Source organism: Uloborus diversus, chromosome 1 (genome assembly GCF_026930045.1).
Source record: "Uloborus diversus isolate 005 chromosome 1, Udiv.v.3.1, whole genome shotgun sequence".
Taxonomy (NCBI): domain Eukaryota; kingdom Metazoa; phylum Arthropoda; class Arachnida; order Araneae; family Uloboridae; genus Uloborus; species Uloborus diversus.
This window is the reverse complement of record NC_072731.1, coordinates 79,198,287-79,270,375: the sequence shown is the minus strand read 5'-3', so window position 1 is coordinate 79,270,375 and position 72,089 is coordinate 79,198,287. Positions and strand designations below refer to the sequence as shown.

The window sequence follows — 72,089 nt, the reverse complement described above, 5'->3', positions numbered from 1 at the left end:
CAACAAAAGAGCTCGCGCCGTATTCAAGCAATAAACTACTGCGAAAAAAATATACGTAAGATTATTTAATCCATGAACTGGTACAACAGTGTTTAGTCTGAGAATGTATAAAAAAATCTGAAGAGGTAAACTAAAAGTTGTGCAGAATTATAGCATTAAGAAATACAGAGCGTATCTGCAATTTTTGTCAGAAACAAATTCGAGTATTTATTTATTTTTTCCCATTTATTCGTCCTGTGGCCGGCCGGTAACGGCCGCGAATTTTGACCTTTAGCCGTAGTAGTAGAGAACACTTGAAACGAACGTTACTGAATTAATGTGGCCTTTAGTGGAATATATATATGTTTTTATTTTGGAGGGGGCCCATATAACCAAGATTAGCCTCCCCCCCCCGCCACTTTTTTTTGGGGGAGGGAGCAACAATGCCTTGACCCTTTCATTTTTTTTTTTTTTTTTTCGAGGTGGGGCAAGGACTTGATACTGTCACCCAGTGACCCAACCAAAAAATAGTTTTAGGAGGGCACTCCAAATGTTCTCACTTCTGGAGAGGGGGGGGGGGTTCTCTCCGGAAATGTTTTGGAATTGTAGGCCAACGAACGCAGTTTTAGGCGATCTCTGGTGATGCTACGGGGAAAAACTCGGAAAGCCTTCTGCGGAAATTTGTAGAAATTGAAATCTTAAAAACGCCATTATAAGCTATATTTGTTGACGTTAGTGTAATGAAAGGAACGAGCCTTTTTGAAGTTGCCCCTGATGGCTTTTTTCTTAAATAGAGCAAAATCCGCCACCTCTCCGCCCAATTTTCGAAATTGAAGTTCTAAAAACGCAGTTTCAGACTAACTTCGATGATGTTACGGGAAGGGAAGTTCTGGGACTCTCCCCAAAAACTATTTTGAAATTAAAGTCCTAAAAACCGCAGTTTTAAAGAGGTATTCAATATTAGGTGGAGAGCTCTCCACCTTGAAATTTTTTCGAAATTGTAGTTTTTCCTTTTTCGATTTCATACGGGAGCAGTCGAACCCTCATACAAAATTTTTTCGTAATTGAAATCTTAAAAGCGCGACTATGGACCATATTTGGTAACGTTAGGAGTTCAGCCGTTTTTCAAAATTGAAGCTCCATAAAAGCAATCTTAAACGATTTTCGATGCTTTCAGAAGGCAAGGCGTTAGATAATTGTCCGTTAGAAATTTTTCGACATTGAAGCCCTGAAAACGAGGTTTGAGAAGCTCTTTAATGGTTTTGGTGGTTGGATGGGGCTTGCGAAGTATAGCATTTTGAAGACTTTCTTATTTTTAGACCGATTGGGAAAAAGGAAAAAAAAAAAAAATATGGGGTAGAGATCGTTGAAAGAAATAGGGGTAGTTGGACGTAATTACCAGATCAATTGTCAGTACCTTTTGATTTTTTTTTTAATGTTATTTTAAAAATCTATTCAGATTTTTTTTCCCAACATCAGGCAATTTTCGGAAAGGAGGAGTTCGAGAATTTTCCCCTGAAAGGGAAAACGCAATTTCAGGTCATCTTTGGAGTCGTTTAAACGTAAGGAACGGTTTTAGGAATCTTCCTCCAAAACTTTTCAAAATTGAAATCTTAAAGGCACAATTTCAGACTATTTTTGGTAGTAACCTTAGGGTAAGGGTGTTGGTTCGGGGACCCTCTTTCAGAAATGTTTTGAAACTGATGTCCGAAAAAGGCCTGAATAAATGCGTTTTTAGGACATCAATTTCCACTGTCACTCAACCCAACTAAAACTTATTTTAAATTTCTTGCAGGGGACGAGAGTTAACGAGAGAAACATTTTGAAGACCCTTCTTTTCAAACTGACTTGTTGTTAAAATAACTTTGCTTCCCCGAAACATGTTCTTTTCGTGAGTAAGGGGTACGGGTTCCCTGACCCTTTCTGAACACCATTGCCTGGTGCCATCAAATGCAGGGTTCCCAAACTTTAACGATTCGCGGCACAATTTGTAGAAGTAAAATTTTCTCACGGCATCCTCGTCTAGTTTTATGTACATTGTTACCAAGGACACTTAGCGGCACCCCTCACCTCTTCCTGCGGCATTCAGTTCAGAAATCTCTGATCTAAAGTATTATAATTATTATTACCACTATCATAGTCATTTATTCTTTTTTTTTTTTTTTTGTAGCTAAAAGTTCAGAAATTATTCTGAACCAAACCAAAATTAACCAAAACCAAAATTAACTACCTTTATTTGGGCCGTGGTAGCCCGATCGGTAGAGTGTCGGATTCGGGGCCGGAGGGTCCTGAGTTCGAACCTCGATGGTAGAAGACCCACCGTCGTCATTAAAGGAGACTGGGCGACGTTAAATATGCTCGTGGTCTCAATGTCCTCCAACTGAAACGATACCTCTGGGGGGTGCTAGCACCAGGTAGCTATTAGCTCCTGGTCTAGTTCTAAATTCTCATTAACTGTTCGATCCGGTGATGGTGCTGCCATCTATTGGTATAAAAAATAATGGAGGCAAGGTACTTAGTATGCAGTCCTCGGCATAAATACAGTTGTAGTCAGTTGTGACTTGGAATCGGAAACTACCTTTATTTAATTTTTTCCCCAGATTTTGGAGGGGTCCCCTCAGCCCCTCCCTTATATACGCCCTTGATGACGTTGGCATAGATGGCTTTAGCATATTATGCGTTATGCCACGTAACCTTAGCATGCATAAGCACAGGCATGGCTGGTTGGATTTATTAGTTTTAATGGCGCAAGAGCCTTAATAGACTATAGTGTCCCAATTATAGGGTGGAGACGCACAGTTTATATAAATATGTTCTGAGAGGATCGCAAATGGTTTTCAAATTTTAAAAAGGTTCAGAACCTTTCTAAATTAAATGTCAAACTTATAAAATAGCTCTTTTCCCAGGGCATAAAACTGGTCAGTAAAATTCAGTATTTAAAAAATTATTTACAGAATATAGTCAGTTTTTTTTCCTGCAAATTTAATTTAAAAACCAGTTTTGCCAACTTGGTAGTTTTAGTTGAAAAAAAGTTTGCTATTTTATTGGATTGGGATGATATAGTTTTATGGCAAGCCTAGCTCCCCCCCCCCTTTGAAATTGTTTATATTCTTTGAAACATTTTCCTATTTTTGTCCAAAATATGAGGTAAGACGAAGATATTATAAGAGCAAAGGGCATACACACACATGACAGCTACATTTGTGTATAGTTTTAAGATACGTAAAAATTTGTTCTGTATAAATTGTTATCTTTATTTGGTGTTTTTTAACTTTCATCAGAAGTTTTTGCAGTATAAGTAAACTTATAGTTCAGTGGTTCCCAACCTGGGGACGAACGTCCCCAAAAGAGCGATTTGGCTATTCAAAGGGGCGATAAATTCTTGACGGGCGATGAGTATTTGAAAGGAATAAATAATAATAAGCACAGTTGATATCGAAGTTAAATATGTATACGAAACTGATTGTTCCAAGTTGAGACAAGGAATCCCCCCCCCCACAAGTTAAATAAAACACAAACTAAATTCATAAGCTTCCTCCTCAGACCTCGGTTGAATTATAAGGAAGTATTTCATAATTCATCGCCAAGTTTATAAATTTTAAACTTTGAATTTCTTTTTTAATTGTGTAAGTGTTTTTAATTCTCCCAGATTCCAATTCAAAAAAGAAAATGATTTCATAGAAAAAGAAATGAACCTCTGTTTTTTAAAAATTGGTACATCAATGATCGTAGTCAAGTATTTTCCTCTAAATACTTATCAGTTCGTTTTGTAAACGAAAGGTTAAAAAAAAAAAGTACTTCTGTGTATTTATTTTTATTTATTAGTTTTTGGATAAATTTGCTTTATGATATACATTTTACTTCAAATTAAAATAAGGCTTTTATATTTTTAATAATATTGCTGCCACTGAAGCCAAGTACTATTTTTTATGTATTTTTTTAAGGAAGAAAAGACGAGAGGGGGGGGGGGGCAGTCAACCTGTAGAGGAGGGCGATGAGCTCAAAAAGATTTCCAACCACTGGTGTAGTTTTTGTTCTTGCAAAAATATTTACTTATTAGTAATTAAAATAATCTTCTGAATGTGCTCTGTGTTTTATCAAGATATTTTTAACTAAAAATTAAGAGTTAAATGTACAATTTATACATTTTTTTTTTCACTCTTTTTTTTCGATTCTCGGGATTTTTCTCCGAGTCGTTTTCCAGAGAGTTTTCAAAGAAAAAAAATGAATGAAAAGCTGCCCTTAATCTCTTATTAATATTTTAAACAATTGCAAGATCTTTTAAATTATTTTCCCAGTTTCAGAAACGTTTTAATCATACAGAAAATATATGAATTAAACTCACAACTTTCAGTCAAACTTATGCCAAATTAGCTTTACATTATATTGCTGCACATTATAAGTAAAGCTAGCATGCATTTTTTTTACTAAGTATGATGCTTTTTTTTTTCTTTAGTATGCCAAAGTTCTTCAAATTTCAAAATTTTAGTTCTATTGGTTAACATGTATTTCATAAATTTTGATCAGTAAAGTCAATATTTTTGACTAGGGTTGCGGAGTCGGAAGGAAAATGGCCGAATCCGACTCCTGGGTTTTGAAACGCCCGACTCCGACTCCGTTTTTTTTTTTTTTTTTTTTTTTTTCTTTTTCTTTTTTCGTTTCCCCAGGGGAAAACCTCTAAATTCTAAACAGAGATTAAAGTAATTCCTTTTTATGAACATTTTGTATTTTATTGTAAACCCAAGACGCCATACAACGTTAGAAATTCAATTTAAAAATCAAATTTTCCAGTAATAACGAGTTTAAAAATGGAATGACTTAAAATTCTGAAAATTTTCCCGAATGTATTTTAAATTATATTTCATCAATAAAATTTCAACGAAAATAGGACACATATACGTAAAGAGCAAATTTTACACAAAATGCGGCGGTATACAAATTTGTACGCTTTTACTATACTTTTTTTCCTTCTTCGCTAAATTTTTAATTTAAATTGTAATGGCTGCTTTAGAATCAACCTTAATATGAAGATTTTAAGATTAACTGCAATTATTGAGTGTTGTAACCAAGAAATCATTTACATTTATTTTGTTACATACTTTTTAGTGAGAACCAAGTTTAGCTTATAGAAATAGTTTTAATAAAAAAAAAAAAAAAACATTAGATCATTTCATCGGATCTTTTAGATTCGTGCTTTCGCGCCAGAAGTTATTTGAATTTTCCGATCACTCTCAAAAGTTTGCACCTGAGCTACGGGCCTCGACTTACTAAATTGTTACATTCCTTTTACTATTTTATATATAACTGAGATCGAATAAAACACTATATTTCTATTTTTATTTGAAAGTTATTTCTTAAAGATGTTAGGCAACAACACCGTTTGCTGACAGTTGCTATTACTTAAGGCTCTTCTAAACCTCTCCGTAAAATCTGACACGGCAAAATCACGGAATCTGTGGCAACACAGAGGGTGTGTCTGGGAGGGTCTAACTCGTTTTTTTCTGCTCTGCTAATTGGTCAGATTTCATGATGGACAGCGTCAATCACTGAGTACGTGAATGGACAGCCATAAATCTAAGCTGTGCCCGTCGGTACTGTCTTTGCTATCGGACGAGGGCAGAGAGACTGCGATGGATTCGAAAAGGATCCTGTTCCAAAACATGTTTCCCACCCGACCTGTTTCCCCTCCGTAAGAACATGTGTTTTCGTTTCAAAGTGTTTCTAGAGCTGACTGCTTTGCTTACGATTTCCGAGAAATCCGTATTCAGCGAAAGGAATAGCAGGGAAAGTTGTCTGAGTTGTCCACTCAAGTTCTCCCGCCAAAAGAGGGACAGAAGAAAGAAGACCATGTGTCAGGAAATTAACTTATTCTGCACATTAGAAAATTTGCAGAATGCGTAGAAAATAGAATTGAGAAATGAAGGCAGAAAAAAAAAAGAGAGAAAAGAAAAGTTATAACATAAATTCAAGTGCTTTATTAATCATCTAAATTTCAATATTGAACATGGTGCGCACAAATGATGAACAAAATTTTTAAAAATCGAATTTTCGAAACTACTGCACATATCACAATAAGTGATACTTGAGAATAAATAGGAACATTCCAAGGTTTTTTTTTCCTTTTCAGTTACAAACAGTGGCGGAGGGCGGGAACAGAAATTAATGTTGCGAGGGGGGAGGGGGATGTATAATAGTCATTGAGATAAAAGACGCAATTTTAAGAACTATCACTAACAAAAAAAAACATTATTATTCCACTATAAATATGGATGTTATTCTCAGACATTAGTCATTCGCCCTGAATAAAATTTTATCAATCCCACAATGCTACAAGTTAGAAATAAATTCCCGTTCCTTGAATTTATTTTTCCATATCAACTGATGTATTTGACTGTACTCGGGTTTTCAACGCAACATTTCAATCCGAAGAAAAAGGAGCAAGTAATAAAAACTACCTAATAACATAACATAAAATCAAGTTACATGATATAAGGTATTTCTACTTCTTTCATTCGATTTAAAACTGCTCAGGGTTTGAATTTTTTAATGCAGTAATGAAAATAATCGAGATCAATATCATTAAGTACAATAATGACACCTTGAAAACAAAAATTAACATTACCAAAAACCGGTGAACTATGCACTAGAAAATTGTTAAAAGCCATTTTATAACTGCCGAGCACAGACCAGGCATTAAAAAAAAAAGGTTCAAAAGGTTTGCGTACATTCAAGGAGGATATAATAAAAACTCTAATTTTATCAACCCAGTATGTCGAAGGGAGAAACACGTTAGGAAATATTTTTTTAGTATTTCATTGAACAAAAGAACCTTTGAGTAATTCATGCATTAGAGACGTACCGAAAAGCACTTTGGTCGAGTATCGAGTTCGAAGTTCCAATTATGTTTTAAGAAGAACCACCGACACACACGTGACGAATTTTGAACTCAGTGGTCAGTGGAAGAGTAGTATAGACCTCCATGTCCACACACACACATACACAAATAATAGTTTTAAAAACAAAATTCCAGCAAAAATTTTATTGCGCATTATTGAAAATATTTGTTTCTGTCAGTAATTTGACAAATAAGTTATTTTTTAAATTAAAAATAAACAAATACATAAAAGGTAGGGTTAATCAAGTTGGAATTAAAACAAATTATATCAATCCATACTTCTAGTTCGCCAAACGTAAATAATTTTTAAAAGCAAATGGAACAACGTTAAAAGCACAAATGTGCAGGAGCACTGCAGACACGTGTTTCTGCATCATAAGGAACATCTTTTTCAGTGCATAAAATGTGAGCTAATGAATGTTTAAAAAATACGACTTTTGTCGGATGTCTACAAATCCATAAGCTCACGTTTTGTGCATTGAAAAATGCATTTCTTGTAATGCCGGAACACGTGTCTGCAGTGTTCCTGCACATTTGTGCTTTTAACGTTGTTTTATTTTTTAAGAAAAGGTATTTTTATGCTTCAAAAATCCATTTAATAACATAAAAATTTCATATTTTCTGTACTTACCTTTTTTGCTCCATTTTTAATAAATAAGTTCCATTAACTTTGGAGCATTAAAATATAAGATTTACTCCATTGAAGTATAAAAAAATTCGTTATTCTCAAAATTTGAATTTGACTTTTAAATTTGAATTGTAAATGATTGCAGTATATTATATGCTTGCACTTTTTACTTTCTTCTATATCTAATATATAGAAGAAAGTATTGGATTCGTGCAAATTTTCGAATTTCGAATTTTGACGGATTCGAACGTTTTGAGGTGTGCTGAGTCCATTTCGACCATTTTTGGAAAATGTCTGTCTGTCTGTGTGTGTGTATGTATGTATGTGTGTGTGTGTGTATGTATGTGTGTCACGTCTGTGTGTGACCAATTTTTTGTGGCCGCTCTACAACAAAAACTACCGCATGAAATCGAACGAAATTTAGTACACATATGTGCCCCTATGTGAACTTGTGCCCATTAGTTTTTGGCGCGAATTCCTCCAAGGGGGGTGGAGCAATGGGACGTTTTTCGAGTTACGCGTGCTTGCTATTCTTCAGGAAGTAACTGGCGGAATCAAACAAAATTTGGTCCATATGTTGCTATTAACAGGAACAGGTGCTGATTCAATTTTGGTGTCAATAACTCAAACGGGGGTTGAGCTATAGAACGTTTTTTGTCGTTAATTGTGACTGCTGTATCTCAAGAAATAATGAACGGAATGAAAGAAAAATTTATCGGCAAGTAGCCCTTAGTGGGTATAAGAACTGATTTTATTTTTGTGTCAACAGCTAAAAAGGGGGTAGCGCAACCACCCGTTCTTTTTTTCCATTGTGAGTGCCCTATCTCAAGAAGTAATGCTACGTTCTGGTTGAAATTTGGAATATATGTGAATCCATATGTAAACAGGCTTTGGTTCTATTTTGACGCCGATCGCTCCAAGAGGTGTTGATTTTTTTTTTTTTTTTTTTTTTTTTTTTTTTTTTTTTTTTTTTTTTGCGAATAAAAATATTTTTATCAATGCAACAATAAGAAAGATAAATCGTAATAGATTGTCGTCTGCGTATTTCTCGTGATTTTAATTGTATGGAAATGATCGGAAATATTATCTCAATGATTTAAAATTTTTAACTGTTGCCATCTTATGTTTGTTAACAAATAAAATATTTGTAATTCATTCAAGCAAGGCTTTTAAAATAACTTTCAATTTTCGCTCTTTGTTTTGTTTTTACAATAATTCAGACATTGCTGCTGCTTTGCCGAAGCAGCTTTGCTTCATTGCCGAATCAGCTTTTGTCGGATGTCTTTTCATCCATAAGCTCATTATTTTTTGCATTGAAAAAGGCGTTCCCTGTAACGCCGAAACACGTGTCTGCTGTAATTTACAAATTTGTGCTTCTACTTACGTTGTTTGGTCTGACTTTACTATTGGGATGGTCGTCAAGTTTTTGCATGTGTAATTTTGTTTTTGTTAGGAATATTGCTTCCTCGTCAAGCATGCACTGTAAAAAATCTCGGAAAACTCTCTGAATATACAAAAAAGTTTTCCGTAATACACAGATTCGTACGCCCTCCGCAGTTTTCTGCTATAATCAAAAACGTTTCCCGTTTAGCAAGAAAGTAAGAGTCGACGCATGCGCAGCTCTCACGGCAATTTTATAGTCCAGCAGCAAAACTAAACTGAAACTTTCGAAAGCACGCAATGAAAACAAGTGCTGACTCATGTATGCGAAGTAACACTCATCAAGGGGATTAGTAGAAGTTTTGTTCCTCGCATGAATTCACTGAAGATAATTTTAAAGTCTTATATTTTCTTGCATATGTATCGTCATGAGATTGAATTTGAAGCTATGTCACTTATTTTTAAGTACGAAGTGCAAATTCTCGACGCATGCTCGCGGAAGGAATACAAACTGAAATTAAAAACCAAATAACTGCCGAGAGGACGCCATCTAAATTCATTGCGTCGCATAACTTGTGTAGGTAATTCACTTTTTTCTTGGATACTTTTCTTCTTTCTATACCAAATGTGTAATTTTTGTTGGCAGAATTTTATTCTGTCATAAAAATCACCTTTTTGGTGACCAAAGCCTGCAAAAGACCACCACCGACGAATAGGTAAGTCGCTTTGCAACTCTATTACTTTAAAGAGATTTAGTTCATATAAATCTCGCTAAAAAAAACTATTTTCTTCAGTATCATTCTTTCGTTGTGAACTATTGCAATTTGAAAATATTTTACATTATATAGAACACATATTTAAAGTGCAAGTGTGTCTAGTTTTATTCTGTAAAATTTATGAATTGAAGATTATAAAAAATTTAAATAAGTGTTATTGTGTACTTTGTTTTTATGTGTCAATCTCAGTTAATATTTGGCTGAACATTTATGTATCAAGCATTATGAATTAAATGTTATAATATGCAAATTGTCAGGTTTGATAGTTCGTCTTTAAGGTTGCATGTTTTCATTCTCTTGTAAACAGTGTAGCTAGATTGTATGAGGGGCATTCCACGGTATTTTGGACATTATGTAGAGTCCGTAACGTGACCTTTTTTTGCCATAACTTTTTAATTTACCGTTAGATTTGCAAATTATTTTAATTTGAGCTGGTGTGTTGGTAGGAAAAGATCAAAATAAAATAATATGCTAATCAAACAGTAAATTAAAAAGTTATGGCAAAAAAGGTCACGTTACGGACTCTATATAAATGTCAAAAATACCTTGGAATGCCCCATGAAGTAAAAAAAAAACTATCTCTTGTAATTAGGAACATAGTGCTTCAGTATTATCTAAATGACGATATCTCTTTAAATATTTGCATTAGCGAAACGCTTTAAATTAGTTAAATGTGTATTAATTTATTTAACAAATAGATACATATATGTATTTAAAAGTGTCTTCATTTTTTTCGTTTTACGAGCCTCAATTTTACCAAAAGCAAAAAAAAAAAAAAAAGACTTAATAAAATAATTTTGTATTTTTACACCATATTAAAGTATTTGACTTATAATTTATATGATACTTTGATTTATAATGTATATGATGTTGCTTTTTCAAGGGGGGGGGGGGCGCTTCATAGCACTTTATGGGTGCACCATCACTCTTATGGTGGGGGGGGGGGTATTCTTGTATATATGAAATGGAATAATCATGTAATAGAGTTCAATGTTTTAATAAATAAAATATATAATGCATTTTGCGCACACTGTAAAAATAAAATCAGTAACCTATTTTGAATAAGTATTTATATTTGTGATGAGATGGAAAAGGGCAAGAACAGAAGAATCAACCCGAATGGTTCCAGCAGGGGGACTTGGTGTCATATTTAAATTCATCAATTTCTCTGTTGGTACTTTTCGGTACACTTTGTTCGTCAGAGAAATTGACTTGAGGTGAACGAATTTAGGAACGCGAAGGGTAGGTAAGTCCTGTCAAATTTTATCCGAAGATAAAAGCTATCAAGTTTGATACAAGATATGTTTTTAAGTTCTGCATTAAAAATACAATATGTTGATAGTTTTGTCTTGAAAATATTGAGAGAAAAACTGAAGTTTAAGATTGTTTAACAAACAATCCCCACTTTTCAGAAGGTACCCCCACTCCAATTCCCCGACGATTTTGTGATTAGGAATGAAACTACTAGATTATTTCATAATTTTTCAAAAATTTATAACTGTGCATATGTTATGCTGTTAACCATGCTATTTGTCATTAGAAATTCCAAAAAAAAAAAAAAAAAATCCACGAATGATTCTAAAATTGCTTGTATTATTGCTCTTAGATATGAAAGAATTGAAACTGATATGGTATGCAATACTATAATAAAGAATTATATTTTAGAAAAAATCACGGAAAAAGGATTCCGAAATTCTCGGAAACGTTTTTGAAAATTGTTTGGAGAATTCCGAAATACTCGGAAACGTTTTCGAAACTTTCATGAACCACAGCTGCACAGAATACTCAGAAACATTTCTGGAAATTACGGAAAGAGGATTCCGAAATACTCAGAAACGTTTCTGAAAATTACAGAAAGAGGATTCCGAAATACTCAGACACGTTCTGGACATTACAGAAAGAGGATTCCGAAATACTCAGAAACGTTTCTGAAAATTACAGAAAGAGGATTCCGAAATACTCAGACACGTTTCTGGACATTACAGAAAGAGGATTCCGAAATACTCAGAAACGTTTTTGAAACTTTCATGAACCACAGCTGCACGATATACTCAGAAACGTTTCCGGATTTTTTTTACAGTGCATATATATATATATATACACACACACACATATATTTGTTTTATTTATATACGAGCTGCGTTGCCCTACTTTGCACGGTCTACCTCGAAAATAAAAGTTGGGTCAAGTGACGCATGCTCAACAATCAAACTTCAATTACAGAAAAAAAATACTACAAAATTTCCCGTCAAAATAATCATTCTCAAAGAAAGAAAACGGCAAATCAAAAGTTCCCGAAAAAATTAAACGCAACCCTCCATAAATACAACTAAAATCCTGAAAAAAAAAGAAAGAAAAATCGCCAAATAATAAAAGAGGAAAATTTTACCTCAAAATGAAAACAAAATTTTATTTAGTCACAACCGAGAAAAAAAACTGGCAACCTTCTAAACGCTTTTTTAAAATGAGATCGCGTAAACGATAATTTTCTGATTTAAAATTTCTGTTCCATTAGGCTTAGCAGTGATTTTTAATTTTTTCCTGGTGATTTTAAAGCTTTTTTACTTACAAAAAAGGAAGTATTGTATTCACGAAAAAAAATTATCTCAAAATTCGGACTTAATTTCCTTTTTGCTCACCCACGAATGAATATTGAGTTTTTTTTTCCAACCCAACCACACGCGAATAAGTGCCTATAAACACCCGAAATATCCATTTTGACATTCCCCGAGTTAATTGCAACGACTTTTCTCGTGACGTCCGTATGTTCGTAAGTGTGTATGTATGTCACATAACTCAAGAACGGTATGTCCTAGAAAGTTGAAATTTGGAACGTAGACTCCTAGTGGGGTCTAGTTGTGCACCTCCCATTTTTGTTTCATTCGGATGTTCCAAAAGGGGTCTTTTACACCTTTTTTTGGGGGGGGGGGAGGGAGTCAATGTTAATTCAATGCAAACTCAAGTAGTAGTAGTAGTAAACTCAAGCTTTTGGTCGCCAACTTTGCGACAAATTTGGCGTTTTTTGAGCAATCACGATTGCTAATTGTTTTCATTTGACCGTCCTTGATGTCTGGTTCTTTTTTCAACCCCCTAAGTTCCTACTCGGGTGCCCAAGTACCTCCCGGCCAAATTTGGTCCAGATCCGACGAAAAGTGTGGATTTGTATAGGGAACATACATATACACACATATTCTTTATATATATATATATATATATATATATATATATATGTGTGTGTGTGTGTGTGTGTGTGTAACGGAAACAAACTGTTGATTATATATAATTAGCGACGATTATTCATAATTTTCAATAGACTTGGTAAATATGATTATCAAATTTACTAGTTTATTCACATAATTTCCTATTCTTCGTGGATATTGCAATACATTAGGATCATTTGTGGAGTAATGAGATCTTAATTACAAAAATTGAACATTTTCAAGCAACACAAGAAAACTCAATCGTCTAAAAAAAGAAAAATGTCTCGGTTGCAATTAAAATTTCTAATAATATTTCAATTAAAAAACTGAAATGTGCGTTTTTTCGTACATAACTTTCATTTCTTACCTTGGAAAATGTATCTATTAAAAAAAAAATTTATATTATTAACTATTTAATTTTTACCTAAACAAAACGGAACTTCAAATTTAATTACATATTTAGAATTCTAGATAATGTCAAAGTCTTGAAAATTAAAGATCTGAAAGTAAATGCACAACACACAAAGCCTCCATATCAAAAAGCAAACTAAGTCAATATTCTAAAGAAAAACATTTTCTTGTAGGATAACCTATTCGGACTCATTCTGCTATAACCTTCAGAGAATTATTACCAACTTTTTCACTAAACTTCATTTTCAAAGGCATCGTTGTGTGTGATATATCTGATCCTTCCAGAAAGATATGATTATTTTTAATTAATATTGCTAGTTCTGGAACATTGTCAAGCAAAATATTTGTTCTATACAAATTGAGCTGATTTTTAGTAAAGCTATGGACTTTTATTATATTCACCACTACTAGTCAAGGAATATAGTTGATAAATATTAAATACTAGTAGTATCCACACGGCTTTGCCCGTAGTAGAAAATTAAAAGGTCTTATGGTTCGCCTGTATAATTACAAAAAATGTATGGTGAATTTTTCACCAATTGGCTTACACCATGTTATGGTTCCACGTTATGATAACTTGGTAATTTACTCGTCCATCGTATGATAATTTTGCTCGTGAAAATGTTCTTAAAATTGGAATAGAAAAAGAACAAAATCGAATTTTCGAAAAATTGCTTCGAGGTGCACACCCCACGCTACAAACTAACTTTGTGCCAAATTTCCTGAAAATCGGCCGAACGGTCTAGGCGCTATGCACGTCACAGAGATCCAGACAACCAGACATCCTCCAGACATTCAGACAGACTTTCAGCTTTATTATTAGTAAAGACTATTTCCCCTGCTTTGACGCTTAGTGAATGACAGTAATTTTTGATCGTGTTTGTGGGAAGCTTTCTTTTCTATTCTTCTGAAATTACATTACACCACAAACTGTCTGAAGCCTGTAATTTACCCCAAAGAAAACACGTGAAATGGAATGTTTTACCTTTTTCTTTAGTATTGTTAATCACCGCAAGGTAGCGTATTCGAGCTCTGGAGTTGCGAATAGGATTTGACCGTTTTTTAAAGAATTTGACTAATTTTAATAATTTTAAAAATTTATTTTAATCGGTGCGCTTTTATTATTTACGGCTTCTGCCGATGATATCACAAATGATGAAATGCCATTCACTGTTGCCATTCGTAGAGCGTAATATTTAATTCGCATTTTTACTCAAGTGTAATGGCAACGATATGGTTGATAACAAGCGTAGAGTGCAATATTTAATTCGCTTCTTGATTACAATAACGTGAAAACGCAGTACACAGATGCGCTTACGTACATCATTTGTGACGTCATAAAGACTACGTCTTATTTTCAAAATCGGACATGTTAAAAAAATTTATTAAAAAAAAAAAAAATTATCGGGAAAATGAAAGTTTTTTCTCGCTTCATGTTATTATTATTATTATTTTTTTTTTTTTTTGCTTATTCAATCAATTTCAATGACTAAAAATAGTACTTTGACTGAAGGAAACAACCCCATTTTGAATAATCTCTGCGGAATATGTATAATCGCCAGATTAATCTCGTTCTACTGCACATACACTCAGGAGAGGGAAATTTCATGATTTACTCGCCACTTCCCCTAATGTGGCTAGTGTATTTTAAGTGAATTGGTTTATATTTTTGCAAATTTCACATCGAGATATAAATCGCAATCACTGTACTTGGCGGTATTTTTTTTTAATTAATAATTTAATAAAGAAATACATAAATAAAAATGGCATTTCGAATTTTTTTCCCATTATAAAATGCGGTAATTTTTACAAAATAACTTCCACATTTAAACGGGGGTACTTATATTAAAACAGCATTGAAAAATATATCACCTAAATAATTTCAAAAACTTATCGAATAGAACTCTAAAGAAGAAAAAAAATGTTCTTTTTAGAACGGATTTCGTCGATGTCACAGAGATACAAGACCAACACACAAAACGACAAAGAATATTAGGGGGGATTCAGTAATTTATTGCCTGTCATTGAGGCAGAGCGGAGGAACGGAGAAGCAGCAGACAAGACCCTGAAGACCCTGGGGGGAGAAGAGAAAGTGGTCCCTCGAAGTGGGAGGAAATGGGTGTGGTCTGGTGAAAGGCGTGTTTTTCGCAGTTTTTCACAATTTTTCGAAAACAAGACTTTACTACGTGGAGAATATCAATAGAACAAATTGTCGCAGAAATAAACTTAAAATATTTTTTTAAAGAGAAATGTTCAATCTCTTGCGCTCCTTTTTCAGTTTTTCCATATCATTTTTCAAACGTGTGAAAATAGTCGTTTAAAGTTTTAAAATGTTATTAAAAAAATTTCAAAATAACTACAGAAAAAATAAAAAAGAGCATATCTAGTTCTAAGTCATAGCCATCGTTTAAAACAAACCGCGTGAAAATATTCCAGTAATTTCTCGTGTTATGCTTTGCATAGGTAGCAGATTTTCCCGTAGAGAAAGCATTAGCGTCGAAAACCAAGATGGAGGGTATAGAAGAGCCTTAAGTTAAAAAGCAAGAAAACTAGGGGACGGCTACAGAAAGTTCGGTAAACACTCAAGTAGCTGATTGCCATAATAGCAGTTATTTTCTCATTAGTAGCTTTTTATACACGTAATCGAACCAACTGGTAGTCATTTTTTTAAAAATACAAAGAGAGTCAATGAAAATGAAAGAAAAAAAGAAGCTCAGAGTCGGCATGTTTTCTAATGACTCCGACTCCTTTACTCCAAAATCAATCCGACTCCGACTCCACAGCCCTGTTTTTGACTCTCCAAACAGTTTTACCTCCTGTTTTCCATACGAAAGAATTACCGTTTCACATGACACCACTGAAACGCCCTCCAAAAAAAAAAAAAAGCACCGCAATAGAAGTTTGCAATAAGTCTGTATCACACTTCTAGTAATTGTTTCTAACGAAATTTATTCGAAGACGGCCAATTTTTAATAAACGTGAAAAAGGGGGAAGCAAAAGTCTCAAATTTAAAAAGCAAGTTTTATCTATAATATTTTAGGAAACAGAAAAAGAGTGCGATGCATCTCCGACTAAGCAACATTACAAGGTGCGATATAACGAGGGGTTATTATTTAAAAAGTGAACACATTTCCTGCAGTACGGTAATTTTGAAGAAACGAATTCTGTAAAAGAGTTTTCACTGTCAGCGCAGTGTTAATGCAGAGAGAACAACTTGTGTTCGCTGCTTTCTGAGGTTGCACGTCTCGGATAGCCGCTGCTGCTAGTATTTCGTGGGGCGAATGAGGTTACTACAATTACAACTCAGGTGTTTTCACACTGCTTCGAGACGAACTCAACAGCTTAGTGCTTTTTTACAACTTTTAAGGAATGACCGAAAGACTTGGTATAAATGCGATTTAACTACTATTTCTAAATTGTACTTAACTGAAAGTACCTATTAATGTCTCCTTTGGAACATTTGTTTTCTTCAACAAAAGTGAAACATTCTATTTTGCTAAGTTTGTAGTTACATACAGTCAGACCACCGATTAGATGTAAAGGCAAACATCCGGTTTACAGGTGGAAATGGGCGCATCTATTAGTTTTCAGGGATGCCAGCTTTTGCAGATTATGTTATCCTCTAAATTAAGCAGAGTCACATTCAAACGAGTGGAACTCGCGCGCATCAAATTTTTACTTTCCCCCTCATTCAGATGGACTCGTCTTAAATTATGCCAATTCTATACAATCCGCGGGCAGACTGTAGTTGTAGTGTACCCAGCTTACGATTTATTTTTCATAAAAATGTTATTGATCTGCCGACAGGTGCAAGTTTTTAGTCACTAATTTAAAAGTAATTTTGCAACTTTTTTCTAGAAAATCCGGTGACCCCCGCCCCCACAAGGACGATCATCCCCTTAAGAAAGAGACCCGCCCCCCCCCCCAATGGTGGGCACTCCTGCCAAAAGAATTGCAAATGCATAAACTAATGGGTTTTAAAGAAAAATTCCGGAAAAGTCAATTCCCTTCTCCTTGAAATTTTTCTTTTATATCAAACTAGCTGTACCCGACGAGTGTTGCTACGCCAACAAAAAAATACATCATTATACTGATTTTCATGACAATCGGTTGAGCGGGGCAGGAGTTGCTACACTGCAGTGCCACCTGGTGGCGAGTGGCTTCAATGAGCATATTATGCACCTTCTCCGTGGAAAAATACATATATATAGCAATTTTCATAATAATCGGTCCAGGTATCAAGTGAAGCCGTGACTATACTCAAATTTTGTACTCCCGCAGTTTGCAAGATCAATCAATCGTTAAAAATATCAAATAGAAAAAGTTTTAAATCCCCCCGTTGCATGAAAAGCCATAAAACAATAAAGAAAGAATTTATTTGTTCAAACTCAAGAAAAATGGCAACAGCTAACTTCTTATCAATGAGATCTTTCACGCGAATTAATTTCTGCAGCCGATAATTTTATTCGTATTTATCCAATGGATTGTGACTTAAATTGGAATAAAAAAGGAACTATCGATCGGATTTTTTTCGAACTGGTCTAGAAACATTCCCAGTACCAAAAATAACAAACGGTGAAAGTTTCAGCCGAATCTGCCGGGTAGTTTTTGAGTTCATGGATGACATACAGACAAACATTCATTTTTATATATATAGATAACAGGATACCAATATCAGTGCTTCGTTTGAGACAGGATTATGAGGTACCAGATCTCAAACTGTATGCAAAACAAATCATATTTGTTAACGAATGAGTAAGTGTGAGAGAGCAGTGGTATTTCAAGTAAAAAACCCTCTATATTATTTTTATACCGGGTGCATTTAGGTAAGAGCCAGCGACATTTGGTTTTTCATAGTCATCGCGAGATTAACAGAAAAAGTTTCGCAGAATTCCTAGCAAGACCCTGAAAACTCAATTCAATGAAGTCTCTGGAAATGGATGGCTTTGCTAACACATTTAACATTTTTCCTTTGTCATCAGTGATAAGTGAATGTGCGAAATCCTTTTTTTTTTCCCCCCTCAGCAAAATCGGGGTATTTATCCTTTCTCGAGAAATCCCACCTTTCCGCAGAAATCCCCGGCGTGTAGTTCGGATGAAATGGAATCTAAGAGATTTTTCCCGGGAGTAGAGAAATTTCGGGAAAAGGGCCACTCCCATTCTCTCCGTCCTTCTTCGAAAAGCATTTCCCTCTTAAATCGAGGAAATGGGTTCTCAATTATCGCGGAAAAGGTATTCCCACGGAAATCGATGAGTGCTTGTCTTTTACTCCGGTAGGTAGCGCTCTGGTGTCGGCAGGAGAAAAGTTAAGAAGTAGCCGAATTAACTTCTTGTGTATTGTTCTCAGAGACCTGACTTTCATAAGCAAAATGGTCGCTTGTATACTCTATTATTATGAAGCATACTGTTATACGAAAGCTGTTTTTCTATGGAACAGCAGACTTCAATAAGCAACATATGATCCACACCAGGTCTTCAGGACAGTTTTACATGAGCACTAACCCCTTTTATTGAAATATTAAGTTTTCAATACCTTTAAATTACGAAACGCATCCATTAAAAAAATTTCTGAACTTGCTTTTATAATTCAAGCACAGTTTGAAGTTTTTTTTTTTTTTTGTTAGTATTCATGTTTGTTTCCACGTATATTACCTAAATATTTAAGCATCTAAATGAAATAAAGCAGAAAATTTTACAAAAAGAGTAGTTGAGGGAAAACGAAAAAATATTGTTGTATAGAAGAAAAAAAGTAGTTTAACACAAAGGAAAAAACATTGTACAAAACACAATCAATCATTATAATTTGACCTAGATTTGCTCGCTGTGCCCGCTGGACTACCGTCGGCGGTTGCTTGGCATTTGGTCTTGGATTTTAGGAAATCAAAATGTCAGGATACACTCCCAGCTCCCTGTCCCATATGCTCACACAGAGGTGCCCCGAATAAAAATTTTAGGGAGGGCAGAAATTCTTAATTTGCAGAATGGAACTCCAAATTTTGCCGAATGATAAACTACGAGTATGCACATATAAGTACATCTAATGAAAAGAGACATTCGGGAATTAAAAACCTGCATCATTGCAATAATGTCCTAAAGTTTGCTGAACGGTGAGATAAAATTTACCGAAGAGGGAAATTTTTAGGCGGTCACAGTGACCTCCCATCTCGGTGCTTCTGTGTTCATCAAGCGGGCTATGTCAGCTATTTGGCAGCTGTCTTCGGTGGCAAATTGATGCCAATGATTAGGTTGAATCTGTCCGATTAAGGGGAACATCTGAAACCTAAGGGAAATGAGTTGAATATTAAATTTGGGGGTAGTTCAGATCTAGGAGGTCGAAATGAATACCAATGCTATTCAACAACTATTTCTTTCACTGCAACGCAATAAATACTGTTTTTGGTTCGAATGCGTTTTTGAGTTCCAGAATATAGGATAATTTAATTTTTAATTATTTAACTAGGACTAAACTTCAGCCAAATCTAAATATTGCTCAAAAATATTGGTAAATGTGATACTTTTCTTTTGAATTGCATTTCCAAGCTCGTAAGTAGTTCAATCTTGCTGCAAAAGATATTAATTCCATTTTAACAAAATGAAGAAATACAGAGGGAGAGCTCTGCGGCGACATAAGATTAAAACCAATATCTAAAAAAAAAAAAAAAACATTGCTAATCTTGCAAACGTTAAAAAGCACCGAATTCTCAGTGATTTATGTAATTTTTTTTTTTTTTTTGCAAAATAAAACATATCACTTGCTAACACACAATGCTTTTTTTCTTTCTTTTTAATTTTATTTATATATTTATTTATTTTTTTATTATTATTTTACGTTTTAGAGGGTAGGGATCAATAAGAAAATTAGAACTTCTTTAGGGATCGATGACCAAAAAACTTGAGAGCCCCTGCCCTATAAGGACTGTAATTCTGTACTGTGTTGTGCAAAACTTATTTTCGATCAGATTGAAAATAAATGTCCATTCCCCCTTCTCCCTCAACTTTCTCTCTTCCTCATTTAATTTTCAAAAAAGTTTTTAATGCAATGCTCGGGGGAAAATGTGATCCTATTCGGCTGAATTAGTCGTTCAGCCTGCGACCGAGAGAAAAAAGAAGTCAAAGTGCGAGAAACAATTGATTTTTTCTTTTACAGAAGAAAGAAAAAAGAAATCGGATAATTAGTCTGATCAGAAGAACACGTGTAACATAATTCCCTTTTCTACTGGTGTATCAACTTAATTCTGGGAGTTAATTCCCAAGGAAAGGGGATGGAGACCTACGTTGACGCTTTAATCGGTGGATAAAACCACTTGATTCCAAAATAAAGCTTTTGCCTTAAGGTGACAAAACGATGCTGCAGACATCGATTTGCTCGAGGTTATTTGGCAGCGAAAATTATCGCCAAAGTTGGCGAGTTGATTCGGTCCTTTTTTGCCATGTTTAAAAACTTTTTGCTTTTGCTTCGAGTGTCGACGTTTCATAACCGTAGTGTATGAAGAAAAACGGGGTGCACACAGGGGCACCCCGATCCTCACAGGAAGTCACTGTGACCTCCCAAAAATTTCCTTATTCGGCAAATTTTGTCTGATGATGTCGATAAATACTGGAATTCTCAAAATGATCATCCTTCGGCGGAATTTGAAGTTCCATTCGGAAAAATTCGAAGTTCTATTCGGCAAAATTTGGAGTTCTGTTCAGAAAAATTATCATTATTCCTCGCAAATTTGGAGCTCTATTCTGCAGAATTATCATCATTCGGCAAAATTTGGAGTTCCATTCGACTAACTGAGAATTTTTTGCCCTGTGGGCTCGGTATCGGTCAGTTTCATTGACAGTCAGCAGTCGAAAAGAATCCAACGTTGTAAAGCATACGTGAACAAAGATGTGGTAAAAGTTTCAACTTGCGATTAAAACCCATAAAAAAACATGAAACTAGCATTTTACAAGGATGTTTCTTTATCGCGACAGAATTAAAAATAATTTTTTTCGGCCATCCAATTTTTACTCAGTCATTGACTTTACTTGTTACGATAAGTAATTAACTATAATTCGCCCAGTGGTCGAAATTCGATCATATTCATAAATGAATATTTGAGAAAACGTGCATGAATTTAACTATTTCCAACATTTTTTTTCTACTCTTATTCATATTTATTATATGTACACGTAATACCAAACAGTAATAATTTATTCCAGTTTTGCTTTTTGTCTGTTAATCTCAAAATAAATGGAAGAAAAGGGACTTTAGGTAATGGGGTCGTTTCCGAAGCTCAAGTGACGTCATAGTGGCCTGTGTGAGATTAAAAAGGCGTTTTCTTAAACTCCAAGCGTTTACGCAAAAAGATATGATAGATGTAAAAATAAACCTTATGCAATGCTTTGAAAATTAGCAAAAAAAAAAAAGGTAAAAACTATTTAACAAAAAATAAGCAAAAGATTAGCTAGAAATAATTTGTTGACAGTTAGCTTAAAATAAACTAATGATTAGCTTAAGAATAGCTAAACAAATTATAATTAATCAGCTTAAAATGAGCCAATAATTAGTTAATTATTAACTAAAAAGAATTTTTGTTAACAATTAGCTTAAAAAAAGCTAATTTGCTAAATATTGGCAAAAATAATTTTATAAATAAGTAACTTAAAAAAGCTAACAATTACATAATTATACACATATTAGCTAAAAGTCATTACATAAATAATTAGCTAAGTCGTAATAATTAGCTAAATAGTAAAAATAACTGCACAAAATAATTAACTTAAATAAGCTAACAGTTAGCTAAATACTAGCTGAAAGTAGCTATATAAAGTAGCAGCTAAGTAATAACTAGGAAACTTCATAATTAGTTTAAATACGCTAATAATTCATTAAACATTAGCTTGACAAAAAAGCGAAAACAAGCTGATTAACTATATATTAGCTAAAAGTAATTACATAAATAGTTAGTTTAGTCGAATAATTAGTTAAGTAGTAAAAGTAATTACACAAAATAATTAACCTAAAATAATCTAACAATTAGCTAAATACTAGCTGAAAATAGTTATATAAATAAAGTAGCTAAATCAAAGCTAAAAAATTACATAATTAGCTTAAATACGCTAATAATTAAATAAACATTAGCTAGACACTACAAATTCATTCATACATAAGGGCCCATATGTGTACCAAATTTTATTCGATTTCATGCAATAGTTTTTGCTCTAGAGCGGCATAAAACACACATACAAACACATACACACAAACAGACATTTTCCAAATATGGTCAAAATGGACTCGGCACGGCTCTAAACGTGCAAATTCCAGAATTTTCACGAATCCAATACACTCTTCTATATATTATCTATTGAAGAAAGTGAAAATGAAACACAATTTCAACTTTAATGGTGAAGCAAAATAAAAACTTTGGGTGTTAATGAATTTAAAAGGAAACCGAAGTACATCTCCTTAAAGTACGGGGTCCAGTTCCTATGCATTACTAAACCTCCGTAGAGTATTTCATCTCATTCCATTCACATTCTAGGCAGTCTCTTGATGACTTCGAAACCAAAATGTAATGCCCATAAGTAAGAAAGAAATGAAATAAGAAAAAATGTGCCCGAGATCGTAAAATGTTTTTCTTCAGAAGTCATCCAATTTTACGCGAGAAAACATTCTGCAAGAAGCCAAATATATCTGTATAAAATATTCCTGCTTCTTATAGAGAAAGGAAGAGACAATAAAGTTAAGAAAAGAAAAAAAAATGCTTAGGAATGTTTCCGAGTTTTTCTCAAGATTCAAGTGAGTTTCGTGAGTCCATCATGTCAGGATACGTAATGAAAACAAAAGAGTTTCATGCACTTATTTTCGAGCAGGGGTTGAAACAAAAGAGTTTATAACGTGGGTGTTTAAAAAGTATAAAAGATGTGCAGGGACGGGTAAAATTTTTTTTTTCTCTGGCGTTCCTTATTTGTTTATCAGATTTTGTTATTGAATCACGACCGTTTTCAGGGTACGGATTAAACAGCATTTTAATTTTTTTTTTTTTTTTTTTTTTTGCTTAGCATTGAGTATATTTTTTTTGGTAAAACAAAATAAAAATATATACATAAAAAAAAGAGGGAGCTTTAGCGGGGGAAAGAAATTGAAAAGAAACTGCAACTGTAACCAGAATTAACTGTAACCAAGCAATCTGCAATCCTCATATACACTCCTGTTTGTGAAAATTGCAATACCATGAAGGAAGCATCATAGTTGAATGAAATTTAATACACAGTCGAGTGGTAATGGTACAAATAAATGATTACATTTTCAAACCAAACAAACAATAAAAAGAGATAGAAATTAGTATTTTGTGTGGCCACCACGCGCCGCAATAAGAGCTGTTACACGACTCGGCATGGAGTGAAACGAAGTTTGAATATCTGCCTGCGGAAGAGTATTCCATATTGTTTGTATGCACAACCAAAGTTCGTCTGTCGAAGCAACAGGACGAGGATCACGAGCGAGACGCCGCCAAACGAAATCCCACACAAGTTCAATCGGTGACATATCCGGGGAATATGCAGGCCAAGGAAGAAGCTGTAACTGCTGCGAATCAAGGTAGAATTTGACAGTCCTGGCGACATGTGGACGGGCATTATCCCGCTGGAATACAGCCCCTGGCAATCCTTGCAGGAAGAGAATAGTTTGGGGCTGTAAAACTTCGTTTATGTATCGGGTACTGTTCAAATTGCCCACAATTCGTAGCAATTGTGATCGTCCATGATATGCTATGGCACCCCAGACCATAACTCCGGGTGTGGCGTTCGATAATGCACTCCGGAATGTGCCGTTCATCGGCATAGCGCCTGACACGAATTCGGCCATCATGGTGCCGCAAATTGAAGGGAGATTCGTCAGAAAAGACGACCTGCTGCCAATCAGCACGCCAGCTCTCATGCACAGTGGCACATTGTAGTCGCAGGCGGAGATGGTTTTGCGTGAGAGGAATCCTGTATAAAGGAATCCTTGCGCGCAGCCCACGCTGCAGCAGACGTCTCCGAATTGATGAAGCACACAACAAAACACCTGTAGCTGTTGACCACTGTGCTGCCAATTGTCTGGAAGAAGCTGTGCGGTCCGTCAGCGCCATACGCACCAGGTGTCTGTCATCGCGAGCTGACGTCACATTCCGGGGTCCACTCCCAGATTTCCGAGCTGTCCGACCCTCGTCCGTCCACTGCTTCCAAACACGCATGATTGTGCTGCTGTTACGCTGCACACGAGCAGCTACTGCACGATAAGACAATCCAGCTTCACGAAGGTCGACGATTCTGCCCCGTTCAAACTCCGAAATTTGCTCAAATTTCGCTTTCTTTCGTCGAAATTCGTCGAAGATTCAGTTAACGTTTATTCTAGCATATAACCACCGATAATCATACACGCCTCGCTACAGCCGTCTATTTATATTCGGTTCGATCCGCCGTTCAGAGGGCGCTCAGCATACGCATGCGTACCGGTCTGCAATTCTAATCATTTGCGTATCTTGCCCTACTTTACATTTCCTGCAATTTTCAGCTCACTCGCGTAATTCCTTTGTAGTGTTGCAATTTCTCAAACAGGAGTGTATAACAGCCAATGATCGAGTAACGCTCCCGACATCAAAAATGAAACTCGCGCCACGTCATGATAATTTGATAATATTTTTTCGTTGTGTTTAACAATGTTAACATAACGAATGGCAGGAGAAGGCTTTATTGTGACAAGGCTAAACTGGATCCGGTAACGTAACTGCTTTGCTGGTAAGACTGTGCCGTATCAGGGGAATGAAGAAATGAAAAAGCGGTTGAAAATTAACGCTATTTACTGGAGTTTAGGGTTAATCCACTGGAGTTAGGCAAAATTTTAACTATCAAAATATCACCAAGCAAGTAATTGCTTCGTGCAAATATAGAAGCGATTTTCACCCGTTATACCTTGACGGGCGATTTTATGGTCAAACAATAAAAGTAACCAGGGTTCGAGATAAAAGAGCTTCAGTCGTATTTTGCACTAAATATTTTTGACGACTATAATAGGCTAAATTAGTTAAAACTACGGCTTAGCGGAACATTTTGGCTACTAAGGAAGAAACGCCAGGTGCCAATGACTCCTAAATTTTCTATCCTCATTTCAAACGATAGTTGGGGCAAACCTAGCCTGGCAGCATTCTGAAGGCTACGCAAATCCTAATCACAGCATTACGACGCTGTCAGGTTAGGTTTGCCCCAACTATAGTGTTGTAGTGTAAAACTTTCCCTACGGCAAAGCAAGACTGTGGAAGAAAACTCATTTTAAACCGTCGTTGCTGTGGTGTGCTGTACTCTGTTTTAGGATCACCATGTGTGGGGGGGGGGGGGTTCTGAAAAAGATTGAATCTCACGTAATATGATGGTAATTCCTTGGTCATAGCTGCGGCATAAACGGAAATAAAAACTAATGTGAATGTTATTTAATAGAAACTAAAAAAATAATTGATCAGTGAAATTAATTCAAATATAAGTTACGAAAATTTCGAATTGTATTTTTAAAAAATGTCTATGGAGAATTTTCACTGATTGCATTGGTTGGCTCGCTAGAGTTTGGCTTTGAAAGACTTGAACTCTGATGAACGAAAAATAAAACGCAATACAATGGGGGTGTTTCCTTTAGTCAAAAGTACTACATTTAGTCACTGAAATTGATGGAACAAGCATTAAAAAGAAGACATGGAGCCAGAAAATACTTTTTATTTTCCTCAACATTTAATTATTATTATTATTATTCTTTTTTTTTAATGTCAGTTATCGGATCGCGTCTTTTCTGGCAAGATATCGCCTCTTTGTGATTTTGCACTGCGAGCAGTTATTAGCGGAGCGAGAATGTTAGTTAAATAAAACATTTGGCAAAGTTTGGCAATGTCCTGAAACTTTACTCTGGTAACCCTTGCGAGATGTTCACTTGTGACGTCAGCAGCGAAAATGAAAACAGCTACTGAACGTCTTTTAAGATTATTTTTAGGGAAGAAAATTAAAACAAAATTGAGAAAAATAAGTTCCTTACCCCATTTGTTTTCGACCATTAACTTTCAGAAAAAAAAAAGAAAAATTTTGAAAAATGGGAAACAATCCAATTCCATCAGAGGCGTGCGCAGAGCTTCAGTAATGAAGGTACCACTATACTAGTAAACCTGGTCATTTAAATAACCACCGGAAGAGGGTGTATGGCCACCACGAGGTCAAAAATTTAGATAAGTTGCATGAAATTGGTGACATCTTAACTTTTTTTAATGCACCTTAAATATAGAGAAAGAATTTAGTTCCTGGTTTAAAATGGAGTTAGGGAGACAAAACTAAATCTGAGGATTAGGAATATAAACCTAATCGTAAACATAATATTCAATCAGAAGTGAGTTCAAGAATTTTAAAAATTGTAGTCTTAAAAATGCATTTTAGACTATCTTAGGTTATATTAGAGGGAAAAGGTTCAGGGACGCTTCCACCATCCATTTTTCGAAATTGAAACTTTTAAAAATGCAATTATTATCACCGATTATGTTGGGAAGCTCTATCCCAGAAATTGCTTGAAATTGTTGTTCTAACTATGCAAATTTAGACGATCTTTGATGGAAGGAAATTCAGGGGCTCTCCCTCGGAAAGCTTTTGAAATTTACCTATTAAAACGCGGTTAAAATTAGCTACTAAAACGAAGTTTTTAGAGCATCTTCGGTAATGTTAGTGTTAGGAAAGTTCGCGATCCCTTCCTCGGGATTTTCCGAAATTGAAATTCCAGATTTGCAATTGTAGATGATCTTTAATGATGTTATCAAAGAGAGTTCGGGTGCTCTCCCCCGGAAATCTTTTCGACATTGAAGCCCTAAAATCGAAATTTTAGACGATCTTTGAAGATATTAAGTTGATGGGTGGCTCGGGGATCCCAGAAAAACTTTACAAATTAATGTCCTAAAAACGAAAGTTTTAAACAATCATTAATGATGGGGTGCGTTTCTAGCGGATTTAGGTTGAGCGTTTCTCGAGGATTTAAATGGTAGCGCTCTCTTTGAAGTTTTGTCAGAATTGACGTCCTAAATATGTGATTGTAGTCCATCTCTGATTAAGATAGGGAAAAGGATGGGACTTGGGAATTCTTCATCGGATTTCTTTCGAAATCAAAATTTCAAGAACCCTCTTCTATAATACCTTCGGTAACGTAAAATGAAAAGATACATTTCGGGGTCTTCCCTCTATTCCCTTCCTTTGCTATGTCCCAATCTTCTTTTTTGTGTCAATTATTGAAATAAATATTTTGGAAATTCTTTCCCGAGTTTATCTTCTCCAAAACCATTTGAGAGCTTTCGTTTTAAATAATGGAATTTTCTATTTTCTGCCTAATATTTCTATTTGTTTGAAGTACGATTGTTGCGGTCTCAGTAAAAATATTTTTTACATTTTTGACTGATGTGGTACCTTTTAGTGATACAGAAGTGACTCTCGTTAAATTTGCAACAAGAAAAAGAACATAATTTGCCAAGATTATTTCGAAAAAAAAAACATGAGTTTAAAGCTAATTACTTTAATTATTTTCTTTAAAGAAAATAAGGTACAATAGAGCTAGAAGGATAAAAGAGGCAATCCCTAATGCCCCCCCCCCCCCAGAAAAAAAAAACTTTTGCATGTGTGTCGCATTTCTTGGATCTTCTTCATGCTTCCACATTGCAGTATCGTATCTTAGATCATTGAGACATAGATGAAGCAAGTGGTGAGGCGGGAATTGTTGAGGCGGGAATCTTCGCAGGGAAAAGTGAGGGGAAGCCACGTGACTGCGACCTTTCACGAAAGACGTTTCGCCAGAGCCACACTAATTCTCGTAGGGATTTGAATAGTCGTCAATTTTAATTTTTTAACTTCTGCCTTAAATGTTTTGGCACATTTTTTTTCTTTTTTTTTTCTTTCACCCGCAAGTGCATAGTTTACTGATTCATGGATAAGTTTTTTTTTTTTCGATTTCTGCAGTAAGTTTCTGAGTTTTGCCGATTTAAAAATGGCTCTAAAAGTTGCGCTCATTGAGAAATAGAGTTAGTATTTCACACACGTTTTCGAAACTAAGTAAATAGCAGCAAAGTAGAGTTCTTCACGATGAATGGAAATCTCTTTATTCTTTTTCTCTTTCTTTTATAGTGCAAGATAGTTTTTTTACTAATTCATTTGTTATTTCATGCCTACTGGAAATGAATAAAATATTAAATTTGTGAAAATGATGTTAAAAGTTTTAAATGGTAGTGTATTTCAACTATATTTTAGCCTATCTTCCCCGTAAAAGTTTTTTTTTTTCTTTAAGATAGTTAACGAAATGAATCAAGATTTTATCTACTGTAAAAACAACCCCAAAAAACACAAAGAAAACTTTCAAAAATAAATAAATTGAATGATGGGGGAAAAAAAACGTTCAAAAGATGAACTGCAATTTTTCCTCCCAAATTTGGGTATTTGAACCTTGTTTATAGTTTTACTTTCCAGCAAAGGGTTTATTTTTAATTCGATCGCTGAATAATACTGAAAATTTTAGAAAGTCTAATCATTTTAATACTTTGTGTTCAGAATTCGAAAAAAGTTCTTTGTGAAATCCGAAAAATGCAATTTTCCATAGACTTCACCAGTTAGAGGTTGGCTGATTTTAGAGAAGTACTTTCATTGCGCAAATGATTTTATTGCGTGTAAAAGTGGTTGGTGAAATGAAAGAAGTGTTAATACTGTTTTATAGGACAGAGAAAAAAAAAAGTTTTTGAGAAAATAATTGTTATTTTTTTTATTAAATACTGACAATTATTTTATCAAACCTCCCCCCCCTCCCCCAGTTGACACCCTTCAGGGGGAGTTAAACCCAAAATGCTATTAAGAGTTAGTTACTGAAAAATGTGAACATTGAAATTTTGATATTTGGAATTATATTTCATCTCTCAAATGCAGTGGCATCACTACGGGGGAATTGATTGAGTGAGGAACACCTGTCTGGGGGAGTGATATCCAAAATGCATTTAAAAGTGGAACCTATGTGCCAAATTTGGTAAAAATCCTACGAAAATTATGTATTTTATGAAGAACAAACACACCCACCCACACACAATCATACATCCATTTATATATATATATATATATATATATATATATATATATATATATATATATATATATATATATATATATATATATATATAAAATAATAATAAAAGTGAAAAATATTGAAAAGACCACACCAAGAGCCCATAGATGCGCAACGCAGCAAAACCAAAAAGCCAAGTAAATATATTAGCAAATGGTGCGTTTGCCCATTGTTACTCTATATTACATGTACTGGAGCTTAAGCATTCTCTTCTAGTTTATAGTTAAAATTTTGGTCTTTTGACCATAATTAATGAATCCTCTGGATGAGCTCTGGATTCACTCTTTTTCTATTCCTACTTAATAGCTGTTTGCATTTTTCCTTTTTATCATCATTTCTTATTTATAATTTGTTTAATATTTGTAATTCTGTTTGCTTAATTTTATATATATATATATATATATATATATATATATATATATATATATATATATATATATATATATATATATATATATATATATATATATATATATATATAATATCTTTTTTTCTTTTTGCTAAGTTGCTAAGTTAGACGTTATTCTATATCTAAATTAATTCTCACTTTCCAATTCAAGTCTTTCAACTTTCAAACAACATTATCCAAATATGCTATCTTCAACATTTGTAATTGTTTAGAGAAAAAATGTTTTGCTAATAAAATTAATTCGAGAAAAACAGATATTTTTAAATGATTTTTAAACAAAATAAATTTTGTGCATTTGCTGCATACTTTTGGTGTACTTTTGGATTCACTGATATCTTTCACAAAGTGATGCATTCGAGTATTTAAATATTAGTCGGCAATTAATTTAGGCAATTTAGAGACATGATTTTCTTCCGCTTCGTAATCAACACATGGCTTTCTAGGTTTTTAAAAACGCGATTTAGATCAACTTTTCTCAAAAAACCATTCTACGCCATAAATTTGGTTTGATGCACGTGGTACACGCCGGCGAAATTATTTGATGTTTTCCCCCCGAAGATAACACCTGTCGCCCTTACTCCTGCTTCAGCGCATACAATAAATAGCGAATGAATGGAACGCTTCGTCTATCTCTCAATGGTCTAAGTATCGTATTTGAGTATTTGAGGGGGGGGGGGCTGAGAGACGGTTACTTCCTCTTGGAAAGGGGGTGGCATTTTTAACTTCGATTGGGAAAAGAAATATTTTTGAAGCATTACTCAAATAAGATACAATATGTATTACAAATTTAAAAAAAGCAAACTCCACCCAGAAATATTACAAAAGATTGACTTAATCTATGTTTTTTAAAGCGACAACTTCAAAAATATTCATGGGGATTGTCTCCCCTTCTCTCGTGAAAACCATTCAATATAGTATTAAATTTTGGCTATTTCATAAATGTTCCGAGTGAGAGTCCTCGAAAACTCCTCATCTAACATTATAAAAGGTATATTTAAGACTAAAAAAGGATTTTTAGGGCTTCAATTTCGAAAAGTTTCTAGAGAGGACCTTGAATCTCTCCTACCTCTAAACATTACCTGAAATCGTCTAAAACTGCGTTTTTCGAACTATGGTTTCAAAAATTAGAGAGGGGGGAACCCTCGTAATCCCCTCTCTCTAAACTAGAAGATGATGTACAACAGCATTTTTAGAAATTCAGTTGCAAAATTTACCGGGGGAGGGATCCAGAATCTCTCATTCCCCAAGACCTACTTTATCAAACATCGTCTAAAACTGCATTTTACAAATGTAATTTCGAGGCTTTTCTAAGGGAGAAATCTCCGGATCCGGATTCCCCCTACTTCTACGTGAATATTTTACTTACTAACGTTTCATAATGAATTGCTACATGTTATTTTCATTAAATAATTTCCATGAAACTGTGTGGGGGGAGAGCGCCATCCTTAGAGTTCACCGGGGACGCAATCGACTCCATAGTTACTCCACTGAGCACCTTACATTTTCACGCGAGCATATTTATTGTTCTTTCATGAAAAGCATAATATTCTTTGATAATTTTTTCTAAATGTTAAAATGTTAAGACTTGCATTCGTGTAAAGGGGGGGGGGGGGTAAAATCAATTTGAGGGGTATCAAAAAGAATTCCCATTCAAATTTAGAACCTGAATTGATTTCGTGAAGCACATCCATGTAGCACCCGTTTCATTTTTTTTTTCTTAAATCATAACATAAATGAAGTACCATGCATCCTCGTAGGCTACGGAAATACGCTTACAAGAAGAAATGATGAAAGCTGAGTGTGTGATGTGGAGGCTGAAGCTGGCGCTGCCTTGCTAAGCCACACTCAGCCACCTCATTCTCATTTCAGCCACCTGCACATTACAGGAAAACATTATGGCGCTTCGGACTTTTAATCTTTTATTTATTTATTTTATTTATTTATTTATTTGAGCTCACGGTACTCCTGGTGACCCCCCGTGCGCACGCCTCTGAAAAGCCGTTTTGCTTTTCCAATAACGGTTCTTGACCTTGTGCCAGTTAAACATGACGGAGTCTGAGGGAAAATGAGCGATTCCGACTCTGACTCCTGAATCTTTCTACCCTCTCACTCCAATTTCATTACCCCCAAATGAATCTGACTCCGACTCTTACCCGGTAGTCCCTGGCAGAGTTGCGGACAAAATGGCCGACTTCAACTCGTGGACTTAATAGCCTTCGACTCCCGACTTCCGACTCCATTACCCATGAATCAATCCGACTCCGACTGCGCAGCCCCTGCATTTCATTTGAAATCGGACAGGCAGTTCTGAAGTGCCACATGAACATAACATATTATTACATATGATATGAACTATTCCAAAAGAATTTTGCAAAAAAAAAGAAAGAAAGAAATTCCTCACATTTTACATTTTCAAAATTTAGCACAAAATTGGGAATTTTCAGAAAATCAACAAAACATCGTTTAAAAATGGTTACGGTTTCAAGAATTATAATCGATTCAATCTTTTTTTTTCCCCTAGGAATAACTATGCTAAAGAATAGCATTTTGTTTAGTTATATATATTTCTTAATTTAGTTCGCTTTATTGGTAAAGGTGTTTGGGGGAGCATACACTGTTATAATCAGAGGTGCCAGCTGGGTGCGATTTTCCGTCGTAGGGTGCAAAGACGGAGTCACAGGGTGCCATAGAGACTAGGAAATATTGTTCCGATATCTTTTAGCACCTCAGTGGATGAAAGAAGGTAATGAAGGGCCATCAGCTCACGCAGTAGCCAATAGCAACTCTTTTCCTCCGCAAAGGTGCCTCGCTCGGACATGCGCTGTGCACTCCGGCATAAGTTCAATTCAGCCACTTTTATGGCGGACGACGATGCTGCAACGTAGTTGTTGGTACATTAAATTTTCACATTGAATCGACTACGGAACTGGATTAAAATTCCACATTTCTGAGATAAACCTTCAAAAACCTTGCGTAAGTACAGGAATTTAATCATGGTATAGCATTTAAGGCTTTCCAACAGGCTTTTAGTGTTTTCAGAGATGTGTTTCAACAAAGTAAACTGAGTACAGCTTATTGTTTATAGTTAACCGTTCTAACATAGTGATGTATGGCTTTTTTTTATCACGTGCACTAATATATGGTGTTCATTGCTTGTCACGTCAGCGGTCTCACGGATTTTCCCCAAAATTGTTTATTGTTAGCAATACGAAATAATTAATAAGTAACCGGGATGAAAATTCAATGATGTAACTAACTGCTACAGCAGATCGACTAAATGTCTTTATCTTCTCAATAAAATAACTGCGTAGACGTCAAAGAAAAAAAAAAGCTTTGAAAAGAAATCTCTCTGTGTGTTTCATGACATGACTCATTACGTGAAAATATTTCGTTGGTGTTATTTCAAAAACCGAATGCAGTGTCTAGACGCGTTTATTTTTTCTCTCTCTCTCTCTCTCATTTCTGTTTCCAATGCTTTTCATTATGTAGGATGCTAAAAATTTGTTTTGATTTTTAATGTCAAAAAAGTTTCCATTTAACAAAGAAAAAAAAAGTGCTTTTTTAGATTACTTATGTCTAAATAGGATATTCAAATGTTGAACTATGTAATACGTATCAATATGTTACTCTTGATTAAAATATTTTGAACGTTTATGAAACGCCTGCATTTTATGAAACGATTTGATTTTTCCGTGATTGTAATATAATTGGATATTTTTGGCTGTGCTTGTAAATTATCCATAAATGCCTACATTCTTATTTTTTAGTATCATGCTATAGTAAATGTCAATATCATTTAAAACTACTAAGCAATCCAAGGGTTTTTTTTATGAGAGTTAGAACTCAGATAAAGGAATTGAAGTCATGAACACTTCTATATTATGTTGGAAAGTCTGAAATGTGATCAAATGCCTTAAATGACAAGTTTTAATCCAAAATGAATTGAATGAAAAAAGTACCAAGACTTTGTCTATCATAAACCCAAACAATAAATAGAACACAATAATATTCAAAAACGCACACAATCGGGGGGAGGGGGAAGAGGATCTACTGCAGAAATCAGTGAGGGTGGGTGCCATTTTTCTCTCCGAAGGTTCCTTCTCTTCCCCCGCGTTGCCTGTCTTTTAAAAGGTGCCCATTTTTCGCCCTAGTAAGAGGTGCTATTCCGGCTCCGTATTGGGTATCGCAGGTGAACAAACGTTTCACCCCTGAAAGGCGCCAAACGCAACCTGTAGTTTTAACAGTGTAGAGGTTTAAAAATTGCATTTTATGCAAATTTTATCATTTTACAAATAATAATTCTTTAATAAAAGAAGTAAACAGATTTAAAAATTAAATTTCTTATATGGAAGTTTCTCGTCATACTTCATTATACTGCATACAACTTTAGAAGGCTGAACGCTGAACCCATTTGTACGAGTGTGACATTTTCATGCATATATTTGCACTTCATTCCAGAAACTTTAAACGTAGGCTTTCAATTTTTATTTACTACGTATTTGAATGTAAGGAACCAATATTTATATTAATATAAAGTATCAACTTTTTGAAGACATTATTTAAAATATATATATATATATATATATATATATATATATATATATATATATATATATATATATATATATATATATATATATATATATTTTTTTTTTTTTTTTTTTTTATGTGCTGCAGGTGTGGCATAAAAGCACGACCGAAATGCTTTCCAAAACAAAAGCAAATAAAACAACACAATAGAGAGAATGTATCATAAAAAAGAGAGAATAGGAAATGTAACACTTGTACATGAAAATTTAAAGGGTCAAATACGAACTCTAGACAATTTGATTTGTTTCCTGAAAGAGCTTAGAGTCTTGGACACTCATACTAGCAAAGAGTTTGTTATACATAACTGCCTTCTTTGTAACCGTCTATAGCTGTTTCTACAAAACAACAGAAACTGCTGAGCAAAAACCGAAATTAAAAAGAATGGATGAAAAGGAAAAAAAAAATGAACTGACTATCATTAAAATTGAGTTATTATTTGCCCCATCTGCAAGCTAAATTTCAAAAAATAATTTTTTTTAACTAAAAGTAAAATTCTTACGCTTTTCCATTCCGAAAAAAAATCTTACAAGAAAAAATTTCGATCCATCAGTTTAAAAAAAATAACTATAATTGGAGGCGCGGGGGATCGAACCCCGGGCCTTTCACATGCAAAGCGAACGCTCTACCACTGAGCTACGCCCCCTTCGAGACTATATATATCGCGTGTGAGTTAGCCTGACACAAAAACAAATCTCGTTTATTTTCATTTTTCCTTTCTACATTTTCGTTCTTTTAATTTTGATCACTAATTCCTTTTTTTTGTCATCTAAAAGTAATTTATTACAATAATAAAATGTTATTGATATTGTACTAAATTAAGAATTGATTAAAAAAAATTCCGACATCACGAAAGTATTTAGAAAAATCAGTATTTTAATATTAATTTAAGTTTTACTATTAATTTCATGATGAAGTGCGCACAGAGTTGTATCGAGCAACTCGAAAACAAAATGCAATTAACCCTTCCTCTTCATTGCCTCTCAAAAAAAAAAGAAAACTATGATAACATAACGGCGAACGACTTAAATGTGGTGACGTTTTTAAACTTTTTCTACGGCACGTATCTGTGGTGTAGTGGTTATCACATCCGCCTAACACGCGGAAGGTCCCAGGTTCGATCCCTGGCAGATACAGTGATTTATTTTTTGACCGAATTCACCCCTTAGCAAATACAGTTACCAGTAAGTCCCCCATCTTTTTTTGCTGTGTTTCCGAAACATATTTTAGAAAACTGAGTGATTCTATGAGGTATTTTTTGAAGAAAAAGAATATTTTATAAAATTTATTAAATGCATGTTAACTTCTCCGATACTTTATTCTTTACGTATTAACAGCTGAGTCATTTCCCGTTGCCGTTTTCATATTTAAAAATTTATAATGAAAAGTAAAAAATATATCATTGCTTTGTTAAGGTGCGAATAGATTTAAATATTTCTTAGCAATACGTTTAAAGAAATTTACTTATTGCATATTTATTTATTTACTTTTTGCTCTTAATTGTATTCCACCTAAACTAACATTAAAAAAATAATACATATATATTAATATTGATTAGTTTCTGAATAAGAAATCCATATTTATTAACAGCAACTGGAAAATGTACGCATTAATATTATTGTTTTTATGATACTAAATATGTAATACATTATAATATTAATATAATGTTAATAATAATATTAATAATTAATAATATTTATTAACATTAGTTATTTTTTTCCACTTTAACAAAAATTACCGCTGTGAATAAAGTATTACAATGATTGTAAATTAAGTAAACTACCATCATGCCTTTTTTAATTTTTAAAATTTTGAACTTAACAGCAAATCAGTTTTCTGCAAGATAGTGAATTTAAATAATGCTTATTTTGGAAGGAAATCTGGCCGCTGTAAGAACTATTAACACACAGTTATGTTTTTTAATTAAATGTACCGTGGTTAGTGATAATGTTACTGTGAAAGATTGAAATCGGAGAATATTGAATTTCACCGTGAAGTGTCCATGGTATCGATGTAGGGTAGATCCGGGCACTTTACGGGGCAAAACGAATTATAACTGGAGAGCCAACAGTCATAACAAATTGATGCTACTCCCTAGCACATATTCTCACAAGTTTTTGAGCATTAGTCGAGCTTCGGTCCAGCATGCAGAAAGAATAATCTGTTTTCTACCAAGTTGAGTAAATTTTGTGTTGAACGTTTCGAAGCTTATTTGAATAAATAATACTTTGTTAATATATATATATATATATATATATATGTGTGTGTGTGTGTGTGTGTGTGTGTGTGTGTGCAGAATTTTATCTTTTTTTTTTTTTTTTGAGAATTGTATTTGTTTGAACTGAAATGTTTTAAAAATTTTTTGCACGTTAAAAATAAATCCAAATTTGGTGACGGGATTTCAGCGTCACAGCGAGGAGCGACGTCGAAGATCGGCGATTCGCTTCTAGGAAAACCAGGGCTTTAGAGACTTCAGAAATTTCACTAAATGATTCGTTTAATCTTAAAGTACAATTTAACGCTAAATAAAAATTTTGTTTAAAAAAAAAAACCTTAAAATAACAGATTTTTTTTTTTTAAGTACTAAGCACTTTCCATAATGCACTCAAAAGGACAAAATAACTTTTCTGGGTCAGAAAAGACAATTTAAGTATTCCTGTAGTTTTCAATTATTCGAAGAAAAAAACTTCACTAACGTAGAAAAGTGTGCTCAAGTCATTTCAAACCAATTTTTCCCATAAAGAAAAATATGCATGTTTCAACACTCAAATTTATGATTGAAAGCTGGATAATGATAAGAAATCCTCTACATGATTTGAGCAACACTTCTCTTCGTTTGCGGTGTCATTTTCTTGGAATAACTGAAAACTACAGGAATACTTAAATTGTTCTTTCTCACTCAGAAAAGTTATTTTGTCCTTTAGAGTGCATTATGAAAAGTGCTTAGTATTTTTTAAGAAACTGTTATTTTCTTTTAAACTTGTCATCGTGCCATCACGAACATCTCTACTTTAAATAGTGTTTTGTAGAACAATTCTGTTCAATAATATATTGCGATAACTATATATACAATTTTGTGGCAACTGATTTCTGGTACGTTATCTCTATCAAGTTTTAGCCTATTATGCTAACTATTGTTTTCTGTTACGTTAAATTTCGAAAAAATACTCATATTTCCAAAAAAACATTATGTCGGCAGGGCCGCGCCGTCTCTATGTGCAAGGTCGTGCGGCGCACGACGGCGCCAGAGCCCAAAAGGCGCCGAGCTCTATCGATCAAAAATGCTTCGAATGAAGGGAGAATAAACTCGAACAAAAAAGTAAAATGGAATTCTTCATGATTCCTAATTGAGGCAGTGAAATTATATTGCTCATTACACAAGGTTGAGCATACGAGGAGAAAGAAATTTGCTTATCCCCATATTGGTTCTTGAGGTAAATATCTTGTATTATAATTTGTGCAAACATAGTATTTTTTTTTATTTTTAATTCGTTGTAATTACAGTGTTTCATGTGGTTCTTGAGGTGTCTTATCTTGTATTATAGTTTGTGCAAACATAGTCTTGTGATTTTTAATTCGTTGTAATTAGTGTTTCATGTTATCATACGTTGAAAAAAATGCTCCCTCCCCCTTTTATCTTTTTAACTATTTGTGCATTAAATTAAAGAAAAAAACTAACTTTGGAGGGACTATGTATTTGTTTTGGATCTTAAATTCAATGCCTTTTGTAACGGTTCCATATTTGAAAATTTTTGATTTTACCGGAAATGATTTCAGTTTCAGATTTTAAGGGGAAATATCCTCTACTTCAATTTAGATATCTCTTCAGTACTCGGTTGTCATATTTTGACCGGCATAAAACTTTAAATAATTATTTATTAATTAGAGAGACGTTTAGAGCGGTGTTAACTTTGATGCTTAAAATATTTTCTTTTTCCAAAACGCATTAGCATATCACAGGCCGGGTTCGTCAAACCGAGCCCAGCCTGAAAAAACCCGCTATCTCGGTAAAGTAGGTTTTTCAGAATTTTCTATATTTTGAAACGTTCTCTTCAGAAACAAACTAAATATCAATCAATATAATGTCCGGAAACAGCCATCTTGCTTTTTGGACAGTATATCAAATACAGTAAAACCTGTAAAGTTGACCACCTGTCTATGTTGACTGCTTTTGTCAGGAACGAAATTAGTCCTATCTGATATAATGAAGGAAAACCTCTGTAACTTGACCACCTCTCTATCTTGACTACCTGTCTATCTTGACCACTAATGAACACCAAGTTTGGATTGGAGTATTGTAAAAAACCCTTTGTAAGTTGACCACTTGGTTTATTTTTAAAAATTTTATTTAGCAAATTATTTTTATTATTATTATTTTTTTTTTAAAGCTTTCCAAGAATATTTCTGATGCCAGACCAGCATTTTACCAACTAAATGAAACAGCAGCATAACTAAACCTCCTTTTGAGTTTAACCACATTGGAAAACTACTAAGAACCCTTTTATTCTCCAAACTTGTTTTTCTTCTGTTGTTAAGCGAAAAATTTGTAATTTTTGATTAGCTATAAATTTTTAGGAACTATTAATATAAAATGAGTAACTTTTCATAAACAATAAGGCTTTTTTTTTTTTTTTTTTTGATCAATTTACTGAAATTTTAAATTTGCACGACACATTATCCGTCATTCTGGGAAAATAATCTCTAAAAATATTTGAATAACATCTTAAATTATTGTTTCAAAATAATGCTAAACAATGAAAGTGAGTTAAACAAAAAGAGTAGGTGTCAATTGCAAGAATTCCAAAAAAAAAAAAAACATTACCCCCTTTATAAGTTGACCACCTGTCTAAGTTGACCACCAAAGTACTGCACCGCAAGTGGTCAACTTACACAGGTTTCACTGTATTAGAAATTTAAGCTGCGTACTAGCTAGCAATAATTATTTCGATCACACTGCAAGATTTTTTTTTGAATTGTTGGGGTAAAATGCTTTGATTAACTGAAATTTTCCATCTCTTTTTTAACGACAGCTCAATGCAAGGTTTCCAATGGAAAAAAGTCAGATTCCAAAAGTCAGTTTCAATCGCCCGTTCCTTACACCCGCCCGTACTTGAACTAGCTTAGAAATATGAAGTGAATGCGTACACTGTGTTCCAAAATTGAAAATTAACAGATTGTTTTTATTTTAATAAATTAAATGCCAAACGTATTTTTTTTTCCATATTGCATTTGTTTACAAAGCCTCACCCCAGGAGTTAACTATATTTTGCTCGAACGTCATTGCATAAAGGCGCTCAAAAGACATTTGCACAACGGCGCCAATCAGGTTTGGCGCGGCCCTGTATATCGGTTGATGAAATTGAAATTCACATCACTGATCTCTTTTTCCACTTTTTCTGAAATGATGCCTTCAACTCCTTCCCGTACACGATGACCCAAGAAAGCCATGCCATTCTTCTGTTGCCATGGCGACAGAAGCAGCAGCGTTGTTATAGCTGAAGCAGTGTGTTATGGAGATTGAAGAAAATCCATAAGACTGGTTGTTGCCTCATGTGTAAAGAAAACACATGCAGATTCTTAAAGGCAGATTAGCAGCGACGTCTCTTCATTAAATATCGGAAATTTAAGTTGTCCTTCTTTCGTTTTAATAAGAAGGTTTAGCCTTATATTTACAAAATACGTTCGCGTGAGAGGTGTTTTTTAGATACTGTTGAAATAAAGGTATTTTATTCAATAGTAATTTCAAAATTGGTTTAAAAAATCTCCAATTGCAGCCATGCGGACGAAAATTAAATAAATAAGGGACAAATGATCGCTTTAAACGTACCATGTTTTTCCGAAAAAAGGACCCATCTTATATTAATTTTTGTAGTAAAAAGCACGCGTACCTTTAGAGGATGACTTTATTATTATTATTTTTTCCATGCATAATGAAAAATATTTGCTGATGCTCAAGAATTCTTGAATATCAGCTTTGCGATCGGCCAACCACTCAGCTCCTCAGAACAAACCTTTTTTCACTCATTTTAGTTGAAGATATTATACTCTGATCGCTGTTTTCGTGATCTTTGCATGTAAAATTTTATTCCTAGTGTCTTTCATACTAAATTTCGTGTACCCGAAGGAATAGCTCTTTTTGCACTCATTTTAACTGAACGTTTTTTATTTTTGTTTTTTTAGCTTTAAAAAAAAGCTTATTAAATCATATTTTAATTGTGAGTTTATATTGCAACATTTCTAAGTTGTCACTAGCCTATCCGTTGTTTCCTTTCAAATTTGCATATTTTCTGCGCTTGATCATGTGCGATTAAAGCTCCCATCTTGTTGTCGGTTAACTAGACGCTGATTATGGCTGTTGCATCATAAGAAATCCTTTTTAATTGGAGTTTATTTTCAGGGGAGAGCTTACATCAAGATTACTCAAAAAATCATGCTAGGGCTTATTTTTGATTAGGTCCAATTTTCAGGGAAACATGGTAACAACCTGCCAACATTGAAAGTGAAAACTAGGGAGACTTTTCGTGAAATTAGGGAGATTTTGCACAGAAATATCTAGCGGCAAAATATTGTGTGTTGTCTCCTCCTCCCCCCCCCCCCACCCCACTCCAAGAAAGAAATTCTGGCTGCCCTAGTGTCTGTAACCAATTACACCAAAGTTTGCTGCAAGATGAACTTCTCTGCGAAAAACAAGGTAAATCTCGCCGGAAGTAATTTAACCATTGAGCGACTGCCAGTAATCTTTTAATTGCCTTATCCCGACGCAAACGAAGGATTGAGGATGATATTAAATCAGCGCTTACAAGGACGTAGCCAAGGGGTGGGTCCATGGGGTCCGGACCCCCCCCCCCCTTCCCGAAAGACCCCTCTCCTTTTTTCTCAGTTGTTGCATCTCGCATCAACAAAATTTTTCCGCGAGACACTGATTTTATAAAAGGCAGCATTCTCTCCCCTTAAATATTCCCAGTAATCGGCAATTTTCTCAGCGCTTGAGTCAATTCAGGACACGAGAACCTCGTGCAACAACTGCAGGTTCCCAATTTTCGTCTGCTTTTTGCTGTGTCACCTACTCCGTCCGAAACGGGGAAATGTCCCTTTCGACTTTGAAACCAGCTGGGTCCTGTGACCTTGAAATTCAGCCCCTCTCCTTGGTCCATCAAATTGCCATTGGCAAAGTAAAAACAAGCATTTATTGCCACTTCCGCCGTATCCCACTTTCTCATTGGCGTGGTTTTCTTTATTTCTTTCTCTTTTCTTTTTGGATTTTCGTGGATTTCGTAGACGCATGTTGTGCGAAAGACAGTCAGAGTGAGGTGCGTTCCTGGTGAATCAGTAATTGAATTCCGATTCTTTTCTGTTTTAACACGCAGTTTTTATCTACGTCATACTTATAGGAAACATATCTTGAACAAAATTGTATGCAAAAGAAAATTAAAGTTTTCTTGATAATACGAGCAATTTTACGTGTTAATGTGTTTTTCCATTTAAAAACTAATTTTAGATTCTAAGCCAGCAGCGAAAAAAGAAATTCTACACATTTCGTGTGTTTGAGGATGAGAAAAATAATTATTGATTTTTTTTTTTTTTTTCATTTTAACTCTATATTTTTGGCATGGTTCATTTCAGATTCATTTTATTTTTTGATAAAAATTTTATTTGAACTTTTAGATTACTTTTAACATCTCTCTCCTTTCTGAGTAACAAATTACGTAGATTTTTTACTGATGTTTTCCCCCCAATATTTAAGCATGATCATTGAGCATATTAAATGTCAAAAAAAAAAAAAAAAAATCGTGTTTGAAGGTAAAATAAATAAAATAAATGAATAAATAAAACTTGAAGTTGATGTAGCAAACTTTTTACGGTATAAAAATTGTATAGAAAAATTAAATTGAAAATTACTTGAATATTTTACTGTGATCAGTTTATGAAATTGCAAGTTCGGCCATATTAAGGCATGTAATAAGTAATTTATTAGAAATTATTACTTTTAAATCTTACTGAATTGTGATTCTATGATCCCAAAAGAAAAACAGTTAGTTTTTAATTGACGAAAAAAAATCTTATTCGATGTTGTTCCATAAAACATATTTGTATTTGCATCATTGGAACACATTTTTTGATTGTTATTCACTGGCTTTGTATTAAGGAGTTATTTAATTAGCATCTATGCATCCATCTTTAGTAAATTGTGAAGGTAGCATTAAACGTAACAAAAAACGGGCATGTGCATTTAACTATAAATTACTAGGTGAAAATTACCGCTATTTACTGCGTTACAAGCAAAGAAACAAAAAAGGTGAATACGAGGTAAATGTTTTTGAGCTTTTCTTTTATATATTGCCTTTTTTTTAAACACTTATTTTCTTCAAGCTAAAGATATTTACTATTTCTTGCAATAGAGTGTTTTGCTAACATCGTATTGAAGGGAAAAAAAATCATTACCTGCGTCGTAAAGTATGATATGTACTGTTATTAAAATTAACAACATGTTGTTAAAATGAAATTACACAGATGCTTAATTTAATTCATTAGGTATACATTCCATTAATCGTCATGTAAAAGATCCCTTAGGTCGTTTGACTGTGAATACTCTTGACAAAATTAAATTCCTTTTGCAGTTTCGCATCGAAGAGAGCTCAGGTGTCTCCATCTGGTGGAAACTGGGCATCAAATTTTCCTGTGACATTCACATCCGCGCCTTAAGGGTGGCATATGAATGACTGGATGCCATATCGTTGGTTCGCACTTGTTCCGCAAAAGGCTAAAGCCTCTAACACAGCCCCGTTAGAAAGAAAAAAATAATGATAAAATACGCCTTTTCCGATACTTAAATTTTTTTCGAACAGCTTTCACCCTTTTAGGAATAGCGACTTCACTTGAGAACACCATTTATTTCTTGCTTCTCTTTTTTTTTCCAGCTAACTGAAATCACTGCGTCAGTTGGCTGAAGAAAGAAAAAATATACACTCTTAATTCAAAAGAGCGAAAAAATAACTCTTAAAAAGAGTGAAATCTATTGCGGGTGCATTCATTCTTTCTGAGTGCTAACTTTATCGAAAAAAGACGCTTTACGAAAAAACCAAGACTAAAACTTTTCTTTATTCGCGTGAAATTCGGAAACACTCCTTTGATGAGCGAAATATAAAAACATTCTTTAAAAGAAGGACTCAAAAACATTTTCATTGGTTCGATTCTGTCACGTGATTTTGTTTAGGGAGAAGCTTCTATACCTTCACGTTAGGCTTACCCTAGCCAACGTTGGTCGCGAGTACCAAGTCGCTATCTAAATGTCTTCATTTAATGAATTTAAACAATATTTGTTGCCGAATGAGGTTTCTGAAGGAAGTGCACAAAAACTGCATGGTAAGTGCGAAGAATTTTCTTTTTTATTAAAACTTGTAACTGTTAATATTTCTTGAACTGCTCGTATGTCATTACAAATCATCCACGTGCAATGTTACGGCGAACTTTTTGTAACTTTTTCTTCCAAATGAATGAAACTTTCATCAACAATTTTGTTTCGGTCATCGAATCAAAAATAGGACATTTGAAACAGTCGTTACCATCTTTGGTGTGTGTGTGTGTACTGTATATATATTTTAGGCAGGTGTTACAGACTCGACCATGCGCAAATCTATAGGTCGGATACCGAATCCGCTCCCGATGGTCGGAGCTCCAACCACTGCGTATATTTTAAATTAATCAAATATTGTTTGTGTGAATAATAAACTTTAAAGAGTATCATAAACTTTGTACAATACACTCATTCATATGTGTAACATCCAATTCATTAATTAAATAAGTGTCCTGACGGGGAGGGGGTGGAAAATTCTCTACATACCCTTGCTTGGAGGGGGGTGGGGGTTAGATCCATTCTTACTAATATTTTCCAAGGCGATATTTTAAAATAGAAATCCGCGGTCAAGTGGTTTGGCAAATATTATATTTCATTTGCTTCAGGAAGGTAAAAGTATGTATTATAGGATGAGCTGTTTTGTGTTTCAAAGAATGAAACGAGTAAAATATAATAAAAGAATCGCTCTGTGTTTTGCATGTCTTATTTTAAATTAGTATCGCATCATATACAAAAATTATTTGTCGAAAAAATATTCGGTCTAGATTCCTTTAAGTAAACATTTCTTTACTCAAAAAGGTTTTAAAAAATAATAATAATAGTTAATTTAAGAACGATCCCAGTGACGTAATATTTGTTATTTTATTATTTTGAAGAAAAAAAAGAATCTTACGTAAGATGGGGGGGGGGAATCTTACATACCCTTAAGTAGGGGGGAAGGGAAGGTCAAAAATATTGCCAAAATTGTCCTTACGTAATTAATGAATGGCCCCGAAGAAACAAAATTGAATTCAAACGTATCTTGTCATAATTTATGAGTGACTTTTTAAATTAATTCGAACTGAGGTAACTTTTAAAACATTATTAATGTTAAAAGGCATACCGAGAATATCAATATAGAGTTTCAAAATTTCAAATCTATTTATTTGGAACTGTGTGGGTTTGTTTAATTTTATTTTAATCTTTAAATTCGGAACTGTACGTAATATTGCACGTGGGTGATTTGTAACGATATACGAGTAGTTCAAGAAATATTACCAGTTAAAGTTTTAATAAATTAGAAAAGTCTTCGTACTTACCATACAGTTTTTGTGCAACCTCTTCGGAAACACTAAAAACAGTTTTTTTCTTCACACTTTTTTAACCTAATTTTTTTTCAAATGAAATAACAATTTTAAAAACAGTTTTAAATTGAAATACACAGCATAAGCACATGAAAACACATTTAAAAAAACAATTTCACCAAATGAGAGTGAAATGAATTTATCTATTTTATTCTAAAAAAGAGTGAAATAGCGGCTTTCCAAAACGGAAAGCAACCACTCATTTAGGATTTTAATTTAGTCTTAAAAAGAGTGAAAAACACTTATCAAAAGGGAGTGAAATTAGCTTATCCAAAAGGAGTGAAAATAACCGCTCCGCAAAAGGAATGAAATTCACTCCTATAAGGAAAGTGCGTTTTCGACACTGGAAAGGAGTGAAAATTTAGTCAGTCTGAGTTAAAATCGCTGGAATTTTTTAAGAGAGTATATATAAAAAATGGTTGCAACGAAGGAAGCCTCCGTCCCTCAAAGAGTTAATAGTTTGTTCAAGCTTTTAATTGATGATTAGGAATGATAATTAGAAAACGGATAAGATTGGAAATATCATTCTATTTCGTGTTATCAAAAGAATATTATAAATGTAAATAAATAAAAACTAATTCAAGCTTTTTAAATGAAACCTTGTTAATATTTTCGTTGAGAGAGTTGTGGGATTTTGCCTGAAATGTTGTTCAAATCGGACAGGGTTACGTTATGTAACATTCATATAGTTATACATTCGACTCCATTGATATAGATTTATTTATCCTCATATAAATAATGCCGATGATCGAGTAACCCGCGTGTTTCAACAATGAATTCGCACCACGGCATGATATGTAATTCGATAATATGTTTTGGTAATGTTTAACATGCAAGGAAAGGCTTTATTGTGACAAGGCTGAACTCGATCCGGTAACTTGAACAGTTTTACTGGTAAGACTGTCATATCAGAGGAGTGAAGAAACGAAAACAATGAACGCTATCTACTGGAGTTTAGGGTTAATCCACTGGTGTTAGAGTTGAAATTTCAACTATCAAAATGTCACCAAACAGGCAATTGCTTCGTTCAAATGAAGAAGAGTTGAAGCAATTTTCACCCGTCATGCCTTGACGGGTGACTTTCTAGTTTTCAAATAAAATGGTATAAGTACAAATGTACATATTTTGTTGAAATATATTACAAAGCTTTAATATTTTATTAAATTATCGCATGCATTTTCCAAGTAATTTCTGGAACAGTTTTCGTTTTCCGTTTTTCTTTTATTGTGCCCTTTTTATTAATAGAAAATATATCACTTATTTTCAGGAGGACAAAGGTTCACCCATATTTGGAAACTTTGTATGTGATAATTTTCAGTTTAATGTTAATTTACAAACTGAAAATAACTAATTTACCACTTAACATAAACTTTTTGTTAACTAATTTTAACTAATGACTCTATTAATTTCAATTATTTAATTAATTTTAGTTAATTATCATATTTTAATGATCAGTTTTAATTGGATTTATCTTAGTCTTGTGTAATTATCAGCTACTAATTCTGCTTTAGCATGCCTCCTCTTTTGAAGTTCGTGCAACCTTGGACCCCCCCCCCCCCCCCTTAACAAAGTTCTAGCTACGTGCCTGAGCGCTACGTGCTTCTTCTTTTCCCTTCAACTCTTAAATCATCGCGCGTGACTGAACGATTCAGAATACTTAAAAAGACACATGCAGAGGTTTTGTTATGTGATAAGGAGACCCCACGAACATTGACATCTTCAGGGCTATCAAATGATTTTCAAAATTACGTAACGTATCAAAATTAAAAGTTAAAACACATAGCGAAAAAAGTTCAGGATTTGAAATTCTGATTGACTTGAGTAATAGTATATGATTTTTTCATGCAGCAAAGCACATTTTCATATGATATTCAGACTTAGAGGAAAGTGAAAACATGAGCCCAGTCTACAATCGAACTTGAGTTTCGGATTAAATTTTTGAAAAAGGTGTGCAGTCTTGCCATGTCATGTATGCTAGAGTCAAATTTATTAACGATATGCGAATTCTTTTGCTACGGAAATATTTACCACTACAGTAGCGAATTGTTTGTAGAAATGATCGGCAGCCCCCCTTCCCTTCTCTTTTTATTTATTTATTTTATTTTTAATTAATTTTTTTGTTGTATGTGTATTTTATATTGTTTTTGTGAAAGGGCCAGGCCCGGCTCTTGGGGTAGGCGACCTAGGCTGCCGCCGAGGGCGGCAGATCTTAGGGACGGCAAATTTTGAAATTGAAACACATTTTTTAAAAGTACGAATGTCTGTTTCAGCGTTATAAAATGCACTGCTTCAAATGCTAAAATAATAATAATAATAATTTAGAGTGTCTACCAGTGCTTGGACATGCAAAACATAGTTCGGAATTTAACAAGAAATTCAATTTAATTTTAGGGGCGGCAAATTGCGTGACTTAAAAGTCTTTTTAAAATATTAATATATGTTTCAATGCCATAAGTTTGCACTACTTTAATGCTAAAAAAGATAATTTAAAGTGTGTACCATTGCTTGGATACGCAAAACCTAGTTTGGAATTTAATTAGAAACTCACTTTAATTTTAACCACTTTAGAATTATTTTTATTTTATTAATGTATTATTATTTTATATTATTATTTGTCAGTGGGAGGGAGCGGCACTTGTCAATATTGCCTAGGGCGGCAGAACTACTAGAGCCGGCCCTGGTAAGGGCGATAACGATTTATTAAAAAGTATTTATTTCTTTTGGCTGATAGTGCAAGATCCGGCTGCAGAATTATTGTACTCATCGAGTATGAAGTCAAAATCAAATTTTCATATTGCATTATGAAAGTGCAAATGTGTTTTGGCTAGGTTGCCTAGCAAGAAGTGCCCGCAAGTATTTTTTATCAAATTAATATTGGTTGACATTTTGGGGCAAAAATGACGCATTTGTTATTAAAATAAACTTATTTGCATTGAAAAAGGTGTTCCTTATAACACCGAAACACGTGTCTGCAATATCTTGCAATATTTGTGCTTTCTGACGTTGGATAACTGATTTTTTGAATTTTCAGCACAAAGGTATTTATTCGTTATTTATTCGTTAAACTATACTCTACTTCAAAGAAATATACCTAAAGAACTTGAAAAATTATGGTTGCCGTTGCGCAACTGGCCGCTACCTATTCGCAGCCATATGTAAACGGGAACTATTGGTGCACATTTATGCACTCATAAAGTATAGTCATCATTTATAAATCAAATTAAAGCTATTTTTTTTCTGAGCGTGATAAACTAAGGTTGCCTATGCAAAAATGGCTGCAAGTGGGGGTTGCCAGCTGTTAAAGATTGTTTAGAGTGAAAGGGTTAGCGCTTAGAATATTCGCTCGACAGGAATGGCCTTTAGCCAGCTCTACGTATGGGTGTATCCAAAGGTGGGCAAGGTAGGGCAGCTTCCTCTCTCGCCTTTGAAAATAAAAAAAATCTTTAAAATTTAAAAAAAAAAAACTTTAAATTTACGATATTTTCAGTTTTTAAATTTATCAAGGAGTTCAGATGTAGTAACTTGTTCCTGGGTTTTGAAAGTATACATCTTCTATGAGAGCTCATTAAAAAGGGAAAGTAATTGGTGTTTATAGTTGGGTTTATTCCACACTCATTTTAGAATTTCATTGCTTTCAAAATCTTGGAATAAAAAGGGAGGGTGACGATAAAAACCAGTCTCCTAACTACCCAAATGATGGGCCTTCTCAGATGCACCCCCAAATTCAAATTTTATCAGGGTGGAAACTCTCAATGGGCGGAATGGAACTCCAAATTTCTCCGAATGATAATAATTCACCTAATGGAACTCCAAATTTTGCTGAATGATATTTTTATTATATCGTCAAACAAAACTTCCCCCCCCGAAAGATGATATTGTTACAAATTCTGTAAATAGTAATTATTTTTGTGATTTGTCGTAATCTAGCTAAATTCGGCGTTTATTAAATTATCTTTCATCTAAAATAATTGTAGTAGCGTAACCTGTAAATAGTTTCTTGTAATGAATATACAGCCCCCGTACATTCGGCTGAAGTATACGTCCCCTCATTTCTGAATGATAAAGTTTTTGAATGGAAAAGAAATAAAATGACGGTATACGATTTTCGGGAATCTTGTGGAATATTTGAGAGTTCTCTTTCGGTGTGTATAAAAAGCCGTAACGCAAGATAAAAAGTCAGTTTCGATTGAGAATTTGTACTGAGAGTGTATTAGCTCTGATTATTGCGAGGCATTTCGCTGTGTTGTTTTTCGTATTTGGAAGTAAATATGTGTGTAAAAGTTGAGTTTACGGTGTTGAGTGATATTTGCTTAATTACTGATGATTAATTTAGCAGTTGTTGACGATCTTTCCTGTACACAGTGTAAATAAATTTCCTGTCTTTTTCTCAAGAACTGTGTCATCCTTTCAAGAAAGTTGGAAGTCGCACCGGATCCGTTATAATTTTGGCGTCCAACGTGGGGCTTCTTCAGGACTTTCTTGGAGTAAGTGTGACATTGGACATTTTTTCATAAAGACTGTTTGAATTTGACTTTATTTTTTATGGTGATTACTCGCGCAATGGATGACCAATTAAAACAACTTCTGGAAGCAATTAATGCTGTGAAAAGTGACTTGACTGAAAGTTTTGCCGCAAATCAAGAACAATTGAAAAATGAACTGGCGGGCTAATCAAGACCAATTACAAAATGATTTGACTGCAAGTTTTACTGCAAATCAAGAACAAGTAAAAAATGACATTACGGCTAATCAAGAACAATTGAAAAATGAATTGGCGTCTAATCAAGAACAATTGAAAAATGAATTGGCGGCTAATCAAGAACAGTGGAAAAGTGATTTAATGGTGCTGAAAAATTATTTAGCTTCTAACCAAGAGGAAATTAAAAGCGACCTTACTTCGGTAAAGACTGTGATGGAAATAAATTTAATGAGATAGAGCATCGAGTTGATGCTTTTGATGAAAAATTTGAAACAGTAGAAAACCGTATCGCAACAGTTGAAAATCGTGTGGATGAGAAAATTAAAAACATGGAAAGGAGATTGGCGATCGCGGAAAGTAGCTCTGTACAGTTTGGCGCTCCCACATCGGTTGCTCGACCGTCCTTTAAACTGGCCACATTTGATGGGAAAACTTCGTGGCAGGTTTACAAAACTCAATTCGTGATAGTGGCGGAAGCGAACGGATGGGACTATGCTACCAAGGACTGCCATCTTGCAGCATCCCTGAGATGTGACGCAGCGGACATTCTTCAAACCCTTCCGGACAGCCAGCGCCTGGATTTCGCCGCCCTCACATCTGCGTTGGAGTTTCGCTTCGGCGAGAAGTGCCAGAAAGATTTCAGCCGACTCCAGTTGAAGTCCCGTTTCCAGAAAACCGGGGAAACCCTGCAAGAGCTAGCGGCGGACGTCGAGAGACTGTCTCATCTTGCGTTTTGCGACTGTCCTGCGGATGTTCGAGACAACCTGGCACTCAGCTACTACATCGACGGGGTTCGAGATCCGGAAATCCAGAAAGTTCTACGGATTCCAGATGTCAAAGACCAGAATTCTGCTGTTGTGTACGCGATGAAGTTGGAGGTCGCCCAACAAGCAACCCGCAAGGATCGCCATTCAATCCGCGGCGTGAAAACTGATGAGCCTGATCCGGTTTGGTCACGCTTTGCTGAACTTGAAAAGCAAATAAAAGAAATAGCAGGAATCCTCAAAAGGACTTCGGCTCCCAAGTACCAAAATGGACAATCACTTAAGTGCTGGAAATGTGGCGGTGAGGGTCACTTACGAAGAAACTGTGAAGCTCGCCAAGAAACCAGAGGGAAGAGCACCTCTCCCTCTCAGGTGCAGAAAAACTAAGCCATGGCAATTTCGCGGGGCGGAGGTTGCCAAATTAGAATGAGCCCCGTCTTAAAGTTTTCCAGATTTCATAGACGAGTGGCGGCAGTAATGGACTGTTTGTTTACGCATATGTAAACGGGTTTCCCTGCGAACTGATTATTGACACTGGAGCCAATGTTACAATCATTAGAACAGATGTGGCTCGTCAATTTGAACTCAACATTCTATGGACGCCGCCCTGCGTTACCCTCCAAACTGTGACAGGTGACAAGATCGAGATTGAAGGTAAAGTAAACTTAGAAATTGTGTTCGGAAATGCCACTTACCATCATACGGCATTTGTTGCTGATATCACGGACTCCTTCATTCTCGGATTGGACATTTTAAAGAAGTATGACTTCAACCTCGACTTCAAGACTAATAAGCTGCACTCGACGAAAGAAGACATAGCCGTTTTCCCCGCAGAAAGTGATGTAAAGTCCCCTCATAAAATAATAGCCCAAACAGATTTATCGATTCCCTCAAGGTCAGAATCATTAATACCTGGCTCCATTGAATATAGCAATAGTTTTCGATTTGGACTCATTGAATATCCCATCTTAAGCAATAACCGAAAAGGAGTGCTGGTAGCATCTACGCTTGTGGACCTTTCCAAGGATGTAATTTCTGTGAGAGTCGCCAACGTGAGTGAAAGGCCAAGGAATATCCGAAAAGGTGAAGTGTTGGCAACTTGTACTCCAGTAAACCGCATCATTAGAAGAATCAATGTCCCCGAGACTGTCTTCTGAGTCCGTGACATCGAAGTTAATTGGGAGTGCGCCGTTATCGAAAGATCAAAGAACTGCTGCGGAACAATTGGTGGATGACTTCAAGCATCTGTTTTCATCTACATCGGAGGATGTGGGCCGGACGAATTTAACGCAGCATAGGACTTACACTGGAGAACACCCCCCTATTAAACAGCATCCAAGACGACTACCGTTCGCCAAGAAGGAAGAGGTTGAGACCCTCCTGAAAGAGATGCAGGAGAATGATGTCATCGAACCCTCGTCCAGTCCTTGGGCCTCTCCCATCGTCTTGGTCCGATAGAAAGATGGCTCCACTAGATTTTGTGTCGATTACCGACGGCTGAATGAAATCATCGAGAAAGACAGTTACCCTCTTCCACGGATAGACGACTCCTTGGACACTCTTTCCGGACACAAGTGGTTTTCGACCCTGGACTTGAAGAGCGGCTACTAGCAGGTTGAGATACTCCCTGATGACCGAGAGAAGACAGCGTTTACAACTGGACAAGGCTTATGGCAGTTTAAAGTGATGCCCTTCGGCCTCTGCAATGCACCAGCTACGTTCGAGCGTCTTATGGAGACAGTGTTAAGAGGACTCTCTTACGAATCCTGTCTGGTCTATTTAGACGATATCATCATCGTGGGACGCAGCTTCGAAGAACATCTGGCTAATCTTAGGAAAGTGCTGCAAAAGCTTAATGAAGCCAATCTAAAGTTAAGCCCATCCAAATGTAATTTGTTCCACCGGGAAGTGAACTACCTTAGTCACATCACCTTTTCTGAGGGTGTACAAACCGATCCAGAAATGTTATCTGCGGTCAAGAGTTGGAGTCGTCCCGAAAACATCCATCAGCTGCGAAGTTTCCTGGGGCTCTGCACGTACTACAGGAAGTTTGTGAAGGGTTTTTCCAACATTGCACGACCTTTGCATAAGCTGACGGACAGCAAGCAAAAGTTTGAATGGTCCAAAGAATGCGAAGATGCATTTCTACGACTGAAGGAGGCTTTAACATCAACGCCTATTCTCTCATATCCTCAGCCTGGAAAATCCTTCATCCTCGACACTAATGCGAGTCACGAGGGCATCGGAGCTGTTTCATCCCAAGAAATAGACGGCAACGAACATGTCATCGCTTACTGGAACAAATGCTTATCAACGACGGAGCGAAATTACTGCGTCACCAGAAAGGAGTTTCTGGCCATAGTGAAAGCTGTAAAACACTTCCATCATTACCTCTACGGCCGAAAATTTCTGCTTCGGGCAGATCATGCCTCGTTAACTTGGCTTTTGAACTTCAAAAATTCGGAAGGCCAGATAGCCAAGTGGATACAACGGCTCCAGGAATATGACATGGAGATCAAGCATCGGAAAGGGTTGTCTCACGGTAATGCAGACGCTTTATCAAGGAGACCCTGTCCTGAGAATTGCCACTATTGTTCCCGAATCGAGAAACAGTATGGAACGACTAGCCCTACTGCCTATCAGGTGACAGTGTTTTCAACATCATCAGAACCTGATCCATGTAGTGACGACCAAGTTCGAAAAGATCAACTTGAAGACCCCGACATAAAACCAATTTTGGAGTTCATGGAAAGTGACAGTCGGCGCCCTAGCTAGCAGGACGTTTCCATCTTCAGTCCTGCAACAAAAAGATACTGGGCTTTATGGAACTCGCTCCATTTACGGAACGGCGTGCTACACCGAAAATGGGAATCTGACGACGGCAAAACATCTAGGTGGCAGTTACTACTTCCCGGATCAAGGATTTCAGATGTTCTGAAAAAAATACATAGTTGTGCGACTGGAGGACATTTTGGTGTCTTGAAAACCCTCAATAAAGTTCGGGAGCACTTCTTCTGGAGCAAGGCGAAGGATGACGTGGAGAAGTGGTGCCATTCTTGTGACGCATGTGCTGCTCGTAAAGGACAGAAGAAAAGAAGCAGAGGGAAGCTACATCTGTACAACGTTGGAATTTCTTTCGAACGAATTGGGATCGACATCCTGGGTCCTCTACCAAGAACTGCTGATGAGAACAAATACATTCTTGTTTCCATCGACTATTTCACCAAATGGTCCGAAGCATATCCCATTCCAGATCAAGAAGCTACCACCGTAGCAGAGACTCTAGTCCAACATTGGATCTCGAGATATGGAACACCTTTGCAGATTCATTCCGATCAAGGGAGGAATTTCATCTCTGCTGTGTTTAAGGGCTTATGTCAAATTCTCGGAATTGAGAAAACTAGGACAACACCACTACACCCACAATCAGACGGCATGGTGGAGAGATTTAACCGCACAATCCTGAATAATCTCTCGCTTATAGTCTCCAGAAAACAACAGGATTGGGACAAGAAGCTACCTTTGTTCCTGCTGGCCTACCGCAGTGCTCTCCACGAGACTACCGGATATGCCATTTCATCCTTGTGATCTCGGCTTCGGTCGTCCTCCAGATGCGCCTTCATCGCCTGAGGAGTACATCCAGGATCTCCAGGCCCGGTTGGAAGACGTTCATAACTTCGCACGAGAGCGAATCAACATCGCGGCGGAGAAGATGAAGACCAGATACGAGACAAGGTCTACTGGACATGAATTCAACGAAGGCGACAAGGTTTGGTTATGGAATCCCATCCGACGGAAAGGTCCTTTCACCCAAATTGCAGTCGCATTGGGATGGGCCCTATAAAGTCCTTAACCGACTGAATGACGTCGTAGTGAGGATTCAAAAATCACCTAATGCAAAACCTATGGTTGTACATTATGATCGGTTAGCCCCATACTATGGCCATAGCGCATGAGTATTTAAGTAAACAACCATGGTTAATAACATAAAGCTGTGGATAATTTTTGCTTTTAATATTTAGTAATATCTCGTTATTATAGTGTTTTCTGTGTATTGTTGGTTATTATTTAATGTGTGCATTTGTGAACTTGCGAGCAAAGTTTGGCACCCTTTCTGGGGATTGTACTGCCCGGGACGTACAGTCCTTAGGAAGGGGGCAATGTTACAAATTCTGTAAATAGTAATTATTTTTAATAATATAAATAGTAATTAGTAATATAGTAAATAGTAATAATTTGTCGTAATCTAGCTAAATTCGGCGTTTATTAAATTATCTTTCATCTAAAATAATTGTAGTAACGTAACCTGTAAATAGTTTCTTGTAATGAATATACAGCCCCCGTACATTCGACTGAACTATACTTCCCCTCATTTCTGAATGATAGAATTTGTGAATGGAAAAGAAATAAAATAACGGTCTACGATTTTCGGGAATCTAGTGGAATATTTGAGAGTTCTCTTTCGGTGTGTATAAAAAGCCGTTACGCATGATAAAAAGTCAGTTTCGATTGAGAATTTGTACTGAGAGTGTATTAGCTTTGTTTATTGCGAGGCATTTCGCTGTGTTGTTTTTCGTATTTGGAAGTAAATACGTGTGTAACCGTTGAGTTTACGGTGTTGAGTGATATTTGCTTAATTACTGATGATTAATTTAGCAGTTGTTGACGATCTTTCCTGTACTAGTGTAAATAAATTTCCTGTCTTTTTCTCAAGAACTGTGTCGTCCTTTCAAGAAAGTTGGAAGTCGCACCGGATCCGTTACAATTTTTTTGCCATATCGTCAAACAAAATTTGCCGAATCAGAAAATTTTTGGGAAGTCATTGTGACCTCTCATCAGGGCTCCCCTGCGGCTGCCCCTCCCCCTCTCCTTTAATGATTGAGCTGGATACGCCCTTGATTGTACGAGTTTTTAAAGTCATCGCTCATGCGTCAATTGCTATTTTTCTCAACCAACGGTGCAAACAGTAGTAGAAACACATTTCAAATGCTCTAAAAAAATAAAATCAATAAATGCGGCTAAATGCTACTGAGCCGACTTGTAGTAAGTTTGTCGTGGAAAATAATGGCTGGATTCTAGATGGTTTTCTCAAACAAACATGACTTTTAGCAGATTCAACGCCAATGCAAGTTGAAAGTGTCTATTATATAATTCCATCATTAACCGTACTGATAATGGAGATGATTTTTTCTGAAATTTCTGACGATGAAAGTGATGGCTGCGATGAAAGTGGGTGTGACTATAAATCAGAATTTGAATAGATTACATAAAAATGTGACTTATGCGCTGTAACTATTCAATAATTTTTCCAATGTTCCGTTTAATATGTGTACCTCATGTAAGTTGTTGTGCTTACTAAATTATAAAATTACTATGTGTTCTATACTAAAAAAATTGATTTTTTTTTCTCCTTCGAAAACATTTTCTGTACATAGTATAATTGTCTTTTCATAAATAACTGGGGTCATATACTTTCACAAATATTAATCATTTATTGTATTTTTATAGATGACTGACATTTTACCTTTTATTGAGTGTTATGAGTTTTATTATGTTATATGTATATGAGATTTTAAATGTCACCACACACAAATTTATTAATTTTACTACTTTTGGAGCATTTGAAATGTGTTTCTACTATTGTTTGCACCGTTGGTTGAGAAAAATAGCAATTGACACATGCGTAATGACTTTAAAAACTTGTACAACCAAGGGCGTATCCAGCTCAACCATGCCAGGAGAAGGAGATCGGGCAACCGCAGGGGAGCCATGATGAAAGGTCACTGTGTCTTCCCAAAAATTTCCTGATTCGACAAATTTTGTTTGACGGTATGGCAAAAATATCATCTTTCGGAAAGTTATGTTTGACGATTTGATAAAAATATCAGTCAGTAAAATTTGGAGTTCCATTAAGTGGATTATCATCATTCGGAGAAATTTGAAGTTCCATTCCACCCACTGAGAGTTTCCACCCTGATAAAATTTGAAGTTCGGGGCGCATCTGAGAAGGAGCATCATTTGCGCAGTTAGGAAACTGGTTTTTATCGTTCCCTCTCCCTTTTATTCCAAGATTTTGAAAGCAATGAAATTCTAAAATGAATGCGGTAATAACCCTACTAAACATCAATTACTTTCCCTTTTCAATGAGCTCTCAAAGAAGACATTCAAACCCAGGAGCAAGTTACTACATCTGACCTCCTTTAGAAATTGAAAAAAAAAAAACGTAAATTTAAAGTCTTTTTTTTTTTTTTTTTTTTGAGCAATCACGATTGCTAATTATTTTTATTTGACCGTCCTTGATGTCCGGTTCCTCTTTCAACCCCACCGTCCTCTGCAGGCGCGACTCCTCCGGTCCTTAGTGTCCTGAGCAGTCCCCCGGTACCCGCTGCTCTTGGTCAGTGACGTCTATGTCCTACTCACACGCACGCTCATACACACTCACACACATACGCCAATGTGCATACACACAGGTCTACGCACACACACAAGCCTATACATACACAACTATACACACGTAACCGCTCCAGAGGAGGGGCAGGCTTGGAGGGAGGGCGGGAATCTACTCTACCTTGCCGCCCTCTGGATACGCTCATGCATAGAGCTGGCTATCTCCATCCCTATCGAACGAATAGTGCAAATATATCCTCCCCCCCCCCCCCTCTTTTTTTAGAAACTGTGTGCGCCCTTGAGTTGCTTGTCACCGCCCTTTTAGGGTCCCAGTCCGTCCCTGAAACCAGGACTGCCCCAGTCGAATCGAGACGTCTGGTAAGCCTACACATATATGCTCTGTAAACATGTGTGTTGGCCTTCTTCTGGAAAAATTTGAAATAAGAACAGAGGGGTGCCCGATGGGAGGTCACAAGAGATCACTGCGACTTCCCAAAAATTTCCTTATTCGGCAAAGTTTGACGATTCGGCAAAAGTTGGAGTTCTATTCGGCAAAATTAACATCATTCGGCGAAATTTGGAGTTCTATTCGGCAAATTGAGAATTTCTGCCCTCCCAGAAATTTATGTTTGGGGCGCCCCTGAATGAGGACCTGGTTCTTGTATTTGGCACTAAATTAAGGTAAAGTATTCCTAAAACTTACTGTAAGTTTTCTCTTATTAATAACTGCCATTGTCACTAGATGGCGCAATGTGAGAACAAAATGCAAAGATGGAGGGGAGAAATCGATTGATCTACTCGTCCAATTTTTAATTCATTCTTAAAAATCGAAATGTTTTGTCTAACTTCCTTTCTTATGCATTTGATACCCCTACTTTCAAAACAGTTAAATTTTGATCCCTTTTGTTTCGGTCTTAAGAGTTAATCAAAAGATAATTACTAGCTGCAATGCCCGGCTTTGCACGGTCTACCTCAAAAATCAAAGTTGTGTCAAGTGACGCATGTTCAGCAATCAGGCAAAAAAATAAATAAATAAATAAATTTATTTTCCATCAATGCGTAGAAAATCATGTTTGAAAGTCAATAATTACTATTATTATTTCAAGTTTCAAAAGGCAATCTAAAATAGAAAATGTAATGGTTATAATTAGACACACCTTACCCAATATTATTGGTTGAACGACGATTTGACTTATTTCTGGTGTTTGACCAAGAAAGCTCTCAGTTATAAAACAAAAAGGCTATTTTTTCTAATTAAATTTACCTATATGTATTTCTGTCAAGCAGAAAAAGAAGATGTGTGGATTGCATATATTGCTAAACCCTTTATTTGTTCCAAGAAAAACAGAGCTATTAAAAAGTCCTGTTTTTCTTCACAAAAAAAATTAATTTTTCCATTTTTCCCAATTTTTCCAGAAAAAAAAACCGGTTTTTACCACCACTTCAAAATTTCCGGAAATTTTACACCTCTAATTAAAACACAAAAACAAAAAACACACTTTAAAATGATAGAGAGAATATTAAAGAAATGTTAACAATTATCAACCGTAAACAACCAGTAAGTAATTTTGGACAAACATTGATTTTTAAATCTCCAAAATAATTTATAAAATTTGACTTTCGAAAAAAGGAAAACCTGAATTTTCAATTGCTCAGCTTCCACCTGTGCACATCCAGATAAAATATATTAAATATTCCAGTAAGTTAGAGCACAGAAGTAAAAAAAGTCTATTTCCCAAGCATTTAATTGTTTTTCCAGAGCGTAATTTGCAAGAAACTTTCCCCTACACTAAAAAATATGCATCTGCATATTTTTTAGTGTAGGAGAAAACTTCTTGCGTTTATTTTTTGCGTTCATTTTTAGAATATAGAGAGAACACTGGCGTCTAAAGATTAGGCCAGCAGTTCTCAACCTGGCGGCACGCCTCTAGGGACGCGTAGAAGAGTTTCAAGGGAGGCGTAAGCGTATACAAGATAAAATAAAAAGTAAAACTAACAGTAATTTACTCAATTTTGTGTTAACATTTGAATCTTAAATAAAAGGGTCAGGTTTGATTGATGTGCACGTAGTGATGTAAAATACCCGGGTATTTATTTTTAAGGGTAAATACCCAGGATATATACCCGGGTAAATACCCAAAAAAGGGTATTTACCCGGGTATTTATTTTAAAAATTTATATTCAACTAAAATACTTTTCTGTATGTATTCCACTATGTATATATATAACCAACCATATACAAAATAAATTTTTGCCCAAAAATTGTATTTACCCAGGCCTTGGGTAAATACCCAAAAAATATTTACCTACCCACTGGGTACTTACCCGATCCACATCACTATGTGCACGTCAACCTCAACTAAATCTTAGATTACCAAAAAAAAAAGTATTTATTTCTCTGTTTCTCATATTTCATCTGTTCTAATACTTATGGGTTCAAAATTAAATTTTGTGTATCAGTGTTGAATTTTATGTATGAAATTATCAAGTTTTTTACTTAATAGCTAGCTTCAGTTTCCTGTTTTACTACTTTATATTAACTACATTACGGCATATGAATGTTGGAGAGGGGCGTGACCTTACATCGGTGTTTAAAGGGGGTGATAACCTGGATGGTTGAGAACCATTGGTTTAGAAGACGAACCCTATAGAAGATTGAAGGTTTCAAACACTTCTCCCACAGAAATTTTAAAGAATTAGGTCTAAAAGAACTAACTTCAACTGAATTGAAGAATGAAATTAGTAAATATAAAACCCAAAAACTTCGGTAGTTAATTACATTAGCTTAAAGAGTTTTAAGCTTTTACATGTTTAAAACCATAATGTTACATTGTTTATGTTGTTATTGTTTTAATACTAAGAAGAACGGCACGGTGATCCCCGTATGCACGGCCATAAGGTGAGAATACAGAGATAAATAAACTCAATACAGTGTAGATTTAGGACTTAAATCCCCTGTACTCAATCATTAACAAAAGAAAAGACGAAGGTGGCATGCATTATTTAAGAACCTTCTTCATCAAATTCTTCTTTTAAGTATAAAAATGTAAAAAATGTATTTATATTTAAAGGTACAACACAGATAAAAAGCCCCTCCCCCTGCAGAAAAATTCGATAATTTCAATTAAATTAAGATTTTTTTTTTTTTTTTGAAAACTTATGTATATCCCAAGACTTTTTTTTTTCTTTTCCAATTTCTCTTTTTGAAAATCTTTCAACGCCAATGTTATTATACGATGAGTTGATTCGATATGCGATGGGTTGAAAAAGTCAATTATTATTACAAATTCCAAAACATCGAAAACTGGTTTTCGCATATATAACATACGTTAAAAGAGCGCAAACAACTACAAAAGGATTACAAATTCAACAGCTTTAATTTAAAAAAAAAAGTTCTCAAGGCACAATTAACTACACCTTTAAATAAATTCTTGTAACTATTTAAGACGAGAAGGAAAAATATTTTAAATGTTACATGATAAAATTAATTACATAAATATTTGAATAAGTTCTGTTCAATTGCAGTAAAATCGACAACTGATAAACCGTGACATATTGGCCAGCTGCAAGATGAGGTCTTCATAAACGAGCATTTGTCAATAAAAAGTTAAATATTCTTTAAAAAAAATAATGAGATTACTATAAAGTTATCAACACGGAAATGTTTTCTCATGTCGACAAAATGTTCGGATTCCATCGTACAGCGAGATACAGATAATTTTACGTACGACTGCGGTAGTTTTATGTTCTGGCAATCTTTCAAGTCACGATACAATGCAGTAAGAGAGAGAGTACATGAAGAGGAAAAAAAGAATACTTTCTAAAACTCTTGACACGAAGGAAGTCATTTCCCGATGATGGCCCGATAGCAAATTTCACACCTGATGCGCCGCAACATATTGGTATGCTGCGAGATATGGTCCACATAAAACAGCCTTTGGCAATAAAATGCTAAATATTCTAAAATTTTAAAGATGAATCTCTGATATCGTACAATTTGATGAAAGATACCGTTCAATTACCATTGACAGTGACGAAGTGATGCACTTAAATGATTCTTATGCAACAGATAGAGATGTATCTCCAAAGTAATCCAAATGATAATAAATACAGGCTATCAATGGAAAAAGTTTCCAAGAATACGTTCCAAGAAAAGGAAATGCTTGAAAAATCACGACACAAAGTAAGGACAATGCATCCCCGTTATGAAACTCCATTCAGAATAACATTGTGTGCTGGTTTGCTGAGAATGCGATGAGGTGCGACAGTTCGTAAACAGGCTACAGAAGTTGCGTCCAAAACTGGCAAAAAAATGCTGACACCACCGCGGAAATGTCTCTTTAAAACTGGAATTTCATAATGCACTTCTTCGCAAACCAATCTGTTGAACCTCGAACGCCTGCGCGACATCACATTCCTCCACTTGTTGCTGCAAGTGACTCTGAATCCATTGAGGTATTCTGTCTTCTTGGTAATCATATTCTACCCGAGAGAGACAATCACTAACAGGAAATTCTGGTGCCTGATCTTCAGAGATAAATTCCATTCCACAACTGCTTTCAACAGTGTCATTCGTATCCTGTTGATCAGCTGCTAAGTAATCGTCAACTACGTACCACGAGGAACTATCATGCCAATTCTCCAACTGATTGCTTTCAGATTTTATATGGTTTTCTATCACAACATCCACTGGATGACCTCCAACAGACGAAATCACCATAAAACACAAAGTGACCGCCAACATCATTTTCGAGTTTTTCAGAGAAAAACAAGAATACGTTTGGTGTTCTTTGGGGTGAAGCCATTTTATATACGACGGATAAACTACAGAAAACCCCAAACTAAAAACCCTGTAATTGGTATTATCACAACAAAGAACCCCACTGATTTGAAGAGTATTCCCCAAGTTTTTCGCATTATCTTTGAAGTTTGTTATGGAAAACTAGAAATTTTTTATTTGATTTAGTTTTGCTTATCGTACTATGTAAAGGTAATCAACTTTTGGATTCCGGAATCCAAGATCACTGTGAAAATTAGATAAGTGGGAAAATTAGAACTTGTCTGTGGTGAAATACGTTACCTCAACAAAATATTATGTTATTGTTGAAAAAGTCTAATATTGTGACTCACGAAAACAATTTTAATTAATGATCCCAAAACCTTGAAAGTACACCATCAGTACAATATTGTTACTAAATAGAAAAGATCAAAATTTCTTGATGAAGTAAAAAATAATTTTCCAACTTCAAGTCGATTATATTGAAAACACACAATGCATTAAACGTATGGTTTTGTGATAAAAATTAGAAACGCATGTCAAATCGCAGGATGACGATTCAAGCGAGGTTCAAACATTTCTTCAAGGTTCAAACATTAACACGCAAATAAACTTTACGTAAAATACAGTAAAAGACCAGATGTAAGAATGAGAACTGGACAAAAACTCAAAAAATAAAGTTCAAAAATATTACTCGAATATTTTCGCATTAAAGATACAGATATTTGTATCTAGTAGATGAAAAACATAGCTGAACCTCGTCCATATTTTAAAATTCTGTAATATTTTTTCACTTTATTTTTTTACAATGAAGGAAAAATATTTAGGAAATTTCGAGAGGTAAATCATCATAATATTTAATATCAGGGATTATTCCTGAAAAAAAAATCTTTTAAAATATCTTGCAGAACATTGTCCCTCCTATTTTGTCAAGTCCTCTACGAAGACATAATGTCATGAGAAAAGGGTTGACAATTTTACCAAGATGGTATTACAATAGATGGATGGTATTACATTTTCAATAAAAATACTACACTAGAGTTCAATATTTACTAGCAATCATTTTCTTTTTGCCGCTAAAAAGGAACAGTGAAAGTCTGTTGCCTTATTTTCTGTATTAAAAATACAAATTTAATGCTTTCCTTCGCTTGAACATAACTTTTTAGTTATTGTTTAAAGGATTTAGGTTTTCTTTTCAATGTTATTTATTAGCATGTAGGCTTTGGAAGATATTTGATCTGATAATACTGTCAAATCCGTTATTAGTCAAGTTCGTTATCATGTTAATGGTAACGAATTTGACAGTTTTCTAAATTAAGTTGTTTTTAATCGAATTCCGACAATCACCTAGTACTAAACCGTTATTTTCCTAGTTAAAAAGGAACACAGAACTTAAACAATATAATATTCAAAACTGTTTACTTATTCATAAGCACAGAATATATTGACGATGTATAACAACGGACTTGACAAGTTGGCCCGATGTTTTGAGAAAAACTGCGCAAAAAGTAAAAGTGCTTAATTAGTTATATTTTCAGATACATCTAACATATACATGAGCAACTATTTGACTTTTGATGTGAAATTTAGAGGGGGAAAATATGTCTTTCTTGAATTGCATGAATTTATTGAAAATGACCTAGATACAAAAATTATTACAGTGGACTAGACCCATAACGCAATTCGACTTACGCGAAATGGCTCGAACTCGAATTTTTCGGTTTGAGCCATAGACAGGGGGGGGCGGGGGGCGGACTATCACTCACATGCGCAAGTGAACCGGTTCCCATGTCTATGGTCTGATCCTTTCTCAATGGTCTGATCCACCGAAAAAATACCACGATGATCCAAGAAGTGCAAAAAAATCACAACTGGTCACTCTTTCTCCTTCCTCTTCCGTGACGAGTTGCTTGATTGTGCATGTGCTGCAAGGAGAAGACTGTTAACAATATGATTGCGCAGCATGAATCATCACTGCCTTCATTTTTTAAGATATAAAGATAATTACTGTATCTATTATACAATATTACTATAGTGCTTCGTTTAATGATTACTACAAACCCGAAGGATGTTAATGGATTAAATTTTTGCACGGAAAGCAGGACGAGATGTCATTGTTTTAAGCTATTGAAATCTCAGGCTAACTTGGAAATCAGGAGAAACTACTACTTTAGTAGGGTCGTGGGCACTTGGAACAGCTCACCGGAAGAGGCGGTAATGAGCAAGGGGGTGGATAGCTTTAAGAGGGTCATTGATTTGCATAGGAGGACTAATTGACTAGGACCAGCCTAGCTGGGCCCAGAGCCTGTTGCTGGTCGTCACATTTGTATTTGTATTTATATTTTCTATGCTATGGTTAATGTTAAATTGAGGGGTCATTGAGCACCTTCTTAAAATTTGAGTAAGAAGCTTAAACTTTTACACCAAAAAAATTAATAAGTCTAAAAAAATAGAGGATGTCCTGTACTCTAGCTGAAAAAAATTTTTTTTTTGAAATACCGTAATGTGCATGGTCAAGGAATGGTTTAAAACAGTTTCATGGGTGTTTATAAAAACGTCTTCGACTTTTCGTCTTCAACAGTTTTCTCATTTAAAAAAATAAATAAAATAAACTCGGAGTTCTATTCGGTTTGATATTTTATGAAACCTATTTATGTACGATCACAAATTGACGTAAATTAATTTAATTTAGTATATTATGCTAATTAAGAAATCAAGAACAGACTTGTATCCACCCTTAATTTATATACATTTACATTACACCTTCAAATAATATTTGCATACGGATTCTATTTTATGTAATAAAAATTACAAACAGTTTTAATTAAAGATAAGTCATGACTATTGAAATGAGGAGAAGATATTTTTGCTCTAGATATAAAAGTCAATCGATAAGGAAAAGTGCATTTTTTTTAAATAAGAGCCCATATGTATACAGATAATATTTCTAATCTACTGTTATAAAATTATTGTACTTCATTGTGTGATATAACGCAGAGTGAAATAGAAATACACAAGCAGTATTTAAAATTTGACAACAAATGCCTGAGATTTTTTTTTTTTTTTTTTTTTTTGTGCAATATATAACATTCGGTGTACATGCTTAGTAGTCGGCCTACTCGGCCAATTTATAAGAGCTCTGACAATGTTTTAGGTTAATAACGAACAAAATTATTTTTTTAAAAAGTGAATAAATTGGTAAATATCAACGATAACAGATCATCCTTAACTGATAAAATATTCAGTTATCAACTTATTACATAGTATTCCTTAAAAATAAGTTTATAATATATAACTGCTTTTGTAAAACATGGCTGCATCGTATATATAAAAATTAAGAAGGATTTAGCTAATGCATTTGTCGTTTCTACTAGTAATTCTGTTGAGATTGTAATGACTGCAAAATGCATTCTACTTTTTAATACTGCATTCTGTACTCGATTCGTGAATAAAGGAAGGGAGAACGTTCCAACATTAATGAAGAAAAAAATAAAGAAAAGGTAGTATTGTTCTTTATTGTGTACAACAGTGATATATTGGTGTACTTCAAAAGCAACGCTTTGGAGCATGAGCATTATGAAATACAATAAGTAACAGACATTCGTTTCAGAGTCTATCAACAGTTGGTTTTCTAATTTTTTCGGGAAAATTCTCTCGACAAGGACAAGAATTATGTTTCAATTTCGTTCAAAAACACTGAGTTTTCAACTAGGTATAATACAAATAACATTGAAGATGGATGTGGAATGACATGAAAAATGACGAGGTAGTATTAACAGAAGCTGTTCTCAGTCAGCAGGTATATTGGAGTTCAATTATCAAGGTAATCCAAATGAGCAATAAGTAGAAGATATTAGAAAAAAACTCCTGAAAAATAAGTTCCAAGAAAATGGAATACTCAAAGACTTTCCCGGTTAACAAAGTAGAGAAAGTTATGAAGCTATATCTAAAATAACACTGTGTGCTGGTCTGCTGAGAATGCGATGAGGGGCGACAGTACGTAAACAGGTAACACAAGTTGTGTCCAAAACTGACAAAAAGATGCTGACACCACAGCGGAAATGTCTCTTTAAAACTGGAATTTCATAATGCACTTCTTCACAAACCATTCTGTTGAAACTCGAACGCCTGCGCGACATCACACTCCTCCACTTGTTGCTGCAAGTGACTCTTGGAAGCCATTGAGGTCTTCTGTCTTCTTGATAATCATATTCTAGCCAAGAGAGACAGTCACTACCATGAAAGTCTTCTGCCAGTTTTTGGGTGCTGAATTCCATTCCGCAACTTTCCTCTGCAGTCTCATTCGAATCCTGCTGGTCGGCTGCTAAATAATCGTCGACGACGTACCATATGGAACCATCATACGAAGATTCCAAAAGATTGTTTTCAGATTTTACGTCTCGATGGTTTTCTATGGCAACGTCCACAGGATAACCGCTGACAAATGAAATTACCATAAAACTTAAAGTGGCTACGAACAGCATTGTAGAAATATTCAGGTTTTTTCTCAAAGAAAAAGAAGAATATGTTTGGAGTTTTTTGAGGTAGAGTCATTTTATATAAAACAGAAAAACTAGTGAAAACCCCGAAACTAAAATGTAGTCAGTATTCTACCATAAAGAATCACACTGATTAGGAATCCCCAAACATTGTGTTATCTTAAGGGTTTTAGAGCTGGAAACGTGTTTAAGGAATTTTATTCATTATCTTTTTTCATTTATCTGTGCTATTGTTTAAGTGAGCTGCTTTTGAACGCAAAAATCCAAGATAATTTATAAAAGAAGATAAGAGGGGGAAACTAAAAATTTTCTGTAGTAAATGAATCATCAAACAAAATCTTATCACATTGTGGGAAAGCTTTGATTCTCTTACTCAAGTGTAAGTTATGAATGAATTCATATGTATGAAAATGAATCGACAAAATACAAATTACAGTTGTTTATCCGGGCTAACTGGAACCAAAGAAAACCCGGATAATTTGGGTAATAAGCAAAACAAATTCTTAAACAGACTGATCCTTTATTACAACAAGAAAAAAAAAACAATGCTTTGTAACCAAATTACATAGGATCGTTTCGCGCGAACACTTAATCATTTTTATAGTTTAGCTGCAGTGATGTTTGTTAGGTTGCTACCAATTATTTTACGATTTAATGGAGGAGTAATACATTTAATCAAAAAAAAAGAAAAAGAAAAAAAACAAATGAATTGTTTATTTTTAGTTCCATTCCTGCTATCATAGTTTCAAATAATTATTAAGATTTTTTTTTTCAAACCAACAAATTTGATCCGGATTAATCGGAGGTCTATAAAAACGGGGGGCCTGATAAACGAGGTTCTACTGCAGTAAACGTTTCTAATAAGTGTTTTTTTTTCTTTCATTTCTGAATCCAGAACCTTTATTTCATGCAAATTTTGTTTTTACAACGCATATAAGCCGTCCTCGACCTGCTCCTAGCAGAACTTTAGTAAATATTCCAGTCACGAGTGGTTAAGGCAGTCCATCCGACTGTGATACATAAACACATCATTACAGGAGGTCAGGGGAGTCAATTATCCCCTTCCCCTACCAATGGCTTTGTGAAATCAATGTAGTTACATGTAAGTGGGAACGGTTTTTACTGTCTTTTTTATTTATTTATTTATTTATTTATTTATTTTGCACAATTTTTTTATTGAGCATAGTAGGGGTCGTTTGCCCCCCCTCCCCTGCAAATTTTCTAAATGACGAGCCTGTATCACTGCGATGCAAATTTCAATGCGGCTTATAACTAAGAGTTTCTGAAGGCATGTTAACCTTTCCTTCCCCACTGCTCCCCCCCCCCCACCCCCACACCCTTCGCAAATAGAATAAAAGACAGGAATTCCAAAAAAATCGTTTTCTTAAAACGATAGCTAAAGCTGTAGAAACATCCTCTCCCCAGCAAAAAAAGCATGAAGCAAAAATAATAAATGAATTCTAGAGCTAGTCATTCCGGCTGGAAGATCGGCGTCATTCGAACGAGGAAAAGAGCAGGACCACCCCTTTTCGCCCCCGTGACAGATGTGGCGCCGATGCACTAACGGAGAAGAGGTCTTTAGCAATCGCTTCTCATCTCTCTTTATTAGACGGGAAACTATTCGCTTTTTCCGTGCTTTAAGGGAAAGGTTTGAATTGTTTAGAAAGTAGTGGTAGAATAAAAACGAGCGACTTCCCTCGCTATTTTCATGGCCGACAGTATTAAAATGAAATACGTGCCACTCATTTTAATACGATAACCTTTTCAATAGAAGTGAATTGGTATTGTCTTCAGAAGACCATTCCATGAGTTCTTGATACATTCTCTTTACACTCCACAAATCTCGTAGACTGTACTCAGTGCCGGATCCGCAGTTATTCCGAGCCAAGGAAAATCTTGAAACTGCCCCCCCCCCCCCGCTCTTACCCATCTACTATTAATTTTTCACTTCGAGTTTCAATGAAAAAAACCCGGAAATAGGGTGAATTTGCTGCCCCAAAGAAGTTGCCGCTCAGGGCGAGAGCACCAGCTTACTCCCCCTATATCTGGCAAGGACTGTACTTACAATCTGACGGCGGATAAGGAGGTTCTGGGTTCGAATCCCGGCTCGGCCATGGATGTACTTTCTCTCTCCTGTTATAGTCCTTTGTGTTGCTGAGCTGTGAATGGTTGCCTACCGTACAAACGGGTACTAGTGGCATGTGTGTACTGTGGCAGTCGAACTTCACATCAAATTACGGTACAGCTGGAAAAGTGAAACAGCGCACCCCCTAAATTGCTAGCCAGCTGGCACAAGACAACAACAACAACCGTACTTACATTCTCATAGTTTTCAAACACTCTACTTGCCATCATCTTATAATTTGCAGACGGTATCGATCGTCGTTACACATAAACTTATAGCCAATTCGTTTTCATAATAGGCTAAATAGGCTGCCGGCAGAGTGATGTAGTTGTTACGTTTTGGCCTTCCATCCTCAAAGGCGAACGCTCAAACCTGGCTCCAGTCGGTGGATTTTCAAGATGCAGAAAATAATCTCCCTGCCGTAAAATCATGCGGCATGTAAAACATCCCTAGGTGTTCATTTTTTTCTTGAATACTCTTGGCAAAATGAAGTTCCTAAGCGAGTTTTGCATCGAAGAGAGCATATCTGCCTCCATCTAGTGGGGAAGCTGAGAGTCAAAGTTCTGTGGTAATGGCTATCCGCCAATAAAGGTGCAGTGTGAAAGGATGTATAGCTCTTGAGCAATTCAAAAGTCTGCAAATGGTCAGAAACTAGTACGCAGCCGCCATTAGAAACAAACAAACAGGCTTAACAGGCAGCATCGCCATTTTTTAGATTTTATAGACTGTAATCTCATATTCTATGCCCTCGTTTTTTACCAGCACCGTATCTCTCTTCTTTAGGTTTTATTGATGAAACATCATTAATATAGTAGATTTCATGGACTGTAGAGTCATTTTCAACACAACCTCGTTTTTAATCAGCATCGTAACTCTCTTTTGGTTTCAGGAGAAACGTCATCAATACAACAGTTTTCATAGACAGTATCGTTATCCCTCGCTTCTATCAGAATCACTTCTAATCAGGTCCTTTGAGAAACTTAATCGAAAAAATAACACTTCAAACCCATTTACTACTAGACTTTTCTCAAAACTTACCTAAACGAGTTCGGGAAAAAAAAGCAACCGCATTCTTTTTTAATTTAAAAAGACACAAAAATACATTCACACTGCATTTTTTTTCGAATTTTTACTCTCTAGTTTGGATTTTTCAAAGATAAACTGAATTTCCGTCTTTTTCACTTTTCTTTTTTTGAACTGTTCAAAAAATTAAAAGCGATCAAATAATATTCATTTAAAACAAATGTGCACATTTTCTACATCTACGGTTCTTTCTGATTAGATCTTTTCTTCTTTCTTCCCTATCATACAGATAAAAAGATTTGTATGAAACACTATAAAATAAAGCAGAAACTCGGAAAAAGAAACCGTAACAGTTATCGCCCTAACTAATAATTAAACTACCCTCCCCCACCCCCGCCAAAAAAAAAAAAAATAATAATAATAATAAGCTGCTGTTTTTTTTCCTAAATTAGCCTTTCAGAGGAAGAAAGAAGATACACAACACAACGGATCGAAAAGTGTTCTCCAAAACCAAAATGAACTAAAACAAAGAACCAGTGATGCCGCGAAATCAACAATAAGACGCATTCAGTGGCCGAGAGCAGAAAAGTCAAGGGCGTCAGAAAGGAAACGGCGATGTTTCATTATTATTATTATTATTTTAATACAAGGAAAAAGAATGTCGAAATACGAAACGTTTAGCAGCACGAAAACAAACAATTCAGTAGCGGATTTTGGGAAATCATTGGGACAATGAAGTAACTTCACAAGCTCTGATGGAATATCACTTTCGATATAAAAAAAATGACAATGGAAATCAATACTTGTCTCTGGCGATGCACTGAATACCATATTTTGCCCAATACCGAATATTCGGTTAAAATTATAACCGAATATTCAGCTAAATAACGAATACTTGATTGAACCTTTTTAACTGTTATGATTGTCTATTTATTTTATGCCAATATAAAATATTCACCTACTTAGTGCTTTTCTGTGCAACGAAAATGCATCTCCTATTAATAACCAAAATTGATCTTCTTTAAATATAATTATTACTTTAAAATAAATTTTTCCTAAGGTAAAAGCTAATTAATGTAGGAAATGGCTAGTTTGGTTTATGTTTGTCTGCAATTCTACACAGCTTGATAATTTAGACCTTGGATTTGATAACTGATAATCATAACTGGTAACATGTTATGTTAGAATGTTGCATTTATAACCTGGAAACCCAAGTTGCTTAAACTATCATTACGAATTTCAAAGGTTTCCTGCTATTTTAGTCTCTTTAGTAATAGAATAATTGATAATAGCATCTGATAATTAACATCGAGTGCTTTCTTTAACATCAAAATTTTGTTTCAATGTAACAATATTAGTAACAATTTAAATTCATTCTGTACTATGGAACTAAACTATATAACTTTTATTCATTGTATAAAAAATGCATTTTTTTACCAACTGCCAAATATTAAAATCTGTTTACTATTCTGCCGAACTGAATACTCGGTTTATCTGCCAAATATGCAGTATTCTGAATATTCGTTGCATCTTCACTTGTCTCAAACAATAGTGCACTCATTCTAAAATTTAACCATAAATATTTGGCTTGCAATAAAGAACCTGCACTAGGGTTTCCAATCCCGGAATCCCGATCTCGAATCCCGCATGATATTTTGCGGGATTAATCTCGCGAGATTAATAGCAAAATCCCGCAAGATTCCCAATCCCGCAAAAATTTTCCATGCGAACATGTTTTCTAACTTTTGTCGCGATGACGAATATTTTCACTAGTATCATCTGAAGTTCAAACCACCTTTCTCGTATATCTGCAAGAAAAACTTTGTGTTTCATATAAGTGACGGTGAATTTACCATTTAAGAACGGATAAAGCATGGAGTATATTTTTCCGAGAATTAATTAGCATTCCAATTCGAGGTTTTAGTTTTCATACGTTCAGCAATTGAGAAAATACGTAAAAATTATAAACGTTCTCGAAAACCATCACTAAAATTTGAAACCCAAAAAATTGTGCTTTAAATTGAAATAGTGTATTACATACAGATTGCAAACCCCACTGGAGCATCCTAAATGCAGTTTTGGAACGCTTCTGTAAACGTAAAAATGCACGCAAAAGCTTTGGCTTATAATAAGTGCACAATAGTTTTCTACGAGGAAGAAAGCAATGAAAAAAACTGACGTTATTTATGCTGTTCAACCTGTGCTTGCTGATGGATTCACCACGGTGAAGCTGTTATAAATGTCGGTAGTACCTAGAAAATTGACTTGGATGATTTCAGGGTTCATACAGTTGTGGTGAAAAAAAAAAATCTTGGAAAAAAATGACTTTTCCAAGTTGTTTTTTTAGAAAATTCCAGGTTACTCGTTTCATTCAAAATTAAGTTTAAATAACAATATTTTCAAAGTAATTAAAATTGTTTGAAGTAACAATGCGTAAGAACTGAAACTCTGCCCCTTAAATTAAAAAAAAAAATCTTGATAATGTTTTTCTTTTCTCTCTCTTTTTTTTTTTTTTTTTGAAATTTTTTTTTAACGTTTTGACGTTTTGTTCAAAATTGTTTTCAGTTGTTTACTACTTGTTGAAAACGAAGTACATTCAACTTACTTTAGCGTTTTTTCAATGCAATGTGTCATCCGTAATATTAGAGCATTGCTCTAATCGTTGCTTTACAATACTTCTTTTTATTTTCTTATTAGTATATAACACAAAAATAATGAGTTTTAGT

The 72,089-nt window shown here is 35.0% G+C and overlaps 2 non-coding genes across 2 annotated transcripts; one reads left to right on the top strand and one right to left on the bottom strand.

The window, feature by feature from the left end:
- Window positions 1-34,965: 34,965 nt before the first annotated feature.
- On the bottom strand, window positions 34,966-35,037 carry Trnaa-ugc (transfer RNA alanine (anticodon UGC)). Its single transcript has one exon. It is a non-coding gene; the product is annotated as a tRNA-Ala (tRNA).
- A 417-nt stretch (window positions 35,038-35,454) lies between these two features.
- On the top strand, window positions 35,455-35,527 carry Trnav-aac (transfer RNA valine (anticodon AAC)). The gene has a single exon. It is a non-coding gene; the product is annotated as a tRNA-Val (tRNA).
- Window positions 35,528-72,089: the final 36,562 nt, after the last annotated feature.